We start from the raw sequence: 71,940 nt of genomic DNA on the forward strand, positions 1-71,940 counted from the left end.
CGTAGAAGTCCCAACGGTAATGTGGTCTATGATGGGTTGCAACTGCCGGCATAGGAATCTATGGTAGAGCCCTGCATTGTCGTCGTGGTCGGGGTCCACCCTGAAATATGGGAATAATGGGACCGGCGTGGACCCAGGGTCGGAGATTGCAGCAACGGGTGGGTGTTCGAGGTAGCGGAGGAACATGATTGGCTAGACCTTATACCGGGCCTCACACCATAGGAAGTGTGGACGGGAAAGCTGCCCGGTTGGCACCAAGGTTAAGATCTCTTATGGGTAAAGCAACACACCTCTGCAGAGTGTAAAGAACCGTGACCTGTCACTCCCTGTTCCGGGATATGGAACTACGAACGCGGCCGGAAAGGAGCTCCATGAAGTTCTAGTAAACCGGTGAAGGCTGACGAACATAGTTCTTTGAAATAAAAGCAACCTCTTGAAGAAATATTTATCAAAACCTGCATTGGTATTAGACTTTCTGGTCTAATATCATAGCTAGTGCATTAAACACCTCTTATCTATAATGAACTTGTTGAGTACGCTCGTACTCATCCCACTCTTAAATCCCCTGCTTAGATTGTCTGAACCGTCTGGAGGAGGACAACGATAACCCTGAAGGAGCCGAGATCATCGGCTATGAAGAACCAGACCTCTCTGGAGGTGTTGAAGGCGTAGACTACCTTATAGTCTACGAAACCAGGGAGGATTCCGGAGGAGATTAAGTCTAGACTAACCGAGTAGTAGTAGTATCCGAGCAGTACGAACTTTTAGTACTTAACTGCTCGAGGGAATAAATGTATCACTTAGCAAGACTCTTGTATTATAAGTTAAGTTGGGTTCGCCTCGAACCCAGGAGTATCCCTCTTAGGACCCAAGAGGAGCTCCGAGATGATATGTATATTATGATTGTAATAATAAATGAATGAGTTATGGACCTGCTATGTTCTGTTGTACTACTCTGAGGGATGTAATATTTGCGGAATGGTACTTCGTGAATGTTATATCAACGACTGGCATACTACAACATGCAGTGGTATGCAGGGTCACCACAGGCCACGCTTCGGAATTTTTGAGATGAACAAGATGGACCGAATAGAGACACCATGAGACCAACAGGCTGGGAAAGAGGCCTGGTGGCACGCCCTCCCCTTCTAGGCGCGCCACATATGCCCTTTCTCGCCTCGAGCGTGCGTTTCGCCTCATATTTTCGCGAACCGACTTGTTTTGCCCTAAAACCCACTATATAAACGACCCCCAGGGGTTTCGTCGAGGCTATGACGGCGGAGATCAAAAACACATAAAAAAGAGTTAGCAGGCCGCCGCCAGAGATCAGAGGGGGGAAATGCAGCCGGAATCACCTCCGGTGGACTCCACCTCCCTCCGGTGAAGGCATCAGCACCATGTTCATCATCTTCATCATCATCTACAACAGTGTTGTCTTCATCTACCCATTGTAATCTCTTGGAAAACATGATGTGTGAGGCAATCTATCGTTTTCCCATGATGTATTGTACCTCTATGTCTTTGTTTGAGTAGTGACTTGTTCATGAAAATTGTAAGATACTTTGTAATGGTTGCATATAAGTATGTTCATGGTGATTGTACGATACTTTGTGATGGTTGCATATAAGTATTTGTTATCTTCTATTATGATCTTTTGTTCTGATATGTGAGTGCACACATATGTCATGGAATGCATAAGGTTTTCACCGTTACATGTTGGTAGGGAGAGGACAGCAGGAGCTAACAGAAACCTTGTTCTAATTCTTAGATGCATGTTTTATTAATCATGATTAATCAAACGGGGGTTTTTATTATGGGGATGTTTAAACTCATAGCGGTGGTTGGACTTTATGTCTTAATAATTCCATTGTTTGCTCTTAACTGGTCTTGGGGTCAATCACTAGGGATGTATTTGCTCATATCCATGGCTACACCTATCTATGGCTCCTCTCTAGAAGAAACAATAAAACGACTATCTTTGTGCTTCACTAGTTATGCTAACCACACAAATAAAGTAGCAATTTGCTAGAACAATTACTCCCTTGAGTTACTCCACTCCACTTCAATTCATCTCATTTTACTTTATTGCACTTTACTTTTGTTGTTTTAGTTTTACTTCTTGCATTTTAATTTCCGCACTTGCAGTTCATAGTAAAAACCTCTTCACACACACACACCATATCTCCTAGGTTTGCATAGAAGGCCATATAAGTGGGTTATAGGGCTTTAAAGAATAGATAGTTTACCTTTAGCTTCTCGTGGGTTCGACACTCAAATACTTATCGAATTGTACTGCGGTGATCCCCTGCACTTATGGGTTATCAAATGCTAGCCTCTACTTTGGCACCCTGTGATGGTGGGGAGACACAATTCTCAGGTGGTTGTTCTGCCATGGGTAGATTATCTCTTGTAGTCATCACCCTCCCTCCTTTATATATGGAGTGGTGAGGGGACACTTGACACTTCAGGTGTCCTGCTCCTGAGAACCCTATACCCAATCAACTTGGTTCCAACCCCTGACTTGTCCCTGTCTGGTCAATGTACAACCCGATCGGTTCACGTTAGTCGAATCTCATCAGCATGGCTCTATCCTCTTAAGTGTGTGACCCCATAGGCTCATGGTAGCCAGACTCGATTCGAGTCACACAATGAACCGATAAGTCGCAATGGCTTCAACAATGCTTGTTGGATCCTAGACACTACTAAGTAGTATTTCAATGCAACAATTTGTTTAAGTCCCTTTGTCTCATGATATTTATGGTAAAGCTATAGGTGAGTGAGCACGTCATTCCCGTGTAGCTTAACTCTATTTTCTTTGTCTCCATGATATGTGATCTTGTTCAACCTTACTCTTAATTGACAATCGTGATCAACACTTAATCAACGACAAAATATTTCTACAAGTCGGAGGAGAAAACTCTGTCTTGGTGCATCCACGTCACGCGAATGTGCGTCCTAGTCGGCCCAAGCACCACATTATAATTGCTAGTTATGGACATCATTTTGAGGACCCAAAGTCGACAATCCACAACCCGTATTGTGCAATGATAACCCCCAAGTGAGGGGAATAATTTTGGCACTCAACAATGTGGAAGTATTTGGGTATTGAACCGTAGGAGCAAGAAGGTAAAGCAGTTTATTCTCTCAAACTAGAGTGTCATGGTTCTAGTCGTTATCTATGCACTAAATAATTAAAACATGCAAAGATTGATGGTTTTTTTCAAGTTTAAAGTAACAAAGTATTGGTTGTGAGGATATCACAAATGTCCCAATCCTCTGTGTAGCAAGAGGATAAGACAAAGGTTTTACTTCTTAGTTAACAATGAACATGGGTTCACGGGTTCATTCAATCCTTCTATCAACAATGGCAATGATCATAAATAATAAAGTATACACAATTGTCATGTTTTAAATGGTAATCTCAATATGGCCAGCATGTCCCAAAACATGATGTTGAGAAGGGAAATACCAAAAGAGTGTTGTCATGCATGCAAGTATTGTCACTTGGCCCCAAGTAGATGTTCTCATTTATATATGGATGTGTGTACGCCAAATGATGCAGGTCTCAACTTCCGTTGTCACTAAGCTATACCATAATTGTCACACGGTTACATATACACCCTCTAATACCGCACACATCTACATACATCACACTCCTTTAATAAAAAAACACACATGTAAAAGCTCATGCAAAGGTTTATTTTCCTTGTGCATCCCACACCCCTCTCATCTACCTACACTTTCTATTGTAAAACACCTCATGACATGGGCAAACAATGCATTACGTGTAACTCAATAATCTTAACCAATGCAATAAACAATCATAATATGCTTCCAAAGTACGACAAGCTATAAGAGTTACAACATATGGCAGTAAATGCATAACATGTATCACCTGACACCACCATAAACACCAGTAAGGTAATACATATATGTCCACAAACATGTAGGCACCTGATGCCCACAAGTTTAGGAGATCGTTGAAATCTTTGATGGGAAGTACTACCCAAATCTATTGTTTGACTCAAGAGGAACACACGAATACCAATAAGACTAGAAATTGAGGCATCACTCTCAACCACACATGTGTGTCAATATTCTCAAAAGCAAGTGGTAAATGAACAGATAGATCAAATCAGTAAAAAATAAACAGTAGATTTCTAGTTTTCACCAGAAGGATTCAACTTGTAACTTTCAATGGATAAAAGTGTAGGCATGATGTAATTAGTGGGACATTGCATATGGATGAAGGTAATCATGTATACAAATATAAGCACCGCAATGTTTTGGCTCTAGTTTGGTGGTATGTAGGTTTGTGTTCCTAATTTAGTTGTATGTGCTAACAAGAGAACTTGCAAAACATCTATTATCTTACCTTCCCATTTTGCCGGGGCTAATTTGGAATTTCGGATAATTAAGGTCTACCTTTTCCAGTAGCTCTGAACAATGCATTAACACAATAACACTACATGAACACAAAAACTCCTCAAATTATACCATCTCCCTCTTGTTTTCCCTAGGGTTTCACTATAGGGTTAGGAGGTTTGACAATACTACAGGTTATACAGTATGCAGATAAATCCCAAACTCTTATATATGATGAAGCAACGAAAGTTTAGAATGGAGATCATGTTATTCGGGCCCTAATAAGAAGCATTAAGCACTAAAAAATCATTATCTACCACGGCAAAAAATCGTCGACTAAGGGTGTTTGTCATGATTAATGAGTCATAGGCGACGAAATGGCCTCTATGGTGCATATCGTGTCGCCTAAAGATCTACCGTGGATTTTTCAGTCCGTGGAACCACGAAAAAATGGACCGTGTCAGAAGAGTTTCGAGAGGTCGTTGACTTCCAATTCATGCCAACTGACACGTGGAAACGTCGTTAACTAGGTTAAAATCAGTGGTAGATGACATACCCACACAAGGCTTGCTAAAAATAAGCAGGTCTGCCCAATAAATATGTTTTGGATGGCCCGATTAGTATGTGGGTCGGCCCAACTACTTGGTTTGACCGGTCAAGTTGTTGAGTGGGTCAGCCCGATTAAGATGAATCGGTCGGCCCGGTCAGTTTGGACAGGCCAACATAGATAAGCTGATTGTTTTTACTTTTTATTTGTACACCAAAATCCATAAAAAATAGTGTAGTCTTTAAAATATGGATGTCCAAACTATGGATGTCTTCAAAAATTAGTGTAGTCTTTAAAATCAGTATGGTGCACTTCATGAGACACGTTCCCTTATTAACGAAAAAATTCAGCAAATACATTGTACACTACACCTAACAAGATCATCCAGCCATCTCCCCGACGAGGCCCTCATGACACCTTTTTTTACATCCGGATAGATGAAAATGGCCTAGTCGCGCACTCGGACCCTCGTTTTCATCCAGATTAAGCCTTATATCCGTCCAGGGAGCCCAGGCCATCCCCGGCCCCCCGGGGAGCACTCGTGGACTCCGGACGAAACGAAAGCGCGGGAAACACCGAGAAAACATCCCGTGCGGCTGGTGGCCCCAACTTGTCGGCAAGAGAGGCCAATCGTCGTCTTCATCGCATCGTCTTCCGCGCGCTGAAAAAGCCTGCCGCCGGTCAGTCTTCGCCGGCCACGTAGCTTCCACGCGGCGAGTTAATGCCAATGCCTCGGTGTCACGCGAGCCGACCTCTATTTATCGCCGAACTACCGCGCCTGGCCGCATTCACCACTGATGGGATTCGCAGCATAGAAAACAAAAAAATTCCTACCGCAAGAACGAATAACAAGCCAAGATCTAATCTAGTAGATGGTAGCAACGAGATGTATGTGAGACTAACCCTCGAAGATTCCAAAGCCTACGAGATTAGATCTCATGGTTGATGTAGTCGATCACTTGCCGCTTTCAAAAGCGCGAAGCAGATCTTGACGGTGCCACAGTCGGGCAGCTCCTCCGTACTCGGTCACACGTTCGGTGTTGATGACGACGTCCTTCTCCCCGTTCCAACGGGCAGCGGATGTAGTAGATCCTCCTCGGAATCCCGCCAGCACAACGGCGTGGTGACGGTGGTGGTGGAGACCTCCGGTAGGGCTTCGCCGTAAGCACTGTGGGAGAAATAGGAGGAGGGAGGAGGGGGGAAGCTAGGGTTTGGGCGCAGGGTGGTGCTGCCACTTAGGGAGCTAGGGCTGCGACTTGAGGTGCCTTTGGGGTGCCCCTTGGTCCCTTTAAATAGGTGGCCAAGCCCCTTGGGTCGTCCATAAACCTGCCCCCAAGTTTGACTGAGTTCCGACAGGTTTCCGGTTCCGAAAACCTACTCCTACTCGGACTCTTTTGCCAATTCCGAAATTGCATTAAGGAAAGACTTATTTTCCCTTAAGGCAACGTGGTTGCACCTATTATGGAACCCTCCGGACTTCCTTAGACATCCCGGGTCGTCCCGGACACTTCCGGAACCTTCCATAATATTCCGGACTATTCCGATCCTTCCAAACCTTCTAGAAGCTTCGGTCAAAACACTGGACTTTTTCCGAACCTCGGAAAATGACTTCCCATATATGAATCTTATTCTTCGGACCATTCCGAACCTCCTCGTGATGTCTCGGATCCCATTCGAGACTCCGAACAACATTCAAGCTCCATTCCATATTCCATATCTACTTATAACGACATCAAACCTTAAGTGTGTCACCCTACGGTTCGAGAACTATGCGGATATGATCGAGACTCCTCTCTGATCAATAACTAATAGCGGGACCTGGAGATCCATAATAGCTCCCACATATTCAACGATGACTTCGTGATCGAAAGAACCATTCACATACAATACCGATTCCCTTTGTCACGCGATATTTTACTTGTCCAAGGTTCGATCATCGGTATATCCATACCTAGTTCAACCTCGTTACCGACAAGTACTCTTTAATCGTACCGTGGTATGTCATCTCTTGTGACCTAGTCACATGCTTGCAAGCTAATCAGACGATATTCCACCGAGAGGGCCCATAGTATATCTATCCGTCATCGGGATGGACAAATCCCACTCTTGATCCATATGCATCAACTCACACTTTCCGAATACTTAATCCCATCATTATAACCACCCATTTACGCAATGGCGTTTGATGTAATCAAGGCATCCTTCCAGTGTAAGTGATTTACATGATCTCATGGTCGAAGGACTAGGTAACTATGTATCGAAAGCTTATAGCAAGTTTGAACTTAATAACTTGATCTCATGCTATGTTTACTATGGGTGTGTCCATCACATCATTCACCTAATGATATGATCTTGTTATTAATAACATCACGTGTTCATGATCAGGAAACCATGATCATCTATTAATCAACAAGCTAGCATGGAGTGTAAATATTTATCATGAACACTAAGATATAACAATAACTATTTTATTATTGCCTCTCGGGAATATCTCCAACAACCACGCCTCCGTCTCCCTCAAACTTTCCCAATCTCCCCCAACCTCGAGCTCGGCGACCATAATGGCGAACAACGACGGTGCTTCCAACAACGGCTTCGTCCGCTGCTCCCTCCACCAATGGGAGGGGCGGCTCCTCCACATGTCGGGGTACCTGGCACCGCCAGACTTCCGCGTGCCGGGAGGATGGCGGCTCAGCGCGGGCGGCGTCCCAATCCCGCCGCCGCCGACAACACGCTCCGCCCTGGAGGCGGAGATCGACGCTGTGCTCGTCACTCTCAGTGACGAGCAGCGCGCGGAGGAGCGGTTCTGACCGGACAACTACACATCGTGGGCGGAGTTCTTCCGGCGCATGTACGAGCGTGAACTCGCCGCTTACGACGGCCCTCCTCCACCTCCCGCGAGGAACAACGCCTCCAGCCGCCGCCGGTGGTGGAGCGCGCTTGGTCGCACCCTCGTGAATGTGCTCGCGCACATCGAGGGAGGGAACTCCCCCGTTCTGGGGATGCCGCCGCCGGAGGCGGCTACCGTGTCGCGCCGACACGGTAGTTCCTGGATGCCGAGGAGGAGGATGGCGCCGTCCTCCTCCTCGTATGGGTCGCGGTCCGCGTCCAGGTCCGGCGGGTCGGCGCCTATGCGCTACGTCAAGAAGGAGCCGACGCCTCCGGTGACACTACGCTTCGTCAAGAAGGAGCCGGCGTCGCCACCGCCGACCAGAGGGCGCAGAAGCGGCACCCTCATCATCCGCGACCAACCCTCCTCCTCTCCATCGCACGGGCGAAAGAGGAAGTCGTCGAAGAAGGAGGCCGCCGCGAACCAGCTCGCCGAGGCGGAAGCCCAACGCGCCGAGGATGCCGTGCTGGAGGAGGCGATCGCCAGGTTGCTGAAGGACCTAGTGCCCACCGACAACACCCTTCCCATTGATGCCGCGCTGGAGTGGTCCAGGCGGGACAGGGAGCGGCAGGAGGCGGAGCAGCAGCATCAGCTGCTAGACTTGGCTACCGCGCGGCGACACGCCATCCGCGCCGCCGCACCAGCCTTGACAAAGAACGCCACGCCCATGCCCGTCGAGCTGATCAAGCTCGAGAAGAGCAGCGAGGATGACCTCTACTGGCCGACGCCGCCACGCGCCTGCGACCCAGGCCAGGGTTCTAGCCGCTGGTACGAGGTGCCACTGTTCGAGGACGCCGACAACTCGAGCGACGACGATGACGCCGACTACACGGCCTTCTACCGCCATTTCGGCATGTAGAAGGCCGCTATTTAGTTTTAGTTTATGTTTGCATCTCGCCGAATTCAAATATATGTACGAATTTAGCCTATATATGTATGAACTCGCCTATATATGTTAAATATCATTAAATTTCGCTTATGTTTGAACGAGTTTCGCCTAGTTTTGTCTGAATTTGCCGGAATGTTGTAAAAAACTTTCATCCATCCTGGGCTCGCCGCTGGGAACATGTGTCTTCTCGGGCCAAAAATATACACCCATGTGGCGTTAAATAGCAACGGATTTCGGCCTTGGGAGCCAACGGGCTGGAGATGGTCCAACAGCGATATCGGCTGATGTCGACGGAGAGCAGGTCGCGGTTTTGGCTAAAAAGCCACGCACACATGCCTGCGCACCCGTGCGGCCGTGCCACTGGAACGCTGATGGACGCACACAGACAAGCATCGGCACAGCGGTACCCCCCTGACTGACCTCATTTCCCGGTGGTGGTCCGTCCACTTCCCCCCTTCCTCCCACCTCCGCTCCTCTCTCCCATGGCCGCCGCCGCCGCCGCCGCCGCCTCTCGCGCCGCCCGACGAGTCCTCTCCCCGCGTCTTCTCACCGCCTCGCGCCATCTCCACGCAAGTACGCGTGCTGTCTCCCCCCGAGCTGTCTCGTCTGATCCTACTTTTATCTAGCCTCCACAAGTCTGATTGCTTCTCATCCGGCCATTCCCATCCGACCCGCAGGTGCCTCCGAAGGATCGGCGAGGGAGGCGTCCACGACCTTCATCCACCCCGCCGCCATCGTCCACCCCGACGCCGCCATCGGCCAGGTGAAGCCTCCCCCGCGCTTGCTCTCCCACACGGCACACAAACTGACCCCTCCGGTTCCCATCCTCGGGGACGGCTGACTGAGTTTACGGAGACTAGCAGTGGCGCACGTGCTACATGCTCCAGTACTACACTACGACCAACCATCCATGGAGCCGCTGTGCGTGGGCTGTCGGATCTGGCCCATGCGAGTCTCGTGTTCACAGTTCCTTCCGAATGCAAATGCTCCGTAATCGAAAAAGACGATTACCTCTCGCTTCCAAGGAATATGCTGTTCTCTACGATCTTCAGGCTTTTGGCATGCGTTCTCTAGCTGGGCGTTTCGTCGTGGAAAACCAATGCTCTTATGTGCTCTGAACCACTTTGCAGGGCGTCTCAATCGGCCCATTTTGCACTGTGGGCGCTTCGGCAAGGATTGGTGATGCTTGTCAGTTACACACCGGGAGCCATGTCATGGGACATACCGAGCTAGGAGAGGGATGTGTTGTTCTCAAGTACGGTGACATCTCTCCCTGTTTTCTGTCCTTGCTCTTCTCTCGTTCTGTAAATTTGTAATTGCATTTGCCTGATATTGAAAATTAAATTGGTATTAAACAAGAAATATACCAGAGAAAGAACTTTTAATACTGTCCAATAGAAAGTACTAGCGAAAGTGATTTTAGGTTGTTGTAACCATGAACATCACTGGCCTACTGGTAATTTTTTACTTTGCTAAGGATCCAGAAAACTTCGTATTCCCTTTTAGGCGTTGTGATTAGGGTTCATTAGTTTAGAAAAAGGAAATTTTCCTCACCATATGGAGCGCTTAGTTTTTTTTTCAATAGCTATGCCATAGCCAGCAGCACTTGAGTCTGACATTTGCAAAGTTCAATGGTAGTCCACGTTTGCGAATTTTTAAGAGAGATGAAAATTCTGACATGCCAGCAACGTACTTTTACCCCAATTCATACTGTGGAATTTAGCCTCTGGCAGTGGTGCTATCCTTGGTGCAGATCTCCCTGGACGAACAATTATTGGGGAAAACAATGTGATCGGGAACTATGCCGTGGTTGGCGTTAAGTGCCAAGATCTCAAATATAAGGTTAGCAGCAACTCGACTTTGGTGTACTAATGCCACATGGTGTAGTATTTGCTTAGTGGTCCCCATTCACGTAATCTCATGCAAGAGCAACTACTCTTGTGTTTATGGTTTTCTCAATCGTTATTTTCACTGACACAAACACCTACATTTGCAACGACGGGCATTTCATTTGGTTACTTGACATCTTATGCTTTGTGCGGAACATTAATGCCTTTTCCTCCTGTTTAGTCAGGAGAGGAATGCTTTCTGCACATCGGTAACAACAACGAGATCAGAGAGTACTGCTCTATTCACCGCTCTTCTAAAGCGTGTGACTGCACGGTATTCAGATGCCTTGTGATTAAAAGATGCTTGCTGAACTCACTTGTCCCCTTTTACGAGCTAGCATTTTTATAGGTTATTGGTGACAGCAATCTTATAATGGGGTCCTGCCATATAGCACATGATTGCAAGATTGGTAACAATAACATCTTTGCCAATAATACTCTGTTCGGTGGCCATGTTGTTGTTGAAGTGAGCAACAATTTTACTGATAACCCCCTCCACACTTTCTTTGTTGAGAGCCCATTTCTTTATCGCCAAGACTTTATTATTTCAGGACTACACTCATACTGCTGGGGCTGTTGTTGTCCATCAATTTTGTCATATTGGGTCATTCTCATTTCTAGGCGGAGGCTCTGTGGTATGTTCGGCCCACAAAGTATAAACATTCATGTGTGTTAGTTCATATCAATTGGAGCAATTCTTATGGAAAGTTCTGTTTTTGATGTCATGTAGTTTAATCATCGATTAACCCTCTATAAGCCACGTCCAAATTGTGTGGTAAGGCAATTGGACTAATAACGGTGTGTTTATGACTCACTCGGCTTACTTGGCACAATTCGAAGGTCGGATCCACTTCAATATGAAAGATTTAATTTTGGACTCTGATGCTTAAAAACTTAAATGCCGGGTCTTGCTATGCTCGGTAAGTGTTTGACAGCGGATAGTCTACAGAAGCGTGGCTGGCCAAATACACCCATCTGCCCTTTTATGCAATGTTTGCCCTGAATCCATCCTGCACCTGCTGGCATATTTCCCCTTCGCGCTAGTGGTCTGGCAGCTAGTCCTCAACAAGTTGAATATGACCCAGGCATCACCTCTTGCTACTGCACCGTCACTTTGTGACTGGTGAGAGCAGCAAGTCCAAAGCCTGGACAAGCCTCTCAGGAGAACATCAAATTCTGTCATCAACGCTTGTCTGGTGATGATTTGGAAGGAACGAAATGAGCGAATCTTTAACAACTCGCCGTCAACACCTCAACAAATTTTTTAGAATTATTGACACTTCTGAGTTCTGGGATATTGCTGGACGCAATTTGCTACGGCAGCTGGCACACAGACCGTGGGAACCTGATTAGCTAGGCAATTCTACCTCCTGTCCTGTGCTGTTGGCTACTTCCTGTAGCCTGTAGTTTGTACTTTATAGTCTGTATGTACAACGCTGTGTGCTCATTTGGTACCCTAGCTTGGAATTTGTCCAGGTGGGTTTCCCTTGTAACTCCTCTTTTCTCTCTCATATCAATGAAAGCAGCTTCGCTGCCTTCGTAAAAAATGCACATAGTAAATAAAAACCAGGAACCTAGGCTAAAGCGAGAGGATCACTATGCATGATATACTTTCCCTGATGTTGCTTGTCTCAGGACAGGTGCATGATCATACTAAATTATCCAGTACTATCTCTGCACGAAGGTACTCATGCCGAATGTTATTTGGTGTGATAGTTACTTTTCTGTTGAAAGGCTGATCAGCTGATGGCAATGTTTGTCACGCTCATGATTTCGTAGGGTATGGAGATCATGGATAAGGCAACCTCATCTATCCACCTGCATGGCCTAATCCCTGAGATTAAATTGAGGTTCTGAGGGTTTCTTGGAAATTTGATTTATTAATTGCATAACTGAAATCGACACGCTTGATCTCCTTTATGTTGAGAGCAAACCTAATAAGCAAACACCAATACCACTGTTGTTTCAGCCACCTTTAAGTTGTCAACCTGTCTGTGGCATTGAAATTCAGTGTCTAAACATTGAATATTTTGTCTGTAAACTATGAAATGAATACATTCATTTCTGTTTGAATCAGGTTGCGCAAGATGTTCCTAGATACATGATGGTTGCAGGTGATAGAGCAGAGCTTCGTGGTCTGAATCTTGAAGGTCTTAGGCGCAACGGTTTGTCAGACCAAGAGGTTTGCATATATTTCTGAAATTTGCAGTCCTTACTGATATCATAGCCGCAGTACCTAGCTTTCTTCATTTTATACTTGAATCAAAGGGAGTTCTTAAAATAGTGCTTGCAACTTCTCGTGTCCCATTTACTGATACTAGCCCCGCGTGTTGCAGCGGGTATCTCTTTAAGAAATATTGTGTGAATAAAAGGAAATATGATGCTTGAAATGTTTTATTTTCTATATGAATATGCAAGATTCAGTTGATGAAATAGTGGAGGGGCTAAATTTAATCGACATAAATGGGTTGTTTATTTAGACAATTAAGGGTCATTAAGGTTCAGAAGTGAACATGAGTGATGTAGACAAAACATTGGAACACCGTTGTCCTCGTACTGTCCAAGTCTCTCTCTATCTTCTATAACCAAATCAGTGAAAAAAATGGAAGTAGGAATATTCATACCAATTGAAACCATGGTAGCAGAAATTGCAAGATATAATGGAGTCCAAACTTTCAGAAATTGTAGCATCAGAGCTGCAAATTAGAAGTTTTAGAACTATACCAGGAGATGATAAGTTTTAACTTGGAAATAAAAATGAATGAAAGCGGTAGTAAACAAAGCAGCTAATTTTAACCTTTGCATCGACTACTGCAACTGCTAGTTTTAGACCTTCATGTTTGCATTTCAGAGTGAATACTTGTCACTTGCATGCTGTAGAATAGAAATAGATAAGGAAGACGAAAAGAGAACACGCGAGGAAGAACATGTTCTCAGTTTTGTTTTTCTACCTCAACACAATTCTTCCCAAAATGGTCCACATCAGGATAACCCTTATCTTCACTTTCGCCGTACACCTGCCCACAAAAACAGAAAGTTAAATCACCCCAGAAATTGGAGGGATGCATGGGTTGTTTGCTGAATCTGTTATGGGCCCCAGAAATTGGAGAAATGCTCTCAGCCAATTGGCTGAACAGCCAGACGCCACTGCATGCCCAATGGAAGATGGGGCTGTGGTATTAATTGAGTAGGGAGAGGGTGGCTTCAGCGAAGAGGAGTTGATGGCGCAAGTGTGCAGAAGGCCAAAAGTGGAGAATAATTTGTGATAGGATTAGAGCAAGTACAATAAGTCCTAGTCAGCTGGCTATAAGGATTAAAATAGTATATTATTGCTTAGTTGGAGGAGAGAGATGAGGAGAGAGAAGGAGAGTGGGCTCTTATGCAAGAGCCAGCTCTAGCACGTGCTCCTAGGCACTTTGTGAGAGTGAAAAGTGGGTCATACATTGATAAAGTACTACATTTTTATAGCTCACTATTGTATGTGTGGGCTCTAAATTGGCTATAGATGACATGGTACTTGGCTTATAGCCAGCAGTTGGCTACACTATTGGAATTGCTCTTAGTCTAGTGCGCTCGTCTCTTTGAATGCCAACGGCAGTTTCTAGAATTAATCGTCGCTGCACAAATAAAGTAACGGAAGAGCTGACATAAATGGGCATGATTTGATGGACCTGCGCCAATGGAAAATGTTACGCTAAAAATATATTCACCCATGGGAAAATTGGTGTGGAGGTACTGGTGACGTGCACCAGAATAATCAGCTAGTGGGGATGCGCGATCGGATGGTCCGTAATAAAGAAGACGATCAAAATCGGATGGCTGGGAATATGTGATGATGTGGATAGGCTGCATGTGAAGATAGGCAACTTAATTGATCCCTAGTGGGGTTGTGCTTTATAACAGATATAGATTGGTAGTTGCTTAAACTTCTGATGCCATTATTGTGAATTCACAGTAAGCCAGCTAACATCAATGCCTTGTTGGAAGGAGATCTGCGAATAGCAAGATATTTGCATTAGAAGAAAAAATTTAAGCAGTAAGCCAGTTACCTTTCTTATGTAACAACATATCATCTGACAATGTAGTCCAGTAAAACTATTCATAAATTACTAGTACATCTATTTTCCAATACTTGGCATTTTTACCAGATCCTGCATAAGTAATCATAATTTGGATATTTTATGGTTACATTACCCTTCCATTATAATATCAAATCACGAGCAGCGAGGACAATGAAGGTCGAGGGCCATGGGTATAGTTGGATCAGTAATTTTGGAATACATGCTTTAGGAATCATGAATTATTAAATATTCTGCACGGAAATCTTAGTCAAAAGGGCCAAGTATCCGCAGAGGGTATGTTCTTTTGAAACAACTACCATAAGCATGAATTGGTAGCTTTCCGCACCATTTTCTCAAGGATATCCAACACTATGGAGGGTTTGGTGTTTTAGTTCTTAAACACTAGTAGCTGTATGTTTCTAAATTCCAATCAAGTAAATTATCGTTCTTTCATAAGATTGTTATGGCCTCTTCGTAAAATCAAGGTACGAAGTCTGAGGAAAGCTTATCGGAAAGTATTCATGCCAGCTAGTAGTTGCCAGAGTAGTTTTGAAGATCGACTCACTGAACTGGTAAGCACACTTGTCTGTTTTTGTGGTACTTGTGTTTTTCCCATGTACTTATTATCAATGCATATCACCAGGCACGGGAAATTGAGCTATTAGAATCTCCCTCTGTATCCTGTATGGTGGAATCAATTCGCACATCATTTGAGCAAGGACGTCGTGGAATATGCAAGTTCAGAAGTTGGAACATCTCATAAGCATGTAAGTTGTCAAGTTCAGTTGGCACCATTTGCAAGATGATATGTCGGGAATATCGATATCCAAAGCGCTAATATTATTTATAGCACCCATAAAAGGGATATTCCAGCTCCCTATTCAATGGAGACCTTTCTAGGAAGCTGGGCCACAAAGAACATATTGATGTAGCGGTCATGGATGTGACTACTTTCAGGGATGCTGCTGCTACCCCTAACGTTGTTTTCTGGCATTATCAGAGTCCCAGGATCATATCAATACTTGCCATTTATTGCATTGATTTGTTTTTTTAATAACCTTTTTTCTATATCTGTGCCAATGTTGATTGTATTATCTGCAAAGCTTCACACCAACGGCTAACTGGTGCTTGTTTGCAGGAACCCGTATTATTCAGTGGATTGTTCGGATCCAACTTCTTTTATTACTGTAAACGGGACACATGGATACGCCATACAGACAGTAAATGACCAAATGCCAGCCAATCATATCAAACATGGGTTGTCGTCAAGATGATTTTCACACCAATTATAGGGAAGCTGTGTGTAGTTATAGGGAAGCTGTGCGTAGTTATAGTGTTCTTACCTCTTGGTTGTACAAATCCTTGTAATAGAACTACTTAGTATACACTACAATTTTTGACAGGGCTTCGATTTTGTCCAGAGATGTCTCTGGATCTCATGCTCTAAGCTGTAAGACCCAAATGATGTTACATACTCCCTCCGGTCTGAATAAATTGACATGAGCTGTGAAGAGCTAGTAGCCTAGGTACGTGTATATACCGCGTCGACTAAATAAGACCAGATGGAGTACTTATTGCATTGATGCTATTTGTATCTGCCGTGAGCCTTTCAGCCATAGTCCGTGCTGGTTTTGAAATAAGGCAGCTCTAAACGACTGATGTACTATGAGCAGAGAAGGCAGTTCAAGTCTTGCAGTGCATCGATCTAGAGCACATTTATCGCAATAATTCAGGATTCCATCCCTAAGAAATCCACTCAGGTAGCTTGATAAATCCAATGCTAGGGATACCGCAGAAATCCGCCTTGAGGCTTCTGATATGAATGAAAAAAATAGAACTGAACAGTATTTCTTTCAAACTTTTACTTAAAAACCGTGTCTATCAGCTCTTGCCCAGGACAGCAGTCTTCTTTTGAGGAAGCGTGCAAATCTTCTACTTACAGTATAAATTTACGTACACTGCAGTTTAAATAAATCAGTTGCTGTGGTGTAGTGGTTATCACGTCAGTCTTACACACTGAAGGTCTCCAGTTCGATCCTGGGCAGCAACAATGTTTTTGTCCTTGTTTTTTTCTTACGAATTTTACTGAGAAGCCAGTTCAACTGTTCAAGCCTTATTCATGCATTTTTCCTATTTTTCTGTAAGGGCCTAAATTAATTGACGCAACTTACAAGTAACTTATAGGGTCGGAGAGACTCCATTATAATTATAACCTATATAAAAGTTGGTCGGATTCACGTTCTCTGCTCGTTTATGGTACTGTTCATGAGCTATTTTCTTCCCTACTTCTCCAATTACCCACTGACACGTATCCAAGATAGACTGTGAAATATGTTCGTCATTTTTTTTCCTACCGACTGGGGCAACCGGCTACCGGTTGCGAGGCGTCGTGCGGTCAAAGCGGTGGGCGGTGGGCGGTGCCCAGTCTTCAAAGATCAGTTCTACGTGTTCTGTTCTTCCACGTTCTACCTCCCAAGAGCTCCACGTATTCCCTCTCCCACATCCATCAATCCATCACCCGGCGGTCCTTTCCCGCAATGAAACAGAGGACATTCTATGCTACGTTCCTGTCGGTGTGGGCGACCTCGGGGCGGAGCAGGAACGGCCATGGGATGGCGACCCTGGGGGCAGGGCAGGCGCGTGCCGGCGGCGGCGACCGCGGGGAGGCGTGGGTTGGCGGCGGCGGACGCGGGGCAGAGCAGCCGCGTGCCAGGGACGACGCCCTGGGCGGAGCAGGCGCGGAACTAGGATGGGGACCTTGGGCCGGTGGCGGCGCGGGCCTGGGGCGGAGCACGCGCGGGCTCGCGGCGGCCACGTCGGGGCGAAGTAGGCAGGGTCCGGCGGACCGCGGGGCGTGCCAGCTGCCTGCCAGGGATGGCGTCCTTGCGGCAGAGCAAGCAGGGGTCGGCGGCGGCCACGTTCGGGCGGAGCAGCCAGCGGCTAGCGGTGGAGAAAAATGGCAGCGGCCGGATGAAGAAGAAACAACAGGTTAAAGCTCCTCCTAACACACGCATGTTGAATGTTGTGAAGCAGAAAATTGTGGTGTGTACTGTATTATTGCCCGTCACATGTTTGTTGTTGTGTTTCTTAGAATTGAAACTATTTTTCTACGGTTCTATGGTGATCTGTCATGTAGGTTGCAAGAATCTTTGCCTTCATCTGTTCATTCCGCTACATCAGTTGACCTTCCTTTTTGTTGGCCTACATGTACCACATGCATTAATAGGTTTGGTGGTGGTGATTTTAGTCTTAAGGATTTAAATGATATTTTGTTATTTTTCTCACGATGTAAGCCTGAACCTGGCTCAAGAAGATTAAGGTAACTAATTGAGATGAACAAAAAACCTCTCTGTTGCGTTTTCATTACTGCTGTTTGATTTGAGACATACTGATGGTATGACAGCTAACATAAAAAGTAGGATTGTCCGTTCTGCCGAGATGGTAGTGTATCTTACCTTACACATGTTAATGGCAGCATACCATGAGCTGACCCTTCCTTTTTGTTGGACTAGGTGTATGCCATGAATCTAGAGGTTTACCGGGGATGATGCTGATCTTGAGGACTTAAATAACATTTTGGCTTTTTTCTATTGATGTAGGACTGAAATTGGCAGAGTGAGGTAATTAATTGAGATGAACAGAAATTCTGTATTTTTTGCTTCATTTTTCCTGTTCATTTTCTGCTGAAAATTATCACTAGGTGCTACTACTTGAACTGAGTGGGTATCTGTTGGCACGCTACGCTAGGTAAGATCTTCAGTGCAGGTGCTCACGCATTGATATCATCGCATCAGGGTAGTATGCATGTTACCGTGGAGCAACTCTGTGTAGACCACAACAAAGAGCACAGCCAGAAGAGCAGCTGTGCAATAAAGGAGAACTTTTCCGTAGGATTGTCGCTAGGGGCAACTACAAGATTGAGATCACGGTATGCTACAAAATTAGGACATATCCTGTCTTAAGTTATTTATGTGTTCATATAGCAGTAAAATTATTTCATGACCTTCTCTGTGAAAAAATAGGTTATCTATAATTCCCCGAAGTGGTACTGCAATATCAGGTTCACTATATGAATGGTCCACCAAGCTCCTTCAAAAGTTCTCACATGCCTGTTTTCTACCACCACAATCAAAATTACTATTCTGAGCATTGGCATGAAAATACAACTTCTCCAACATCAAATTTGCTCCCTCCCAACAGCAGTTAGAACTAGGTAGCTGAATGTACTTATGCTCCCTCTGATGATCTTCGTATTTTAAGTTATCCTTAAATGGAAATAACATCAAGAAAAACATTGGTGTGTACTGTCTTTCGCTTAATTTTTTTTATGTTCTTTCTTATTGTATGTTTTCAACATATCACTGAGTGTAATACACATGCCGGTGGATTTAGGGAAATAAGACCAATTAAGTAGTTTGCTATATTATTGTGAGCAACTACATTGTTTTATATATTCATATTGTTTCCTATTTGAAACTGTTTCGACAACACTATTTAAATTACAGGTTAGTTATGTTCCTTGATGTTCCTCTTTAATCTTCCATCTAGGTCGACTAGGGGTTATGTGCTACCTTTTATGGGTTTACTTCTCACATTATACTTTTCTCGGTCAGTATACTGAAATATTACTGTCGGCTGAAGCAGCCAACAACTATGAAATTTCTGGTTCAAGAGAATAGAAAACCCAATTGCCAACATTTTATTTCATGTCTATGTATAAAAAATACTTTTTAGACAAATACTAGATTAAATAGGTTCGGATGAAGGGTTGCTTAAGTACCGTGTATATCTATCCAGTCTGAGTGTGGCAACAGTAGATTCGTCTCCTATAGTCTATACAACATTTAGGCTCAACTCTAGATGATGTAAATTCAAGTTTTAACTGTAAATTCATTAGTGCCTTTTCTGAATAAGCGCAACCTAACAATTATTTTCTTTGAAAATTCAGTTGTTCAGCCTGGAGATTAAACTGAACTACATGCAAGTGCATTCATGGTGTCCATCTTCAATTTGAGGCACTCACCAAAAGCATGGTGAAGGAAATTGCTTGGATGCATTGAGATCTCCAGAGAGAAATAAACGAGCAGCAGTACCTAGGGGAGCAAGGTTTGGGCACGCCGAGATGCTGGAGCTTGAGCTTGGCCTGAAGGCAACAAGAATGGTGGCAGGTCGCGCTGCGTCGCCTCTGCATGATCACTAAGCGGCATCAGCAGAGTCGGGAAAGAAGAGCCCCGGTCTCTCTAAAGAGCTCCCTGAAAATCAAATCCATCGCATATGAGAGATCAGAAACAGAAGGTCACATGGTACACTGCAATCTAGAAAGGATGAACTCACACTAGAAAAGATGACGTTGATCCTAGAAGCAGAAGTCTGCATGTTAAAAAAAAATAGATGGAAGGAATGCACATGAGACGGTGAAATCAGTGGTATAACATGCAGACCTTGGTGATTTGTTCTTGGATTGGATTTGAAGGTAGAAGACAATGAGGTTTGCTCTCGCCTGGGAGGGGAATGAAAAAGAAGCCCTCCAGAGTGGGTCGCCTTAGAGTGGTAATGAAAAACAAGGTCAGTAGGTACAGACCTAAGGCCTAAGCGCGAACGATCCTCCACCTGTCCCTTATACTTGAGTGTGCTTATCCAGATCAGTTTTAGCTAGCTCCACGACAAACACTTGAGTGTATTTTTGTTTTTCAGACCCCAATCACCAAAAAAAATGAATTAAAGAGCACATACACTGTCTACAGCAAGCCCGCCCATACTGGGGCCTACAATTTTTTATGACTGGAAAAAAAGGTATCCATGCTGCTGTTCAAGCCGTTCATTCAACAGTTCTCAAGAATAATCTACAACTCCGTCTTTGCAAGATACGACATGAGAATCTACAGAATCACTTTTGGCACTCAGATCTTTTGTATGATATAATCTTCTCTTAATAGTACTGGTATATACACTGTGTTTGAGTCATCTACAACAAATGATGCACTGAATTCAGATACAAACCCGTATGTCTCTTCTTCCTGTTCTTCACATCCATCTATTTGTTCGTACCATTTTAGTCTTCTCCTTTACGCCCTCCACTGAACATAGATATCAGATCACATTTGCACCTTCCATTCAACACGGACATCAGTTCAGACACTACCCATCGGTAATAAAACTTGCTTAGATGTTATCCACAAACCATACCAAAATATACAATCTAGCCAACAAGATACAATGTACAACACACAACTTTATTTCACTAAATAGTACCCTATACTAAAGGTACTAACAAACAGATCAAACACTAGCTAATATACTTCTTAGCTACTTCCTCAAACTCATAGATTTCATCGTGGATTGCGTAGGAAGAAAAGTTCTCAATTTGTTGATACGCTCGATCTGTAGCTCCAGGATCACAATACTCAAAGGCAGTGGACTGAGTGGGTGCTATGTGTTGGTATGTATAGTCCATGCTTTCCAGAGAACGGTGCCAACCTTTATTCAGCACCTACACCTTCATCCTTAGCACCCGATTCTCCTCTGCGCAACGCCATCCAACACAAGAATTCTAATTTTCGTTGTTGAAGCGGCTCATGTTCTCCCAGTTGAGGTCATTCATCTCAAATTTGTGTTCCCTCTCTAGCTTTCGAATCATGGATTTGGCGGCTCTCTCTTCAGCCTTCTCCGCCGTGTGGAGCTCTATGCCACTCGAGGTGAACACCTCGTGTAGATTCACCGGAGTCACAGGATCAGGCACAAACACACAAACATCGTTGAAGAAACCACCATACCGCATGTACGTATCAAACACAGGTCCCATCATCTACCAAGAGTTCAAGACTAAACCTTGAGAACATATAAAGGAACAACAACAGAGAATAATCGATGAGACCAGACAACACTCACGGGAGGGTGGTTACGAAGGCAGGGCATCACATCCATATGGGCACCATCAAGATAAACGTCATGATCCAGCCTCTCGAGCAAGTCATCCATATCCAGCGCCTCATCCATGTCCACGTCCATCCCGATTCACCCACACAACAAAAGCTATATGAGCCTACCCTTCCCCTGAACTGAAGAAACGCCTTGAAACAAACAGAGGGCGCGACATCTCCCTCCAATATAATCAGCGGCCACATGTGTCTCTGGAGTTCAGATATACGTCTCCCTGCCCACGCGTCAGTAAACAACATCCCCACCTTAATCACTACCAGCATTACCACAACTTAATCCACCCCGCCTCTCATTTTCCCTCTATCTCTCCGCTTGCCATGCTGCAGCAATCCTCCACCATCTGCCGTCAGCACACCGTCGAGCAGATCACACGATTCCAAACATGCTGCGCTGCTGCACACCACAACTAGCTTCTTCCATCAATCGGGCCAAAATTGACGCAAGGCCAACCAGAAAACACCTACTCACCGACTGCATCTAATACAGGCTTAATAAGATTTCCTAGAAACAAACGCCCACAGGCGCGGCGTGCCGCCGCGCCAACGCCTCCTAGTATAATTGAAATACGTACGCATCAAACCCTGGAGATGATAGATGACATATTGCACAGCTTGTGATGACCACATCTCTAGATGGTTTTGAGGGCTAAGATTAGACTTGCATCAGTATATGCCATTAGATACTTTCGTTTTAAAAAGAAGCAATGATCATGCCAAAAGTGTATGGATATTACGTACATGTACCTACAATTTGCTGCATTATTGAGTAACCAATCAATTGACCTTGTCGTGCCATTGCAACTGACGTACGTGAAAATGACCATCTTCTTTTTTCCCAGTCTGTGCTAAAATTCTGAAATGTTTTGTCATCTTTTTTTGAGTGCCTGTTAGCAAGGATATTACAACGCAACTTAAGCTGGGACAGGAATTTGGTGCACATGGGTGCCAGTGCTCCCTCCACTTTCAGTTTTTTGAAAACTTTAAAATCTCACCCTTTTATGTTTTCAAAAATTGTGGCGTTAAATATGTAGATAGATATGTTCATGAGAAGTGTATGCAAAAAAGTCCCGGTAAAAACTACTTTAAATTTTGAGAAATACAAAAAAAACAAATTTCTGACAAAAAGGATACACTATTTTAATACACTAATTTACTTCCATTAACTGTCAGAAATTTGTCTTTTTATATTGTTCAAAATACAAAGTATTTTTTAACAGGACTTTTTTACATACATCCCACCCGTATATATCTATCTATATATTTAACGTCATAATTTTTTGAGACTTAGAAATGTGAGATTTTAAAATTCTCAAAAATCTAAAAGTGAGGAGAGTACTGGTGCTCATGTACCAAAGACACTTTCCGCTTAAGCTGCACCAAGTGTCATAGTCTTCTATACTCTTCTTCTTTTTACATAACTAGCAAGCCTCGTGGTGGCAGACCGCGTGCCAGGGACTCAGGGGAGCATGTACGTATTGCACTATTTTCGTATAATAGGATGGTATTGACACGTCCCAACTCAGCGATAACACTATCGATGAAGTACATGTGCGCAACCTGTTGTTGAGTAACCAATCTATTGACCTTGCTGTGCCATTCTCGGGCACGGTTGATATATATGGAGCATTGATATGTCTCAACTTTGTTAAAATGCACGTATCTAGATTATGGATGCAGGTATGTGCGTACAAAGTTTGAAATTTAAACATGAATATTTATGATATGTACAAAAATCACAAAATGTATGCATACAATACTCTAGGCTCCAAAAACTGTAACTTATGCGTATGGATCTCAAACAAGGAATGAATGAAAAAGCTGTTGCAAACCGGAGTGGTTGCGACTAGATGATGATTCTCGCACCTAATACGCCAACACCACAAGTGCCGATACATTAAACGAACTAACAAGATTACACAAGAGTATCGTTAATCCTAATGCTATACCATTAGCAAACACCACCATTCCCACAAACACGGGTCATTCGTACACGAACATACATGTAGATGGCCCGATTCATTGGCCCCACGTTGCCGGCCGCGTGATTTCCCCTTTTTTTTTTTTGTGTGTCTCCTCATTGGAAGCCCCTTGTAAAACAAAATATACTACCGTATCCGCGTCTTATGTCCTCTCAGTCTCAAAACAACAATTGTATCTTGAAACTTTGACATCATACCTAAGAAAGCGAAGCTCCAAAGTGCACATGTCAAGATTGGACAAATCCCATCACCCGGTTCGAAATAGTTGTCCAAAAAAAGATGTATCTAGACATGTTTTAGTGTGTAGATACATCTATTTTGAGATGGGAGTACCATTTGTTCCCACCAATGACATCAACGCCTCTATCGACACACAATGCGTCTCTAGGGCTTCGACGGATCCTATCAATGCTACATATCGATCACGCCCAGATAGCCAAGATAACCTCCTCTTGTTCTATCCACAACAATTGGTAGTGCTCGAGGGCGATGATACCATGGCCAAGGACTAGTGCAACCGCCTCCTCATCAACGTCTCCACCGGTCGCTTTGTCAAGCTGGTTCTACAAAAGGACCAACAATCACACCCTCCTAGAGGTGTCAATCATCCTTCACATTCTAAACATCAAAGGCACCGATAGTAGATACACACCCCGACATTTTTTTAGCGCACCGCAAGTTCTTCTCGGTCCTGCCCGCCCAACACCAAACTACACCCACTTCCGTGAAGCCACATTCATATCTTGATCGCTGCAGAAGAATGCCTCGGTGAAATTGTTGTTCAAAGAGAAAAAAAGCTAACATAGACAAGCATGTTCAATTTGGATCTGGCCGATATCTGCCCTACCGAGTGAGGAGGATGTGTATCTTAATCACGTGAATGCCGTTTTAATTGAAAGGCTCTATATACCGTTGGTTTGCATCGAATATAGTGAACTACCGAAGGAGGACATCCCGAAGTATACTTCCCCTTCCAAAAGAAATCTTGATCTTTAGGACGAAAGCAAGAAGAGCAGTTGCGGGTAACAAACCAACAGTACGCCCATAGACAGTCTTTTCAAGCGAAAACAGGTTAAACTTGGCTAATATACTGATTAGATCTGCAGTGGCGCGTGATGCTATGTACAAATTGTTGGGTCAAATGACATTGGAGTTTTGGCAAAACCTTCTTACTTTTCGAATTTTATATAATAACCTCTAGATGTTTAAGACGACATATATATTGATCTCGCAGCTCTCAGGACGTCCCTGCACCACGGCACTACAGTGGTCGTTGCCATGTAACGGCCGAGTTAGATTTTCTAGGTCTATAGACTATAGAGAACGGGCCAATCGTATATATAAGTTCTGACTCGAACTGTCTCGCTCGTCAAACACCTAATATAACCATGATTGATTACTCATTCGATGTGAAAGGTGCGGAATGATGCTCAGAACCTTAGGGCATTCTATTCGTATTCATTCCAGGGTCGTACTGTATATAATCTTTTACTCACAACATATATATTTTTGGCCGTTATCTTGTTGTTTTATTTGTGTTTTTTAGATCAAGCGACGGTTATCTTGGTACATATTTACGCAAGTTGCGCAACAGAAAACACATGCCACAGTTTAGCTAGTACTAGTATGAATTTAATTGAACAGTAGTGGTTGAACTCTTCTAGTTTTCTGAAATGTGGATGAGAGTGAGGCTATATATGCTTGGTCAACTTGCTCAGTGCCTTAGCGCTCGATATAAACCCTTCGCCGGCCGGGAGAGCACTGCACAACTGGAACGGTGGAACCTTTTGTTCGGTTCTTTCGCTAACTGCATTCTGGTCTTCTGCTCCCTCCTGCCTTATTTTAGGATCGACCGATGGGGAGGTCACCGTGCTGCGACAAGGCGAGTGTGAAGCGGGGGCCGTGGTCGCGAGAGGAGGACGCCGTCCTCCGGAGCTTCATCCAGAGGTTCGCTAATGCCGGGAACTGGATCACGCTGCCACAGAAAGCAGGTACCGTATATAGTTGATCTGAGGGGGAGGGAAGAACGCCCTTGCAGGACAAAATGTTTGCCGGCCCTTGCTTAGGTTTCTTTTCATTTGCTTCCACCGTACACACTTGTACAATACTGTACAATACAGTACAGACTTGTACAGTACCGTACACACTTGTGCAGTACAGTACAGTACCACGTGTTTAGTGGTGAGGTGAGGTCAAAAGCTTGTGTCTATCCCTTGAATAATTTCTTAAGCTAGAGTTTGGTGTAACTGGAATATCTGAGTTGTAACGACTCTGTCGAGCTAGCTATGTTGGTTGACGCTTGACAGAGTTTACGTACTTAATTGACACAGTCACGTCACATACCCACGTAAGCTTATCATTGTTCTTTGTCTTCTGGTTACTGGTAATTGTTAACTCACCTAGAATCTTAGTTTGCGTACGGCAGACGTGAGCATGTGCCTGTCTGACTCTGCATCTCTTCCTGTCAGGGCTTAGACGCTGCGGCAAGAGCTGCCGTCTCCGGTGGCTCAACTACCTCCGCCCGGCGCTCCGGCACGGCGGCTTCACCGAGGAGGAGGACAGCCTCATATTGTCCCTCTACGGCGAGATCGGGAGCAAGTATAGATGCCTAGCTACATGCATGCATCTTCAGTAACATTTGATGATAGCTGAACTAACTATCTCGCGTGGTTTGCAACCAGGTGGTCGGTGATCGCGGCCAAGCTCCGCGGCCGGACAGACAACGACGTCAAGAATTACTGGAACACCAAGCTCAAGAAGAGGTACATGCTGACCACAGCGCCATCAACTCCTGCTACCGGAGGCGACAGCCCGTCCGGAGGTGATCAAACACCTCTCCCGGCAACTCCTCCGGCGGTCGTCAATCTCGACACAGCCCTCACCACGGTCGATGAAGACGACGGGGACCTCACGCACGAATCGGAGCGGCTATACGCGGAGCTCATGGGTCTCATCGACCAGAAGTCCACCAGCAGTTCTTGTCCGTCCACCGGAGAGTCGATGTCGTCATCGCCACCGCCACCGCCGGGAACAAGTCCGTCCGCCACTGGTTCTGCTGGTAGCGCTAGCAGCACTACGTGGCCCGTGGACGTGGATGACACAACACCGTTGTATGAGTGTAGCGGGAGAAGCTCGGTTGAACTTCATGGTGCTAGCGATGCTCACGCTTTCGCTGCGGCGGCCAGCTGGCTCGACTCCTTCCAAGACTTATTGGCCTCATCTTACGACGAGCTCATAGCTTTGCAACTCGCAAGAGCTGCAGTCATGCTATGAACGAATTGGTCTGAAGTACCGAACTAGATTGATGAGATTCCTATTTCTTAGTCGCATAAAACACTGTCCATATAAGTGGATCAAGTTGTACCTTATGAAGAGTAAGTTTTCGACACTATGTAACTTTAGGCGCATATAAGTGGGCAGATCAGCCAGTTGCACATTTCAAACTTCTGGTTGCAGACAATTTTCTAACATGTGCAGCTACCCAAATTTTTATTACTAATTAACGTCCATGATTGCCAACATAAGGATCCAAAGTAATGGAACTCATATATCATCGTTCAGATAAAGATAAAACTATGTAATGTCCGATGCCGCTTCATCGCTCCCGCCACCACAGATGACATCTGGAAGTTAACAAGAGCCCCCCTAGTTACCATACCGCAAAAGAAAAGAGAGCCCCTAGTTTAGGTGAAGGAGGGCTTCCCGACCATGATACCACCGAATTGTAAGTAGGCAATGAGCGCCAAAGGTGGTGACATGAAGGAGGAAGCGGGAAGTTACAACGCTCTAGGCACTAGGAACAAATCAAGTTTAGTATAATATTGGCCGGGGCATAGGACACATGAGCATATGGAGGTTAGCCTTGGAGATATACATACTAGTGAGAGGTGAAGAAAGAGCTGGATTGGTTTGATACAGCGCAACTGATAGGGAGCGGACCAACCAGAAGTTGCTACGAGGCAACACCACAACTTGACTATTGCCATCCACCGTCGCTTCGTAGATCCAACGGCTCACAACTCGTTCACTCCTTATAAATCTTGTAGATGTAATGGTATTCAAAAAATATTTGACTTTGATCCTTAAATTATAAAAAATATTCATAAAATAAAAAAGATCCACATGTTATTTTTTTTGGACGAAACAGCTATATCAATCTACTCATCATCAAATATGAATGTAAAGAACTTGACCAAGAGGAAAATACTAAACACTGAAAACAACATGGGTTAGACTTTGGTGATTGGGACAAATATGTGACATTGAAAGAAAAAATAATTAGAGCTTTGGCGATTGGACAACCCATATGAGGCACATCTCTGAGGTGAGCGACCACACCGCCCCCCTACAATTTAGGGGCTTGGTTTTTATATGACCCTCAACCAACCATAAAATTGCGTGTGACCATGGTGCCATGGCATATAAACAATATTCTATGAGCTTCCTCTGTGTACTTCAAAGTACTTTTAGTTGGTTGCTTGTCCAATCTAGCCTTTTGATCAAACATGTGGCTCAAACATGGATGTCAGAAATCTATCATCTTTCAAATCAAAACCAGTCTTCATAAGAGGAAAAAAAATACACATTTCCTCTCTTGATACACCGCCGCCAAGGGGAATCACGAGGGATTTGCACACTCTCCCACATCATTCCTCCCAAACAATTGTACAAGCCATGAAGAAATTATGTTACACTTTCTTTGTACAATAGTGTAAACTATTCTTATTTTTGTATATGATCTATAACCTACGTGGCCTAATTTTGAATTTGGCGCATGCCTACATTTTACATGCTGCCCTAGATAGAGAGACAAAAACAATTTAAAACACATAGAGCCTAATATATACCGCCAGACGTCTAGACGTGATTCGTATCCAACAGCCGCGACCTGATCCATATCGTCAACCATATGGTCTACGGATATTTGGAACCCGAGTATATGCCTGTTATAAAAAAACTCGGCCATGGACCCATTCAAGAAGAATCTTGGAAACGACGTCACACTAGGATCCACTTCTAAAACTTAAGTAAAATATTAGAATAAATGAGCGTAAGTTTTGAAACTTAAACATAGCACTATAATTCTTAAAAACAAAGCAAATTAGCAAGTTATTTTATGAAAATTGTATGAATACGTTCAACTCTATATCTATGTGTATGCCTTTTTTTATAAAAAAATTATGAACTTATAAATATGCTTTTATGCTAAGATACATAAAGTATGTGCACCGAAAACTATGTAAAGAGCATTGGACTAGGACTAGTCGTTCTTATTCTTACGTATGATATCCCTTTCTGTATATTGTGATTATTCGCTTTTTGTGCATACATATACTTTCTTGTGGAACTTCGCCACAGTTGTGGTGAGTATTTTCTCCGTCACACTTCTTGCGGCAACCACATTTTGACGAAACTTAGTGGTGTCGCAAGCGCCCCAATTTCGACCACACATAGATATTGACGTACTTGCCAAGTTCCTTAGATAGGCACAAGAGCAACGAAATCATGAGAAGAGATGTCATGTCATGAACTGTGATTGCATTTATGCATACGTACTTGTGAATGTCGAACATTCCCAGCGTGACATCGTTTTTTTTTTTGACAACTTTTTTCCCCCAGCGTGACATCGTGATCGATCACCAAAATTTAGTATGGAGCTGAACTGATGTAACAGGTCAGAAAGATAAGTGATGTTGCAAGCAAAGGGATAATAAGGCATGTCATGAACCGTGTGCAATAAACTGTGAGTGCATTTATGCATACGTACTTAATGAATGTCGAACATTCGCAGCTGACAAAATTTAGTGTGGAGCTGAACTGATGTAACAGGTCAGAAAGATAAGTGATCTTGCAAACGATTGATAAGACATACGAAAGAGTCTACGAGCACGAAAAAGGCCGTGCGTCGTATGTCCTGGGGAGTTTTCGTCACCAGGGCAGTTAGCCTACACTTCTTCTCAAGATGCAGCAGCATGAACAGAGCAACCTCCTCATCGAAACAGAAGAAAAAAAAAAGCGCAGACACAGGTGTATGATAGTAGCTTCCTTTCATCACTGCCAGGTGACATCCGGCATCAGAGCCTGATACGTGATAATTGCCGGGAACGAGCTTCATTCCCTGACCCGAGGGCGCTCAGACTGCTCATTAGCAACGTGGAGTGAAGCTCGATTGGCGGTGCTCATTAGCAGCAGAGAGCCAGAGAGGGGGGAAGCCCAGGACACATTCATGTTCTACCAGGGCGGTGAAATATGATGCCCTGTGTGCTCGGAAAATGCATTTTAAGCCTGAGTTTACCAGAGCCCTTTATTTTCGTAATTCGAAAATTATATTCCGAAGTCTTAAAAAATTCTTACAAAATAGGTACATATAGGTAATGATATGTATGACTTAAGCGTGCAGCATCTCGCTCTGAAACCTGTTTTATTATGGGTTACACAAAATAAGATAAAATCTAACAAGGTTTGAAGGTGCACCATTCACAAACTCGGATTTTCTTCTTCTTATGCATAGCAGAATAGAACGCACTTTAGAATGAGCCTTCCCTCACTTGAATTATAATCAGTGCCTTTTTAAAAAAAAATGAAACTTTAATTTCTTGAGATCACATCGCTGATGTGTACCTTTTCGTGTAGACCTCATCACCAAGTGATAAACAAACAAAATAATGACCAGAGGTCCACTCGGACAAACTTGACAAGTCACTGTATGGTCTCAACCATGCACCAAGATCGTGGTTTGCAAAACTGAGTTCTGTTAAGCTTCATGCACTAGCCACTTGAACCAAAAGTCCGAACTGATGGAAAGGGCTAGGCAATCTACTTATACACTTCACAACACCCCCACTCGCGTGTGACGGAAAAAGAGCACACCGAAACAGGGCATCAGCGGTGGCTAAAGAGGGCGGCAACAACAATTTTTAGACTTAATTGCGAAAACCGGGGCAACAACAATTTTTAGGCTTAATTGCGAAAACCATGTGAAAGCCAGGATTTGAACTCGAGACCTGAGGCTCTGATACCATGTTAAGCTTCATGCACTAGCCACTTGAACCAAAAGTCCGAACTGATGGAAAGGGGTAGGCAATCTACTTATACACGTCAACACCCCCTCTCACGTGTGACGGAAAGACGAGAAGACAAGTCAACACGTGTAGAGAGGCAAAGAGGCAGTGGTTGGCCGGGACCACACGGCAGCGAGAAGGGGGAGATAATTTTTTAGAATAAAGCTTGTATAACTTGACTTCCTACCTTCCAAAGCCAACACATCGATGTTCACATATAACAAATCAGATATCATCATTTTTTGTTAGTAGCTCATCAAAAAGGCGATTTCTTCACTCCTTTATCTGAGTAAGACTTTCACACTAAAAGATGTACGTGTTACATTTCTTTTCTGGAAATTGTAGTCAAGAAATGTAATGAGCCGCTTTTGTGTTGTTTCAAGAAACTTGTTAATGAGGATTGGTATGAAGGATTGTAAATCTGCTCCAATGCCACTATCAACAGCAGACAACCTCTTGATTGTAGATGGGGAATCTTCGGGTCCAAAAGATGATATAAAATACACAAGTATTGATGGGGCGCTTTAGTCCTCAAACCGACGAGACAGGATATTTCCTTTTTTGGTCACCAATGTATGCCAATATCTTCAAACACACAATGTTCAATGGACAATTGCAAAGTGAATATTAGAGTATATCAAGGGTACTGTATGCCTTGGTTTGACCTCCATAAAATCATCTTGTACATTAGTAAGTGACTTTTCATATGTTGATTGGGTAGAATGAGTACATTATAGAAGGTACCTATATGAGGTTTTGCAGTATATTTTGGACCTAACTTGATTTTTTGAAGTGCAAGAAAACAGACAACAATCTTCAGGTCAAAAGGTCAAGCAGAGAGGTAGAACATAAATCCCTAGCAAATGCTACAATTAATCGCTTAATCGCTTGGTCAAACACAGAGGCAAAATATAAATCTCTAGCACATGTTATAGGTAAGACCATTTGGATTGAGCCTCGATTAGGAGAACGTGGAATTCATAGGAATCAAACCACCCGGACCCTTTCTCAGAATTTATGATTGATGGAATGACATGCTTTTGGTCCCTAAGCAACAATGTTGTCAAAGGAGCGGAACCCTTCTATACACCCTATGGAACACATGGAAGGACCGCAATCATCCAATCTTCACCGGCAGTCGACTCATGTTTGTTGAGGTGGATCAGCTTGCGCTCACTGATATGAGAGCATCTCCGGCCGCGTCCTCCAAAGGGATTTGGGGTGCGCCAGACAAAAAATTGTTCACAGCCGTGCGCCCAAAAGGCCCTTTTTATCCGGCGCGGACCAATACAGTGTCCGGCGCCCCGAGCCCGTCCCCGCTACACAGGGGACGCTCCGGGCACGCCGGACACAACGAAATGAGAGGCGAGGAGGCGCGGACCCGACGCGTCAGCGGCTCGGACGCTCAACTGCCACCTACATAGCGACGGTGCAGTTGTCGGAAGGGGAAACGTTGCATTGGAAACCGCGTCGATCGACGCGCGAACCTCAGAATGGAGCGCGAATTCCGCGGAAGAGCAACCGCCGCTCTCTTCGACATCTGCGCCGATGTTCATCCGCGCTCAATAAGACCCCTACGTAGGCGCTTTCGGATCTACAACCGACCACCATTCATCCAAACCTCTCACGACGATCGACCTCTCTCAGCTTTCATCAGACACCGACATCGAGGGTAAGCCTCCGGGATGGCGCCATTGGTGGGACAGAGTTGCGACGCCTAGCAGCGGCGATGATTCCCTGCCGCCGCTGGACAACGCGGAGGATGGGAGGCCGTGGAGGAGGAGGCGGAGGGGGAAGAGGCTGAGGAGGCGGCGGCGGCCTGGGCGAAGGCGGAGGCGGAAGCGAAAGGGAAGGCGAAGGCGAAGGCGCAGCCGGCGAGCACCGTCGATGACGAGGAGGACACAAGTTCCTCCGACGCGTCGACCGACACCGCCTCTTCGGAAGAGGTGACGAGCAGGAAGCGCCACCACGAAGACGATGAGGCGGGGCCATCAAAGAAGAAGAAGTAGTTTAAAAAAAATTATATGTAATTTTTTATGTTTTTTGAAGTTTTTATATGTAATTTTTTTAGGTTGCACCGTTTTAAATATTAGTACATCAATATTAGTACAGAGTTTTCTTCTATCTATCAAAATAAAAATACAATGTTTTAAAGTTTTGGGGGCGCGTTTGGGGGGACGCGGCTGGGGAGCGACGTCCCCCAAGCGCGGCACGAAAGAAACACGTCCCCCAAACGATAAATCCGGCGACCTTTGGGGGCCGCTTTGGGGGACGCAGCTGGAGATGCTCTCAACCTGTGCTGTCAATTTTTTTGGGTTGCTAGGGTGGGGTGGTTCTTAGGGGTTTGAAGTTGCTTCCTTTTTGTAAAAAATGCAAGTTTTCAAACATATTTCCCCATATATATGAAAAGACGATATCAAGTGAACAAAATAAACATATTCTTCATTTACCTCTCCTCCACTGTTGAGCACAAGAGAATCTTGAGGCCTCGGAATTCTTCCCACCTAAATTAAAATCCCTTTAGGGAATCAAGAAAGGAGATCCATATATAAGTTTAGGCCAAACCAAATAATGACCCCCTCTAGTTCATCAAGTTACTTCTTACTCTTGGGCTTGTTGGGAAACCCTAGGCTTTCTAGGTCACTTGGAAGCTTCTGGGTTGTGGTTGTGCTTCAGGAAAGTTTGTAGGGTTTGAAGGTTACCTTAAGATCCACCACTAGTGATTGAGCTCCTACTTTTGTGGAGGAGTCTCAAGGAGAACAAGGTGAGCTTTCATAGAAATTAGGGGTCCTTCACGGTAACACACACCTCTCCAACGATGAATATCCCCCTCCCCCCAAGGAAGCGAACATGAAGATACATGTTTCCGTTGGCTCGGTTATTTGTATTCGAGCTCTTTCACTTGTGTATTTACTTTTCTGATAGCCTTCATGGTTGACGTATCTTGTTTCATCATACACATTGTTTCTCCTAGTTGTTAAGCTCACCTTGGCTACCTGCATATCCTAAAACTTGTGAAAAAAAGGTAAAATTTCTAGGTAATCATGCCTATCCTTGCAGTCGCCCACCACAGAACATCCCGCGCCATCCTCCTTGCCGATAGGGAGTTGGAAGTGATATCTCCTTACACTAGTACATAATAGCCTTTTGGTGGCATACCCAACCCAACCTTTGCTGGCGGACCAGGATACGCAACACTCGCAAGTGCTTAATGGTGGCGTATCAACCTTTTACGCCACCTGTAGTTGAGATAATGGTAGCGTGCTCGCGTGGCACACTACCATTAGTCAATACTTGTAGCCTGGGGGCATGACACGATACCAATATCTAAGAATAGTAGTAGCCGGCCTTATTTTGGCACACTACTAGCTAGATCGGTGGTGCAGGTCCACGTGCACACTCTACTAGTATTTAGTAGGGATTTGAAAAAAAGTTTAGTACATACACTAACAAAAGTTGTTATCTACCACGTCAAAAAATATCGGCTAAGGGGTATTTTTCGTGGTTAATGAGTCTAAGGCGACGAAACAGGTTCTGTGGTGCATATCGCGTCACCTAAGGATGCACAACGATTTTTTTCGGTCCGTAGCGGATAAGGGCCCTTTAGCCACGAAAAATCGAACCATGTCAAAAGATTTTAGGGCGGTCATTGACTACTGATGCTAACTGACCTGTTGCAGAGGTCGTTAAATTGCCGGTGATGCCATTAACTGGTAACCCGTGGTAGATGACATGCCCATACAAGACCTGCTACGCCTTAAGCAGACCTGCCCAATAAGATGACCGGCCTGGCCCAATTATATTTTGGCTGACTAGTCAACTTGTTGTTTGGGTCGGCCCACCTAGTAGTCCGGGCCAAATAGTATGTTTGACCGATCAAATAACTAAAATGGGTCGGGCTGATGTTTAACCGGCCAAATAGATAAATTAGACATCCCACTTACTAAGTGGGCTAGCCCGTTAACTAACTGAAGCCCACTAAATCCCTATAACCTTGCCAAGCCGGACTACTTGAGGCCTATTATAATTACTAGGCTAACCAGCTTGTGAACTGCTGGTGAACATGCCGACCCATGTATGGTGTATTGGCGAACGGACTCATCTCTGATTTTGTTTAATTGGGACGTCATGAGGCCTAACATTTTAGGAACCGTTTGGCCCATTAAATGTGTCCCATTAACGACCCATTAACATCTGAGCATATTTACATGACACATTATTTTAACCTGATATGCTCACTTACTGTAAGCACCAACGTGTAATAATTACTTTTCGAAAATAATGGATGGAAGATACATACAAACTAACTAAATGTTACATTAGCTACAAGGCTTTGAAAAAATATTATAGAACCCATAAAATCGAATGGTAATTAAAACTAGCAATATAGCTACAAGACATCAACTTGAGGATGAACGAATTCAACAATCTTTTATGCAGTTTGTGCACCAGCTATGCATGTTTATTGTTAAAGAATTTGGAATTCATCATTTCATTGATATAACAAGATCATTTTAGTGAGCACAGATAGTCTACCAACATGATGCTAATACATACTACCAATATGCAAACAAAGAGTATGTGCAACATATCAACAACTAATTTTTTTTGAAGTGGACATATAGTAAATAACCATCTTTGAGATTCCTTTTAATGTGTATGATCTAATGATCGAGCAGCCGAGATAATGCAATATAAACAAGCAATTCAATTATTGTGTGGCTTATATAACCGAGCACGTCGAAACAAAACAATAAACTTACAATACCTCTCCGCGAGTCCCATGTAGCTCACCTTGTTGGTACACTCATTGAATATGTCCAATGTTTCGCTTATTTCTAAAGGGAGTCATTGTTACTGGCCTAGAGAAAACGCATAAAAGTTCCAACATGATAAATACTATGAATGTAGAGGCCTAGAGCAATACAAAAGGTGCATGTACTTCAACTAGAGCAGGCGGTTGCTGGTGTAGCTCAGGACAAACCAAATAGAAATAATAATGATATTATTTGTAGTACACCAAAAGAAGGCCAAGATGTGTAGTTCTCCAAATTGCCATGAACTACTACACTCAATTACTTAAATGGAGAATGAACTAAATAATAGAAACATTTTACTATCATATCTAGTAATGAACCAGAGGAATTATAATCTGAACTTTTTGAGCAGAGAATGCTAATCAATATGTTCGGGTACTTAAAATTCATAACGAGCAACACATAGAGGGTGGTTAATGTCGTACCTTGGGATGGACTAGCTAGATACATAATATAGTAACATCATCTGTGAACTTGTAGAAGATGGAATGCAAGCCAATACATTAAGTGTTCCACGTGTGAGCACCATGCGAAGTAAGTGAATCAAGTTAAAGTTGTAGCTTCGAAGGACCAGACCAGACTGCAGACAAAATTATTATCGAAGTAGTGTGCCAAGTTTAAATAATTTGTATATTGCAGCATAGCAGAGCGATAGCATGCATGAACCTATAGCAGGCAGTTAATTTAGTAGCTTACGATGAACCATATACAAATCATAATGGTATCACTTGTAGTACAAGTAATGCAAAGTAACATGTTCAGTGACTTCAAAATTGGCATGAACTACATAATAGCTGGCTTTAACTTTTGTAACAAATAATGATCCAGATAGAAGTTACAGTGGCAATATTTATAGAGCAAGGAATGCCAACTAACATGTATAGTTACTTAAAATTGGCCATGAACTAAAAAATAGCAGGATGTTACTGTGATAGCTAGGAATGAACTAGATACGAATTATAATGGCATCACTCCAGAACTTGTAGAGAAGGAAATGCAAGTCAATATGTCCAGGGATATAAAATTTATAATGAGCAAAACATAGATGATAGTTAATGCTGGGGCTTATGATGGACCAGATATAGAATTTAGTGGCATCACATGTGAACTTGTAGAAGAGGGAATGCAAACCAATATGTTCTGTGTTCCATGTGTGAGCGCCATCCGAAGTAAGAGATACAAGTAAAGTTACAACTTTAAAAGAACTAGATGACACACAAAATTATTATCATAGTAGTACTACAATTTTATATTGTACTAAAGACCAAATAGCAGAGCGATAGCATGCATGAACTAATAGCAGACAATTACTTTAGTAGCACGTGCATCACAAGGAATGCAGACCAATATGTTCCGTGACTTTAAAATTGGCATGAACTATATTATAACATGCTATCATTTTGTTAACAAAGAATGAGCAAGATAGAAGTTATGATGGCAACATCTATAGAGCAGGGATGCAAACCAAAATTTTCAATTACTTAAAATTAGCTACAAACTAAAAAATAGCAGGGTGTTACTATCATATCCAGGAATGAACTTGTAGACCTTCGAACAAAAAAGCAACTAAAGCTAGAACATGGCGATAAAATAAGGAACTTATAGTAGCACTTTGTGGAGTGTCACTTCAGCTCATCTCGGGATTGGTAGATTCATTGAAGAAGTCCACTAAATATGGTACTTGAAGTTGGAGAGACGGCCCTTCCACTTCATGGCTACTCATATCATCTGCAAAATGTTACGCCGAGTTTCACATAATCAGGTCCCCCTAGATTAAATATGAACCTGCAGTAAACAATAGAAAAGCGATAATAGAAGAGTATAGATAGGTGTGGTTCAAGGACGGCGTAGGTGAAGCAGATTTGGTTCAAACACGATGGTGTCGGTGAATCGGGTCAGGTCGAGTGGAGGAGGGAGGCGGCGAGCTGGATCCGATGGGGTGGACGATGGCTTCGGCGAAGCGGCTCCGTTGTGGTGGACCAGGCCGCAGCTAAAATAGCTGAGTAGATTGTTGGACGAGCCCATATGGTTTCGAGGTTCGGGGGTAATGATCTGGTCTGGTTGACAACATCGTTGGTGAAGCGGCTCAACGGAGATGGTCGGATGAGGAGGCTGCGGTATCGAGGGGCATTGGGTACCCCAGAGAAGTGCAACGGGGATGTTCTGGTACGGTGGTCATGGACATGAGAGAGAAGGTGATGAGGACATCCCTACTACACTACTACCTCCGTCATTGCAAGATGAAGACAATGCTGCTGTAAAGCTCAAGTCCAATGAAGTCAGGATTGGACCAATGACACGAACTCGTGCGAAGCTACTCAAACAACAGGTGAACTTGTTCCTAAGTGATACTTTGATCGATGAGAAATTTATACTGCCTAAGTCCTATTACTTATGTATGATCAGGTATGAGGAGGGAGAAAGCATCGCACGAGGAGAAGAGGAGTAGCTGGACAAGAAGCTGGACATGGAGCTGGACATGAAGATATCCCATGGACGCGCGAGGGAGGAGAGGGAGACATGCACGAAGGAGGAAGAAGTCCAGGCCGGTGTCAGGTCCGGTTAGACCGGACGCCACGCCGGCGCGCCCGGTCACAGGCCCGGTTCGACCGGGAGCCACACCGGATCAGCCCGGCGCCGACCGGATGCCACGCTTGTGCCAGTCGGGCACTATCCAGTAAGCCTGGACCCTTGGCACGGTTACCACCCGGCGCCAGACCCGGTTGAAACCGGATGGCCCGGTCCCAGGCCCGGTCGACCGGCCGACTCCGAGTCTGTCTCGACCAGATCCGATCTGGGTCTGTTTTCTATGTATCTTTTCGACCTGAGGTCGTCCTGAACCCCTATATAAGTGCCCAGGACGCCCCCAAATTAGGGTTAGACCACGTTTAAGATAAACCCTAGTTCATAGTTGTTTGCTACGCAAAACTATTGATACACCACTCTCCAATTCGTTTCGATCTGGAGTTTTATGCTACTGAAAGTTTGTGTGATCTGCTGTTCCATTGGGGATTAGAAGATTGCAATTTACCGCTTCGTGGTCGGCCGCTACGTGCGCAAGTGTGTGGAGTTGCGAATATTTTGCAGGGTTGAGAGCTGTTGCATTGACGATAGGAATCAATCGAGAGACTTCATCGGCGTCTTACAAGTTATCCTACACATATCATCGATTCCATCCGCTGTGTTCATCGCGTGTTCATCACCACCCCGTCGCTTACTGAGAAGATTGGACAACCCCTTATCAGAAGGCTTGCGAAGTTCTAGTGGATGGTTTTAGAGGAGAGACTGAGGGAACTGGATTTTTCCAGAGGGTTTCTGGGGCTATGGAGGTGGTGAACAAAAAATGAAGAGCGAACCCCCCATCCACCAACTTATAGATGGCCACTCCTATCATCTCTATGAGGGTAGAGGGAAAATTTGGTAACGTGTGAAATCTTTCTATTTAGTAGGTGGGAGGTCTTGCCGTTGGAATGAGCTGTTAAATTTGGCTATGGTCCAAATATAATAGTACAAACATGTGAGATCGTACTAGTACCTCTATTCAATAATTTAAGGCCGGGTGTCACATCAAATCATCATCACATTAAATATCGATTATCCTGATCATGATCTATCTTCAAAATTCCATTCAAAAAAGACTCTCAAATATTTCAGGATTGACGGGAGATTTTGCCAACCAACTGAGATTTTATTTTAAATATGGCTATGGTCCAAGTAATATAATAATATAAAAACGGTAGACCATGCTACGTAGTAGCTCTGCTTAGGAATTTAATGCTAGTGGTCACATCAATCCATCATCATAAACAAAATCAGTTACTCCCTTGTTCTTCAAACTCAAATTTAAAGAAAACATCTAAAATATGAAGGATTTAATTGGCAGGAGGTTTTGCCGCTGGACTGGTATTTTCATTTTGAACTTGGATACAGTCGAAGAAATAATAATATAAAAATGGTAGAATGACCCAGCCAGTGTATCTGTTCAGGAATCCAGCCTATGGCCACATCGGTAGGCTAGTGCCTCAATTCAGGAATCCAAGGCCTAGGGTCACATCAAGTCACAGTGCCCACATGCCCGCTATTGTCACCAAGGGCTTGCAGATGTTCCGCACGATGGTAATGGCCATAACCTGCACGAGTATCATGCACCTGCCATACACATTTTTTAGAAAGATCCAAGCCCGATTGAACTCCGTTCAAGCCTGATACGCCATTTTGCATCACTATTTTATATCATAATTTGCTGTTATTCATTGATATATTTCATATTTGGAGATGATACTTATGTTATTTCATCTATTTTGCATGTTTCATGATTATTGGAGGATCGCGCACCGGAGTCAGGATTCTGCTGGAAAAAGCGCCGTCAGAATGCAATATTTCGGAAGATCAACAATTGACGGAAATTATATGAAAAATCCTATTTTTCCAGAAGACGAAGGGAGCCAGAAGGGGAAGCCGAGGAGGGCCGCCATGGGCCCACCTCATAGGCCGGCGCGGGCCAAGGCCTGGCCGCGCCGCCTTGTGAGGAGGGGGCCCACAACCCCCTCTGGCCTCCTCTCCTTCGCGTACTTCTTCGTCCCGAAAATCTAAGCTCCAGAGGATAGTCGCGAAGAGTCACAGCCGCCTCTGCGGGGCGGAAAACACCAGAGAGAAAAGAGCTCTCCGTCAGGCTGAAATCCGCCGGGGAAATTCCCTCCCGGAGGGGGAAATCGACGCCATCGTCACCGTCATCGAGCTGGACATCATCTCCATCATCATCATCATCATCTCCATCATCATCACCGCCGTCTCCACCGCTGCACCTCGTCACCGCTGTAACAATTAGGGTTGGATCTTGATTGTTTGATAGGGGAAACTCTCCCGGTATTGATTTCTACTTGTTATTGATGCTATTGAGTGAAACCATTGAACCAAGGTTTATGTTCAGATTGTTATTCATCATCATATCACTTCTGATCATGTTCCATATGATGTCTCGTGAGTAGTTCGTTTAGTTCTTGAGGATATGGGTGAAGTCTAAATGTTAGTAGTGAATTATGTTGACTAGTATTCAATGTTATGATATTTAAGTTGTGGTGTTATTCTTCTAGTGGTGTCATGTGAACGTCGACTACATGATACTTCACCATTTATGGGCCTAGGGGAATGCATCTTGTATTCGTTTGCTAATTGCGGGGTTGCCGGAGTGACAGAAACCTAAACCCCCGTTGGTATATCGATGCAGGAGGGATAGCAGGATCTCAGAGTTTAAGGCTGTGGTTAGATTTATCTTAATTACTTTCTTGTATTTGCGGATGCTTGCAAGGGGTATAATCACAAGTATGCATTAGTCCTAGGAAGGGCGGTGCATTAGCATAGGTTCACCCACACAACACTTATCAAAACAATGAAGATTAATCAGCTATATGAAGCGAAAGCACTAGACTAAATTCCCGTGTGTCCTCAAGAACGTTTGGTCATTATAAGTAAACAAACCGGCTTGTCCTTTGCGCTAAAAAGTATTGGGCCACTCGCTGTAATTATTACTCTCGCATTTTACTTACTTGTACTTTATTCATCTGCTATACTAAAACCCCCTGAATACTTGTCTGTGAGCATTTACAGTGAATCCTTCATCGAAACTGCTTGTCAACACCTTCTGCTCCTCGTTGGGTTCGACACTCTTATTTATCAAAAGTACTACGATACACCCCCTATACTTGTGGGTCATCAAGACTATTTTCTGGCGCCGTTGCCGGGGAGTGAAGCGCTATTGGTAAGTGGAATTGGTAAGGGAAACCTTTACTGTACATGTGTTATCACCAGATTTTGGTCAAATCAGGAGGTGGGCCGTAAGGGAGATGGGCTTGGAAGATTACACGTAGAAGATCTCTGAAACGGCCTTGCACGGAGAGTTTGGGCTAGATTGCCCGTGTATCTTTAATATATTAGGATACGTGTCGGTTAGTTAGAGTTTTACCCGTGCACGGTTAGGTGCACGCCTCAATTAGAAAGTCCCCTGGACTATAAATATGTATCTAGGGTTTATGGAATAAACAACAACCAACGTTCAACCAACAAATCAATCTCGGCGCATCGCCAACTCCTTCATCTCGAGGGTTTCTACCGGTAAGCAACATGCTGCCTAGATTGCATCTTGCGATCTAGGCAGCACAAGCTCCACGTTGTTCATGCGTTGCTCGTACTGAAGCCTTTTTGATGGCGAGCAACGTAGTTATCATAGATGTGTTAGGGTTAGCATAGTTCTTCGCGTAATATGCTGGCGTAGTGCAACCCTTGCATGTCTAGCCGCCCTCACACCTATCTTAGGTGTGGGGGTGGCACCCCGCTTGATCATTATTTAGTAGATCTGATCCGTTACGGTTGCTCCTTGTTCATCAAGGATTAGTTTAATATCTGCAATAGTTAGGCCTTACAAAGGGGGGGAGGATCCAGCGGCACGTAGGGTGTCGTTTGCTAGTCCTAAACAGGATGCTCCGGGGATCAACTTTGTGTTGATTTTTAGGCCTTGTTTAGGATCGGCTTACGATCACCGTGCGTGGCCGCGAGGCCCAACCTGGAGTAGGATGATCCGATTATGCGGTGAAAACCCTAAATCGTCGTAGATCTCATTAGCTTTATCTTGATCAAGCAGGACCACCATATATTCGTGCACCTCGTACGAATCATGGGTGGATCGGCTCCCTGAGCCGATTCACAAGATAACCTGAGAGCCGATCGAGGCTCGTATTTAATGTTTACGTGTATGCCATGCAGGAAACTAAGCGAGGCATCTCCATCACCTTCCTGACCAGGTATAGGTCAGGTGGCACGCCCTTGCATCAGCATCGGACGTGTGACCAGAAGGCTTTGCGGGCCGTCGCTCGGAGGGACCTCAGCCAGCCGCAGCTCTAGGTTGTTCCCGGCTCTACGGTGTTGCCCGTCGCTGCCCGCCGGTGGGTTTCGGACGACAACACATTCTGGCACGCCCGGTGGGACAAGCTTCTACATCAACCACATCGCCATCTACATCTGAGATGGCGGACGGCACGCCAGTCACGTACGAGGATCTGACGGACGAGCTCAAGAAGAAGTATGACGAGATCAAAGTCATCCTCGAAGCCGACCTCATCGGCTCTTTTCACAGAACCCGTTCCCATGGCGTCAGATGGAAAGGGTTCTCACCTGAAGGTGCACTCGATGGGATAGACCTCTCTGCCCCGTCGGAAGAACGCACCAGGTCCCTGCGGCAGGAGATCAACTACCTGGTGGCTCACTCGCTACACCACCACTCTGAAAACCTGGTTAACACGTTGGAGCGTGTCGCTCTTCGCGTGATCCAGGAGATCATGAGGCACCAGTACTCGCCGTCAGGACCAGCTCTCGGGACACATCAAGGAGAGTTGCCACTCCAGTCCCGTCCACCGCTGCCATATGCGTTGGCAGCACCAGAAGTGCCGGCTTCACCGGCATTCGTCATCTACAAGATCGGTGGTGACCCTAGTGACTACCAGTTCTTGCCTGAGGCGCCCAAGGAGATCCCTCACGGGTACACGTGCACGTATGTGCCAGATTGTGGTAACTGGGCACTCACAAACCAGGCCACGACATCAGGGACTTCTGGGAAAACAGGAGGGACGTCAGCGACAGAGCTTGAGAAGCAGACGTGGCTAACTAAGTACGCCACCCCGACGAACCTCCAGAGCGCAGCTCCTGCAGTTGGCTCAGAGCTGGAAAAGCAAACATGGCTGGCTAAGTACGCCACCCCGGCGAATCTTCAGAGTTCAACTCCTGCAGCCAGCACAGCGGATCAGATCAGTACCATACTGAGAGATCAGTTCGGCATGGTGCCGAAAAGGAGGGCAATCGGCTATTCCAAGCCGTACCCCGATGACTACGAGATGATCCCGCTGCCACCTAAATATCGGCTCCCTGATTTCTCCAAATTCAGTGGATCAGATGGTTCCAGCTCCATCGAGCACGTAGGCCGATATTTGGCACAACTAGGACCGGCTTCAGTGTCGGATCAGCTACGCGTGAGGCTCTTCTCACAGTCCCTCACGGGATCGGCTTTCGGATGGTACACCTCTTTGCCACCAGACTCCATCCGGACTTGGAAGCAGTTGGAAGAACAGTTCCATATGCAGTACCATTCAGAGGCTTCCGAGTCTGGCATTGCCGATCTAGCACAACTACGTCAGAAGCGCGGAGAAACTGTGACAGAATACATCCAGCGCTTCAGGAATCTTAGGAACCGATGTTATTCGGTTCGTATAACAGAAAAAGAAGCAGTTGAGTTAGCAGTAGCGGGCCTTGCGACACCGCTCAAGGACATGGCCTCCCAAGCAGACTATCCCTCACTGGCGCATATGGTTCAGAAACTGTCGGCATATGAACAGCGCCACCCGGACCTGTACCAGGACAAATTCAAGCGTGCAGTAGTCCTGGTCGATGCAGAGGAAGACGAAGTCTCTGCGGGAGATCAAGAGGTAGCAGTGGCTGAATGGACTCGGGGAGGAACCCCCGTGTCCTGCAAATGGGTAAAGCCACCAGGCCCGCCCAGGGGATTTGATTTTGACGTGACCAAGACTGAGCAAATCTTCGACCTCCTGCTCAAGGAGAAGCATTTGACGATTCCTGAAGGTCTCAAATTCCCCACGGTGCAAGAGCTGAACAGAAAGCCATACTGCAAATGGCATAACTCACTCTCCCATGCCACCAACGACTGCAGGGTGTGGCGTCAGCACATCCAAGCGGCGATCGAAAAAGGGCGTCTAATTTTCAACCAGTACGCCATGAAGGTCGACACCCAGCCCTTTCCCGCCGTTAACATGGTAGAATGCACTTACCCTGAAGGTTGCCAGCCAGGATCCTTGTTCAGCATCAACATGGTAGGACCTGGGAAACACTCTGGCAAAGACGGAGACGAGGGCAGCTGCTCGCGTAGCAAGGACACAGAGGAGGCCGCTCCACGCGATCGGCTCCGTCATGATGGCAAGCGTTACGTCACAGAGGGAGAAGTGAAGAACATGAGATATCAGCGACCCCTCTCTGATCACCTCCTCAACAAATATGTGAGTCAGTATGACCAACGCCGACGATCCAGCAATGATGATGAAAGAGATCGTCTGGCTAGAGAAGCCAGAAAACATCGTCGGCACGATCACGATAAGGAGGAACACGAGCGCTGTGCCAAAGGAGAATCAAGGGAGCAAGATGACAACGACAGGCACTGGGACTGCCCCTTCTTCAGACACTGCTGGGATTCAAGAATGAGCCGATTGCCCACAATCGGCAATTGCCCAGAATGCAACCAGAAGAAGAAGGAGGCAGCCAATGTGTCTGTGTTCAGGCGCTTAGGGCCTCTCCCGCCACAAAGCGAACGCGCTGAGTCACCTCGTTGGGCAGATCTCGAGGATTCAGAAGACGAGGGACAAGAAGAAGAAGACAGGTACCACCGTCCAAGGTGGTGCCCTGATGGACTCAGCCGTTCACAAAAGCGCAGGGTTCAGCGATTGCGCGGCCTGGAGGAAGCTGAAAGGTTATACTTACATACGCTAAGGAAGGCACGACCTGATCTGGCTGCGAAAGTTCAGCAAACCCTGGACGAAGAGGGTCGTCCACGGAAAATGGCGTGGCGCCCCAAGCAAAGGAAAGCCGATGATGAAACATCGGCTGGTGCAAACATGGTGCTCGTCCTTCCGACGGAGCTTAGTGCTCCACGATTCTACGATGCACTCAAGGTGGACGACAGCAGACGCATAAAGTCAGAGGTTGGGTTGGTTTTATCTAGCCTGACCGAGTAGCAAGAACAAACCGATGAGCAAACGGGGCGAGGCTGATCCTTGTGATCGGCCCTAAAAGTCTATGAAGGGACGTTACAGAACCTTCAGTCAGCGCTTCAATTGATATGGAGGCCGATTCCAGCAATCGGCCAAAATTATCTTCACCACATGTTTTGCTAGTGTTCAACATTGATCTACTGGGCAGCGGCCACGTCGGCGGATGAAAGTTAGCACGAATCCTTGCGGAAGCCGACGTGCAGGTGCAGTGCCCTGGCTAACCATAAAAGCCGATATCTGCAGTCATTTGGCAGATTCGGCTCGGGGGCATATAGTCAGATGAACATATGCAGATAAACATGTGTAAACAATGTGTGCAATGAAACACTGGGAGCCGATTAGGAAAAATCGGCCAGTAAAAAAAAATTTTTTTTGAGCCGATGCAAAGGCATCGACTTTAGAATTAAGAAGCAGCCGATGCGCAGACATCGACTCTAGTGCAGTTGCACAAAGACCAAGACCTACTGGTTATGTGCTCAGGGCTCACGTTGCCGCCAAGATGGTCTCCGGTTTGGGGTTTCATTTACAAACATCGTCGTTCAGCGGAAAAAAGCTGATCAATGACCTGTGTACCCTCGGCGGTATTCTCGCCTTGATTAAGGCTCGGGGGGCAGTTAACCTGGTAGATGCTTTGATTTGGGAGCCGATTGGAGTTGCATCGACTGACCCTACATTGTGATCTTCTCTGAAGCAGTAAGTTGTTGCAAAAGAAGACTGCTGAAGCTATGGAGAGGAATCGGAAAAGGAGGCCGTCGGCTTTTACAGGTTTTGGACCGTCCTGTTGCTGCAAGGAAAAGACTGGGTTCTCAGAATAACCGATGAGTAGTCATCGGCTAAGGATTGCAAAAAATTATGGTCAGATATCAAATCGCAGTCCGAATTTGAGAAGTACGTGATGACGGTCTAATCGGCATTTGAGTCCGGCTTCGCGGGCGTCCAAAGGAAAAGGGATCCGATACTTTGCTATCGGTCTTGGTATGACAAGCGGAAGGGGTGAAACTGGATTAATTGAAAGATGAATTGAAAGGACAATTTTCATTAATTCAAAGGAGCGGCTTTACAAGAAAGAGCCGATGGCTCTCAAAAGAGGGATCTGGTGCCTAGTGCACTGCTACCACTAGTCCTATTCTACTAGTCGTCGCTGTCCTCATCATCACCGCCGTCGATGTCGTCGGCGCTGCTCCCAGGAAGCTCCTCGTCGCTGCTGCCCCAGCCCTTGGCCGGAGCCTCGTCCTCCTTGTCATCATCATCATCCTCGCTGTCCGCCCAGGAGCGGAAGCGCTTGGTCGGCGGATACCCGATGGAGGAGGAGGATTCATCCTCCTCCTCTTCCTCCTCGTCATCATCATCGTCTTCGCTGTCCGCCCAAGCACGGAATCGCTTGGCCGGCAGAAGCTTAGCGGGGGAAGAGGGGCCACCCTCCTCTTTTTCTTCTTCTTCCTCTACTTCTTCCCCCTTCCCTTCGGGGGAGGTGGGTTTCGCCCAAGGATGGAGGTCGTCTTCACTTTCGCTTATCAGCTCCCCATCGACGAGGAACTTGAGGTCCTCCTCCCCATCGGTCAGAGGCAGGTCGTCCACTGGCGCGTGGTCGGAGTTCCACTCCGGCTCGCTCGAAGAGAAGGACTGGAGGGAAAGGCCGGAGGAAACAGAGGAAGAGGAAGGCATCGCTACAGAGGAAGAGGGTTTTTTGGTGCCGATGGCTGGAACAGAGGAAGGGGATGAAGTGGGCTAATCAATCGGCACGGTTAAATAATGAGAAGCCTGGTGAGAATTTAATGCCATTGCAGTTTCCGAGGAGGCGATGCCAAAGCTATCGAATTTTGCAGAGAAGCTGGAAAGACGAGGCATCATGATGAGAATACTGCAACAGGTCTGCTCTGACACGACATGACCCTTCGAAGGAAAAACAGAGTGGTTTTGAAATTATCATTGCCAAAACCAGGGGGGCATGTGTTATCACCAGATTTTGGTCAAATCAGGAGGTGGGCCGTAAGGGAGATGGGCTTGGAAGATTACACGTAGAAGATCTCTGAAACGACCTTGCACGGAGAGTTTGGGCTAGATTGCCCGTGTATCTTTAATATATTAGGATACGTGTCGGTTAGTTAGAGTTTTACCCGTGCACGGTTAGGTGCACGCCTCAATTAGAAAGTCCCCTGGACTATAAATATGTATCTAGGGTTTATGGAATAAACAACAACCAAAGTTCAACCAACAAATCAATCTCGGCGCATCGCCAACTCCTTCGTCTCGAGGGTTTCTACCGGTAAGCAACATGCTGCCTAGATCGCATGCAGCACAAGCTCCACGTTGTTCATGCGTTGCTCGTACTGAAGCCTTTTTGATGGCGAGCAACGTAGTTATCATAGATGTGTTAGGGTTAGCATAGTTCTTCGCGTAATATGCTGGCGTAGTGCAACCCTTGCATGTCTAGCCGCCCTCACACCTATCTTAGGTGTGGGGGCGGCACCCCGCTTGATCATTATTTAGTAGATCTGATCCGTTACGGTTGCTCCTTGTTCATCAAGGATTAGTTTAATATCTGCAATAGTTAGGCCTTACAAAGGGGGGGAGGATCCAGCGGCACGTAGGGTGTCGTTTGCTAGTCCTAAACAGGATGTTCCGGGGATCAACTTTGTGTTGATTTTTAGGCCTTGTTTAGGATCGGCTTACGATCACCGTGCGTGGCCGCGAGGCCCAACCTGGAGTAGGATGATCCGATTATGCGGTGAAAACCCTAAATCGTCGTAGATCTCATTAGCTTTATCTTGATCAAGCAGGACCACCATATATTCGTGCACCTCGTACGAATCATGGGTGGATCGGCTCCCTGAGCCGATTCACAGGATAACCTGAGAGCCGATCGAGGCTCGTATTTAATGTTTACGTGTATGCCATGCAGGAAACTAAGCGAGGCATCTCCATCACCTTCCCGACTGTGTATAGGTCAGGTGGCACGCCCTTGCATCAGCATCGGACGTGTGACCAGAAGGCTTTGCGGGCCGTCGCTCGGAGGGACCTCAGCCAGCCGCAGCTCTAGGTTGTTCCCGGCTCTACGGTGTTGCCCGTCGCTGCCCGCCGGTGGGTTTCGGACGACAACGACATGCTGTTTTTATTTCTGCCTGCTACTATAATTTAATATGGAGGGGTCTTCTCTTGAATTCCTCTTTGGAAAATCTACTACTACTGCAAAGGTAGTGGATGAGGCGCCAGGTGAGAAAGAGGTTCCATACAAAATACCTATGAAAATTATTGAACGTGTTGTGGATAACCGCTATGAAGGGGATGGAACTGTCCATCCTGGTGATCATTTACTGTTTTTACATGAATTATGCGGGTTATTCAAATGTGCAGGTATTGCTATGGATGAATTTAGAAAGAAACTATTCTCTATATCGCTGTCTGGTAAAGCGGCGCACTGGTATAAATTGCTGAAGAATAGGGATTCTCTTAATTGGGAGGACATTGTGCCTTTATTTTATTCCAAATGCTATCCTCCAAGTGAAATTCACAAAGATCGGAACCGCATATATAATTTCTGGCCTCATGATGGAGAGAGTATTGCCCAAGCTTGGGGGAGATTGAAGTCTTTAATGCTCAAATGCCCCATTCATGAGCTTCTTGGTAATATTATTATTGATAATTTCTATGCAAGATTGTCTTTTCAAGATAAGACTTTGCTGGATACTTCTTGTTCTGGATCATTTACACGTAACAAAGAAGAGTTTAAAAGGGACCTTCTTGATCGGATCCAGGAGAATACTGAAGGATGGGAGAACGACAAAGATAGAGAGTCAGGTATAAACTATGATTATAAATGCATTGAAGTTTTTATGGATACTGATAAATTTCGTAATATGAGTGCTACTTATGGTCTTGATTCTCAAGTCGTTGCAATTTTTTATAAAGCTTTTGCCTCTCACTTTGAATTGCCAAGGAAGAATTTTGATAAGTATCATGAACCGTATAAAGATAAAACTGATCCATCTATAAATAAATGTGCTATAATTGAAACTGTTGATGATTGCGCGTAGTTAACACGTCCGTTGGGAACCCCAAGAGGAAGGTATGATGCGCACAGCAGCAAGTTTTCCCTCAGTAAGAAACCAAGGTTATCGAACCAGTAGGAGCCAAGAAGCATGTTGAAGGTTGATGGCGGCGGAGTGTAGTGCGGCGCAACACCAGGGATTCCGGCGCCAACGTGGAACTTGCACAACACAATCACAGTACTTTGCCCCAACGTAACAGTGAGGTTGTCAATCTCACCGGCTTGATGTAAACAAAGGATTAGATGTATATTGTGGATGATGATGATTGTTTGCGAAGAACAGTAAAGAACAATTGAAGTACATTGTATTTCAGATGTAAAGAATAGGACCGGGGTTCACAGTTCACTAGTGGTGTCTCTCCCATAAGATAAACATATGTTGGGTGAACAAATTACAGTTGGGCAATTGACAAATAAAGAAGGCATAACAATGCACATACATATATCATGATGAGTACTATGAGATTTAATCATGGCATTACGACAAAGTACATAGACCGCTATCCAGCATGCATCTATGCCTAAAAAGTCCACCTTCAGGTTATCATCCGAACCCCCTCCAGTATTAAGTTGTAAACAACAGACAATTGCATTAAGTATGGTGCGTAATGTAATCAACACAAATATCCTTAGACAAAGCATCGATGTTTTATCCCTAGTAGCAACAGCACATCCACAACCTTAGAACTTTCTGTCACTGTCCCAGATTTAATGGAGGCATGAACCCACTATCGAGCAGAAATACTCCCTCTTGGAGTCACAAGTATCAACTTGGCCAGAGCCTCTACTAGCAACGGAGAGCATGCAAGAACATAAATAACATATATGATAGATTGATAATCAACTTGACATAGTATTCAATATTCATCGGATCCCAACAAACACAACATGTAGCATTACAAATAGATGATCTTGATCATGATAGGCAGCTCACAAGATCTAACATGATAGCACAATGAGGAGAAGACGACCATCTAGCTACTGCTATGGACCCATAGTCCAGGGGTGGACTACTCACACATCGATCCGGAGGCGATCATGGCGATGAAGAGACCTCCGGGAGATGATTCCCCTCTCCGGCAGGGTGCCGGAGGCGATCTCCTGAATCCCCCTAGATGGGACTGGCAGCGGCGGCGTCTCTGGAAGGTTTTCCGTATCGTGGCTCTCGGTACTGGGGTTTTCGCGACGAAGGCTTTAAGTAGGCGGAAGGGCAGGTCAGGGGGCGTCACGAGGGGCCCACACAACAGGGCCGCGTGGCCAGGGCTTGGGCCGCGCCGCCCTGGTGTGTGGCCACCTCGTGGCCCCACTTCGTTTCCTCTTCGGACTTCTAGAAGCTTCGTGGAAAAATAGGACCCTGGGCGTTGATTTCGTCCAATTCCGAGAATATTTCCTTACTAGGATTTCTGAAACCAAAAACAGCAGAAAACAAAGAATCGGCTCTTCGGCATCTCGTCAATAGGTTAGTGCCGGAAAATGCATAATAATGACATATAATGTGTATAAAACATGTGAGTATCATCATAAAAGTAGCATGGAACATAAGAAATTATAGATACGTTTGAGACGTATCAAGCATCCCCAAGCTTAGTTCCTACTCGCCCTCGAGTAGGTAGACGATAACAAAGATAATTTCTGAAGTGACATGCTATCATAATCTTGATCATACTATTGTAAAGCATATGAGATGAATGCAGCGATTCGAAGCAATGATGAAGATAATGAGTAAACAAATGAATCATATAGCAAAGACTTTTCATGAATAATACTTTCAAGACAAGCATCAATAAGACTTGCATAAGAGTTACTCATAAAGCAATAAGTTCAAAGTAAAGGCATTGAAGCAACACAAAGGAAGATATAAGTTTCAGCAATTGCTTTCAACTTCAACATATTTATCTCATGGATAATTGTCAACACAAAGTAATATAACAAGTGCAATAAGTAAACATGTAAGAATCAATGCACACATTTGACACAAGTGTTTGCTTCTGGGATAGAAAGAATAGGTAAACTGACTCAACAATAAAGTAAAAGATAGGCCCTTCGCAGAGGGAAGCATTGATTACTATATTTGTGCTAGAGCTTTTATTTTGAAAACAAGAAACAATTTTGTCAACGGTAGTAATAAAGCATATGTGTTATGTATAAGATATCTTATAAGTTGCAAGCCTCATGCATAGTATACTAATAGTGCTCGCACCTTGTCCTAATTAGCTTGGATTAACACGGATTATCATTGCATAGCATATGTTTCAACCAAGCGTCACAAAGGGGTACCTCTATGCCGCCTGTACAAAGGTCTAAGGATAAAGCTCGCATTGGATTTCTCGCTTTTGATTATTCTCAACTTAGACATCCATACCGGGACAACATAGACAACAGATAATGGACTCCTCTTTAATGCATAAGCATTCAACAACAGTTAATTTTCTCATAAGAGATTGAGGATTAGTTGTCCAAACTGAAACTTCCACCATGAATCATGGCTTTAGTTAGCGGCCCAATGTTCTTCTCTAACATTATGCATACTCAAACCATTTGATCATGAAAATCTCCCTTACTTCAGACAAGATGAACATGCATAGCAACTCACATGATATTCAACAAAGGTAAAAGTTGATGGCGTCCCCAGAAACATGGTTACCGCTCAACAAGCAACTTATTAAGAAATAAGACACATAAGTACATATTCTTCACCACAATAGTTTTTAAGACTATTTGTCCCATGAGCTATATATTGCAAAGACAAAGAATAGAATTTTAAAGGTAGCACTCAAGTAATGTACTTTGGATGGCAGAGAAATACCATGTGGTAGGTAGGTATGGTGGACACAAATGGCATAGTAGTTGGCTCAAGGATTTGGATGCACGAGAAGAATTCCTCTCAATACAAGGCTAGGCTAGCAAGGTTGTTTGAAGCAAATTCAATTATAAAAGGTGCAGCAAAGCTCACATATGAACATATTGTAGCTATTATAAGACTTTACATTGTCTCCTTGTTGTTCAAACACCTTAACCAGAAAATATCTAGACTCTAGAGATCAATCATGCAAACCAAATTTTAACAAGCTCTATGTAGTTATTCATTAATAGGTACAAGGTACATGATGCAAGAGCTTAAACATGATCTATATGAGCACAACAATTACCAAGTATCACATTATTCAAGACATTAAACCATTTACCACATGCGGCATTTTCCGTTTCCAACCATATAACAATGAATGAAATAGTCCAACTTTCGCAATGAACATTAAAGATAAAGCTAGGAACACATGTGTTCATACGAAACAGCGGAGCGTGTCTCTCTCCCACACAAAGAATGCTAGGATCCGATCTTATTCAAACAAAAACAAAAACAAACAGACGCTCCAAGTAAAGCACATAAGATGTGATGGAATAAAAATATAGTTTCACTAGAGGTGACCTGATAAGTTGTCGATGAAGAAGGGATGCCTTGGGCATCCCCAAGCTTAGACGCTTGGGTCTTCTTAAAATATGCAGGGATGAACCACGGGGGCATCCCCAAGCTTTGACTTTTCACTCTTCTTGATCGTAGTATATCATCCTCCTCTCTTGACCCTTGAAAACTTACTCCACACCAAACTCAAAACAAACTCATTAGAGGGTTAGTGCATAATCAAAAATTCACATGTTCATAGGTGACACAATCATTCTTAACACTTATGTACATTGCACAAAGCTACTGAAAGTTAATGGAACAAAGAAATCCATCAAACATAGCAAAACAGGCAATGCGAAATAAAAGGCAGAATCTGTCAAAACAGAACAGTCCGTAAAGACGAATTTTTTTGAGGCACCAGACTTGCTCAGATGAAAATGCCCAAATTGAATGAAAGTTGCGTACATATCTGAGGATCACGCACGTAAATTGGCAGATTTTTCTGAGTTACCTACAGAGAGGCAGATCGAAATTCGTGACAGCAAGAAATCTGTTTCTGCGCAGTAATCCAAATCTAGTATTGACTTTACTATCAAAGACTTTACTTGGCACAACAATGCAATAAAATAAAGATAAGGAGAGGTTGCTACAGTAGTAATAACTTCCAAGACTCAAATATAAAACAAAGTGCAGAAGTAAAATAATGGGTTGTCTCCCATAAGCGCTTTTCTTTAACGCCTTTCAGCTAGGCGCAGAAAGTGTGAATCAAGTATTGTCAAGAGATGAAGCGTCAACATCATAATTGGTTCTAATAATAGAATCATAAGGTAACTTCATTCTCTTTCTAGGGAAGTATTCCATACCTTTCTTGAGAGGAAATTGATATTTAATATTGCCTTCCTTCATATCAATGGTAGCACCAACAGTTCGAAGAAAAGGTCTTCCCAATATAATGGGACAAGATGCATTGCATTCAATATCCAAGACAACAAAATCAACGGGGACAAGGTTATTGCTAACCATAATACGAACATTATCAATCCTCCCCAAAGGTTTCTTTATAGCATTATCAACAAGATTAACATCCAAATAACAATTTTTCAATGGTGGCAAGTCAAGCATATCATAAATTTTCTTAGGCATAACAGAAATACTTGCACCAAGATCACATAAAGCATTAAAATCAAAATCATTGACCCTAATATTAATGATGGGCTCCCAACCATCTTCCAACTTCCTAGGAATAGAGGTTTCAAGTTTTAGTTTATCTTCTCTAACTTTTATGAGAGCATTTGTAATATGTTTTGTAAAGGCCAAATTTATAGCACTAGCATTGGGACTTTTAGCAAGTTTTTGTAAGAACTTTATAACTTTAGAGATGTGACAATCATCAAAGTCTAAATCATGATGTCCTACAGCAATGGAACCATTGTCCCCAACATTTTGAAAAATTTCAGCAGTTTTATCACAAGCAGTTTCAGCAGTTTTAGCAGTTTCAGGTAATTTTGCACGCTTTGCACTAGGAGTAGAAACATTGCCAACACCAATTATTTTACCATTGATAGTAGGAGGTGTAGCAACATGTGAAGCATTATCATTACTAGTGGTGGTAATAGTCCAAACTTTAGCTACATTATTCTCTTTAGCAAGTTTTTCATTTTCTTCTCTTTCCCACCTAGCATGCAATTCAGCCATCAATCTAATATTCTCATTAATTCGAACTTGGATGGCATTTGCTGTAGTAACAATCTTATTATCAATATCCTTATTAGGCATAACTTTCAATTTTAAAAGATCAACATCAGAAGCAAGTCTATCAACCTTACAAGCAAGAATATCGATTTTATCAAGCTTTTCTTCAACAGATTTGTTAAAAGCAGTTTGTGTACTAATAAATTCTTTAAGCATGGCTTCAAGACCAGGGGGTTATTGTTGTAAGAATTCCCATAAGAATTACCATAACCATTACCATTAGCAGCAGGATATGGCCTATAGTTGTTACCAGAATTATTCCTATAAGCATTGTTGTTGAAATTATTATTTTTAATGAAATTCACATCAACATGTTCTTCTTGGGCAACCAATGAAGCTAAAGGAACATTATTAGGATCAACATTAGATCTACCATTCACAAGCATAGACATAATAGCATCAATCTTATCACTCAAGAAAGAGGTTTCTTCAACAGAATTTACCTTCTTACCTTGTGGAGCTCTTTCCGTGTGCCATTCAGAGTAATTTATCATCATATTATCAAGAAGCTTTGTTGCCGCCCCCAAAGTGATGGACATAAAGGTACCTCCAGCAGCTGAATCCAATAGGTTCCGCAAGAAAAATTCAATCCTGCATAAAAGGTTTGGATGATCATCCAAGTAGTTAGTCCATGGGTTGGGCAATTCTTTACCAAAGATTTCATTCTCTCCCATGCTTGAGCAACATGTTCATTATCTAATTGCTTAAAATTCATTATGCTACTTCTCAGAGATATAATTTTAGCGGGAGGATAATATCTACCAATAAAAGCATCCTTACATTTAGTCCATGAATCAATACTATTTCTAGGCAGAGATAGCAACCAATCTTTAGCTCTTCCTCTTAAAGAGAAAGGAAACAATTTTAATTTTATAATGTCACCATCTACATCCTTATACTTTTGCATTTCACATAGTTCAACAAAATTATTAAGATGGGCAGCAGCATCATCAGAACTAACACCAGAAAATTGCTCTCTCATAACAAGATTCAGTAAAGCAGGTTTAATTTCAAAGAATTCTGCTGTAGTAGCAGGTGGAGCAATAGGTGTGCATAGGAAATCATTATTATTTGTGCTAGTGAAGTCACACAATTTAGTATTTTCAGGAGTACCCATTTTAGCAGTAGTAAATAAAGCAAACTAGATAAAGTAAATGCAAGTAACTAATTTTTTGTGTTTTCGATATAGAGAGCAACACAGTAAATAAAGTAAAACTAGCAACTAATTTTTTTGTGTTTTTAATTAAGTGCAGCAAACAAAGTAGTAAATAAAATAAAGCAAGACAAAAACAAAGTAAAGAGATTGGAAGTGGGAGACTCCCCTTGCAGCGTGTCTTGATCTCCCCGGCAACGGCGCCAGAAAAAGAGCTTGATTGCGTGTAGTTAACACGTCCGTTGGGAACCCCAAGAGGAAGGTATGATGCGCACAGCAGCAAGTTTTCCCTCAGTAAGAAACCAAGGTTATCGAACCAGTAGGAGCCAAGAAGCACGTTGAAGGTTGATGGCGGCGGAGTGTAGTGCGGCGCAACACCAGGGATTCCGGCGCCAACGTGGAACCTGCACAACACAATCACAATACTTTGCCCCAACGTAACAGTGAGATTGTCAATCTCACCGGCTTGCTGTAAACAAAGGATTAGATGTATAGTGTGGATGATGATGATTTTTTGCGAAGAATAGTAAAGAACAATTGCAGTAGATTGTATTTCAGATGTAAAGAATAGGACCGGGGTCCACAGTTCACTAGTGGTGTCTCTCCCATAAGATAAACAGATGTTGGGTGAACAAATTACAGTTGGGCAATTGACAAATAAAGAAGGCATAACAATGCACATACATATATCATGATGAGTACTATGAGATTTAATCAGGGCATTACGACAAAGTACATAGACCGCTATCCAGCATGCATCTATGCCTAAAAAGTCCACCTTCAGGTTATCATCCGAACCCCCTCCAGTATTAAGTTGTAAACAACAGACAATTGCATTAAGTATGGTGCGTAATGTAATCAACACAAATATCCTTAGACAAAGCATCGATGTTTTATCCCTAGTAGCAACAGCACATCCACAACCTTAGAACTTTCTGTCACTGTCCCAGATTTAATGGAGGCATGAACCCACTATCGAGCAGAAATACTCCCTCTTGGAGTCACAAGTATCAACTTGGCCAGAGCCTCTACTAGCAACGGAGAGCATGCAAGAACATAAATAACATATATGATAGATTGATAATCAACTTGACATAGTATTCAATATTCATCGGATCCCAACAAACACAACATGTAGCATTACAAATAGATGATCTTGATCATGATAGGCAGCTCACAAGATCTAACATGATAGCACAATGAGGAGAAGACGACCATCTAGCTACTGCTATGGACCCATAGTCCAGGGGTGGACTACTCACACATCGATCCGGAGGCGATCATGGCGATGAAGAGACCTCCGGGAGATGATTCCCCTCTCCGGCAGGGTGCCGGAGGCGATCTCCTGAATCCCTCGAGATGGGACTGGCGGTGGCGGCGTCTCTGGAAGGTTTTCCGTATCGTGGCTCTCGGTACTGGGGTTTTCGCGACGAAGGCTTTAAGTAGGCGGAAGGGCAGGTCAGGGGGCATCACGAGGGGCCCACACAACAGGGCCGCGTGGCCAGGGCTTGGGCCGCACCGCCCTGGCGTGTGGCCACCTCGTGGCCCCACTTCGTTTCCTCTTCGGACTTCTGGAAGCTTCGTGGAAAAATAGGACCCTGGGCGTTGATTTCGTCCAATTCCGAGAATATTTCCTTACTAGGATTTCTGAAACCAAAAACAGCAGAAAACAGCAACTGGCTCTTCGGCATCTCGTCAATAGGTTAGTGCCGGAAAATGCATAATAATGACATATAATGTGTATAAAACATGTGAGTATCATCATAAAAGTAGCATGAAACATAAGAAATTATAGATACGTTTGAGACGTATCATTGATCATATTCTTCCTGAAGCTTATATTGAAAAAACTCCTTTCCCTGCTAAAATGAAGGAGTACTCGGTTATATCTAGTGCGGTTAATAAAAGTGCAAAGAAACCTGTAGAACCCGAAGAACAAATAAAGGTTGAACCTGCTGTTGCAATAGTTAAAGATCTTGTGACTGAAAGTGTAGAAGATGGTCATATTATTTTCTGCGAAGATGCTTCTAATATTGTTTCGCATCCTAATAAGTCTAGGAAAGCCAGTGTTCATATGCTCTCTGTTAGAATTGGTGATCATTGTTATTATGGTTTATGTGACATTGGTGCAAGTATTAGTGCCATTCCTTATGAGCTTTATACGGAGATCATGCATGAAATTGGTTCTTGTGAACTTGAAGATATTGATGTGGTTATTCGGCTAGCTAATAGAGAAACTATCTCTCCTATTGGTATTGTTCGAGATGTGGAAGTTCTATGTGGTAAGATTAAATATCCTGCTGACTTTTTGGTACTTGGTTCTGCTGCTAGTAAGTATTGTCCTATTATTTTTGGTAGACCTTTTCTAAATACTTGTGGAGCTGTTATAGATTGCAAGAAGGAAAAAATTATGACTAAATTTGCTGGTGAATCTTATGAGTTTAATTTCTCTAAATTTACCAAAACTCCTTATAAAGCTGATTTGCCTAATAATGATTTTAGAGTTGAACAGTGTGCGTCTATTGCTCTTGCTCCTAATAATCCTTTGCAGCAACATTTGGAGAATAGTGAGAGTGAAGTCTTTAGGGAAGAAAGAAATGAGCTTGATGAAATTTTCCTTCGTCAACCTATTCTTAAACATGACTTGCTGGTTGAAGATTTAGGTACAACACCACCACCAAAGGAAGATCCTGTTTTTGATTTAAAACCATTGCCTGATAATCTTAAGTATGCTCATATTGATGATAAGAAAATATATCCTGTTATTATTAGTTCTAAGCTTTCAGATATTGAGGAAGAAAGGTTATTGGAAATATTGAAGAAACACCGAGGAGCAATTGGCTACACTCTTGATGACTTGAAGGGGATTTCTCCCTCTATTTGCCAACATGCTATCAATATGGAAGATGATGCAAAGCCTGTTGTTGAACATTAGTGCCGTCTAATTCCAAAAATGAAGGACGTGGTAAGGAATGAGGTATTAAAACTTCTTGAAGCTGGTATTATATATCCTATTGCTGATAGTAGATGGGTTAGTCCTGTGCATTGTGTTCCTAAGAAAGAAGGAATGACTGTTGTGCCTAATGATAATGATGAGGTCATCCCTCAAAGAGTAGTTGTAGGGTATAGAATGTGCATTGATTATCGAAAAGTTAATAAAGTTACTAAGAAAGATCATTACCCTTTACCCTTTATTGATCAAATGTTAGAGAGGTTGTCTAAAAATACTCATTTTTTGCTTTCTTGATGGTTATTCTGGGTTCTCACAAATTGCTGTTAAAACTAAAGATCAAGAGAAAACCACTTTCACTTGTCCCTATGGAACTTATGCTTATAGGCGTATGCCTTTTGGTTTATGTAATGCTCCTGCTACTTTTCAAAGATGCATGTCTGCTATTTTTCATGGCTTTTGTGAGAATATTGTAGAGGTATTCATGGATGATTTTTCTGTCTACGGGAATTCTTTTGATAATTGCTTGCGAAACCTTGATAAAGTATTACAGAGGTGTGAAGAAACTAACCTTGTTCTTAATTGGGAGAAATGCCACTTTATGGTTAACGAAGGAATTGTATTGGGACATAAAATTTCTGAGAGAGGTATTGAAGTTGATAGAGCTAAAGTTGAAGCGATTGAGAAGATGCCCTATCCGAGGGATGTTAAAGGTATTCGTAGTGTTCTTGGTCATGCTGGGTTTTATAGGAGATTTATTAAAGACTTTTCTAAGATTTCAAAGCCTCTTACTAATCTTCTTCAAAAAGATGTACCTTTTGTTTTTGATGATGATTGTAAGGAAGCTTTTGAAAATCTAAAGAAAGCCTTAACAACCGCTCCTGTAGTTGAACCTCCTGATTGGAATTTACCTTTTGAAATTATGTGTGATGCTAGTGATTTTGCTGTAGGTGCTGTTCTTGGACAGCGAGTAGATAAGAAATTGAATGTTATTCATTATGCTAGCAAAACTCTTGATGCTGCTCAAAGAAATTATGCTACAACTGAAAAGGAATTATTAGTTGTAGTCTTTGCTTGTGATAAGTTTAGATCCTATATTGTTGATTCAAAAGTCACAATTCATACTGATCATGCTGCAATTAGATACCTTATGGCAAAGAAGGATGCTAAGCCAAGGCTTATTAGATGGGTACTTCTTTTGCAAGAATTTGATTTACATATTATAGATAGGAAAGGTGCTGATAATCCTGTTGCTGATAATTTGTCTAGATTGGAAAATATTGCTTATGATCATGTTCCTGTTAATGATAGTTTTCCAAATGAACAATTGGCTGTAATAAAGGTGAGCTCGCGAGATAGTCCTTGGTACGCTGATTATGCTAACTTTATTGTTTCCAAGTACTTGCCTCCAACCTTTTCAGCTCAGCAAAGGAGGAAATTCTTTTATGATTTGAGGCATTATTTTTGGGATGACCCACACTTATATAAAGAACGAGTGGATGGTATTCTGCGAAGATGTGTTCCCGAATATGAACAACAAGAGATATTGAGTAAGTGTCATGGTAGTGTTTATGGAGGACATCACGCCGGAGATAGAACCGCGCAAAAGGTTCTACAATCAGGTTTTTATTGGCCAACTCTCTTCAAAGATGCAAGAAAGTTTATTTTATCTTGTGATGAATGTCAAAGGGTTGGTAATATCTCCAGACGCAATGAAATGCCTATGAATTATACTCTTGTTATTGAACCATTCGATTGTTGGGGATTTGACTTCATGGGTCCTTTCTCTTCTTCAGAAGGTAACACTCATATACTTGTCGCTGTTGATTATGTTACTAAATGGGTGGAAGCCATACCTACAAAAAAGTGCTGATGGTGAGACCTCTTTAAGAATGCTTTTAGATATTATTTTTCCTAGATTTGGAGTTCCTAGATATATTATGACTGATGGAGGTTCTCATTTTATTCATGGTGGTTTTAGAAAAACTCTTGCTAAATATGGTATTAATCATAGGATTGCTTCCGCTTATCATCCTCAAACTAGTGGGCAAGTAGAATTATCAAATAGAGAGATTAAATCTATCTTGCAAAAGACTGTTAATAAATCTAGAAAGAACTGGGCCATTAAATTGAAGGAAGCACTGTGGGCTTATAGAACTGCTTATAAAAATCCCATGGGTATGTCACCGTATAAAATGGTTTATGGGAAAGCTTGCCATTTACCTTTAGAATTAGAGCACAAAGCTTACTGGGCTGTGAGAGAACTAAATAAAGATCCTAAACTTGCCGGTAAGAAAAGATTGCTACAATCAAGTTCTCTAGATGAATGGAGAAGTGAAGCTTATGAAAATGCTAAACTCTTTAAAGAGAAAGTTAAGAAATGGCATGATAGAAGAATTATCAAAAGAGAATTTAATGTTGGAGATAAAGTCCTATTGTATCGGTCTCGTCTCAGATTTTTTGCAGGGAAATTACTCTCAAAATGGGAAGGACCATATGTCATTGATGAGGTGTATCGATCAGGAGCAATTAAAATTAGCTCTCTGCAAGGTAATGCCACACAAGTGGTGAATGGACAAAGACTCAAGCATTATATCTCTGGTGATTCTTATAATAAAGATGTTGATTTTATTCAAGTGGTAACTCCGGAGGCCTTCATCAAAGGCCAAGTTGACAGTCCTGCAGAGTTCGACTTTGAATAGGTAACAGTTCTGGTAAGAAAAGTCCGCGTTTAACTTTCCGAACAATGTTTTTGCAACTTTTGGAAAATATGAAAAATTACGAGATCGAAACGGAGTGGAGGAGACGCACGAGGGCGTGCCCCCACAGGCCGGCGCGGGCCCCAGCCTGGCCGCGCCGCCCTGTGAGGAGGGCCCCTCGTTGCCCCTCTCCGACTCTGGTTCGACCTGGTACTTTCCTTTTGTCATGAAATTTTTTGCTATATAATCCCCCGGACCCCTGGAGGTTCGTATATCGTTTTCTCGTCGTGTTTTGTTTCGAGCTGTTTTCTACCAGGATCTGCGTCGGATCTAGAGCCACCATGTCTTCGTCGGGAACTCCGAAGGACAGCTTCCTTGAGGACATCGTCAACCCGTACATGAGCGAGTTGAAGATGCACCCCAAGGAATTGCTGCTCGTAGATGGAGAGTTGCAGATTGAAGATGTCCGGGGTCCTAAGGGAGAAGGAAGCTTGGAAGACAGGATGGAGAAGCTAGAACAAGAGGTCTTTAACTACAAGAAGATGGCTGAGCGTGAAGTGGACATCTTCCACAAGATCGTGTCTGAACTTATTGATGAACACGAGAAGGATACTGCAAAGCTGTGGAGCGATATCCTCTCACTTCACGACACCACCAACAAACTCCAAGCTCAACTCTATGATGTTCAGAATCAAAACTGTGAGTATGAAAACAGGTTTAAACACATAAGCTATGCTGCTAGTTTCAGGATCCCTGAGACCAAGATGTCGTTTGTTGATGGAGAGCCTCTTCCTTGGAAGTCTGATGATGGGAAGAATTCACCACCGCCGAAGGAGTAATTCATCATCGGTATTGGCACCCCCTTGGTTTGTTCCAAGCTTGGGGGAGTGCCGCGGTATCACATCATCACTATCTTTTACCTTTTTACTATCAAGTAGTGTCATACCATGAGTAGGGAAGTTATCATATAAGATGTGTTGCGGTATGGAAGTATCTATCTTTAGATGGTTATCTATGTATCCCTTGGTGTGAGTTATCGTCATGGAATATTAATGAGAAGTTCTATCATTTACATATTGCACATCTTATTTTAGTTTGCAATCTCTCTTATGTGATTGATCTTGTTTTTAGTATTGGTATCACTTTGGGAGCATTGAGTAAATCTATTTGGTTTTGGCAAACTTAGCTTGGGTCAATAGCAACAACACCTTGAGTTTGAGTAGAAAAGAGGAAATACATGTAGATATGTTATTATCTTTCTTGCTAGTTCCTAGCTTAGTATTCCGAAGTTAAATTTGTTTGTGCTTACAAGGAAGATGCATGATTGTTTCTATCACATGTATATTTGTTTGTTTCCCTCAACTCTTATGCTTGCTAATTAACCTTGCTAGCCAAAGACCTGCACTGAGAGGGAATACTTCTCGTGCATCCAAACCCTTTAAACCAAACCTATGCCACCAGTGTCCACCATAACTACCTATTATGTGGTATTTCCCTGCCATTCCAAGTAAATACTTCATGTGCTACCTTTAAACAATTCAAAAATTATTACCTCTTATTTGTGTCAATGTTTTATAGCTCATGAGAAAGTATGTGGTGTTTTATCTTTCAATCTTGTTAGGCAGCTTCCATTAATGGACTAGTGACTTCATCCGCTTATCCTATAATTTTGCAAAAAGAGCTGGCAACGGGGTTCCCAGCCCCAATTAATCAACTTTCATTAATAATTCTCTTCACATGTTTTTCCCTGATTCATCAGTAAGCAACTTAATTTTGCAATAGACACTCCTCCATGGTATGTGAAATGTTGGAAGGCACCCGAGGATTCGGTTAGCCATGGCTTGAGAAAGCAAAGGTTGGGAGGAGTGTCATCCTTAAATAAACTAAAGTACATGTGTAAACAAAAGAGAAGGGGGATGATCTACCTTGCTGGTAGAGATAACGTCCTTCATGGGAGCCGCTCTTTGGAGGTCTGTTTGGCAAGGGGGTTAGAGTACCTGCTACCATTCGTTGACAACAACAAACACCTCTCAAAACTTTACTTTTATGCTCTCTATATGATTTCAAAACTTAAAAGCTCTAGCACATGATTTAATCCCTGCTTCCCTCTGCGAAGGGCCTATCTTTTACTTTATGTTGAGTCAGTAAACCTATTTACCTCCATCTTAAGCAAGCAATTGAGTTGTTGTGATCCAACCATCTATATTGTGATCTAATTAATCATGCCTTTTACTCTTCCTTGTTTAAGTACAAGTTTTATCTGAATGAATATAGCTTTGAAAGTTATCAATGATTATGAGGAGATTATTATGATTGAGTATGCAAGTTTATTATAAGCTTTAATATGAGAGCGCTGCTCAATAGATGAGTATAATCTGTTAACTGTTCTCTGGCCAAGAACAAAGTTTGCCATCACCAATTATGATTTCCTATGCACCTTTATTTGTGATTACCTTCTACTTGTTTCAAGTTGAATTATATGAGGAAGTTGTTCACTAGAATGTCTTGTGTGAATGAATATGATGCTTCTTGTCCGTATTTTATTTATCGACTCTTCACTCCATAAACAAGTGGTCCTGTTTACCGAGTTCAGTTTCGCTTGGGGACAAACGAAGTCTAAGCTTGGGGGAGTTGATACGTCCATTTTGCATCACTATTTTATATCATAATTTGCTGTTATTCATTGATATATTTCATATTTGGAGATGATACTTATGTTATTTCATCTATTTTGCATGTTTCATGATTATTGGAGGATCGCGCACCGGAGTCAGGATTCTGCTGGAAAAAGCGCCGTCAGAATGCAATATTTCGGAAGATCAACAATTGACGGAAATTATATGAAAAATCCTATTTTTCCAGAAGACGAAGGGAGCCAGAAGGGGAAGCCGAGGAGGGCCGCCATGGGCCCACCTCATAGGCCGGCGCGGGCCAAGGCCTGGCCGTGCCGCCTTGTGAGGAGGGGGCCCACAGCCCCCTCTGGCCTCCTCTCCTTCGCGTACTTCTTCGTCCCGAAAACCTAAGCTCCAGAGGATAGTCGCGAAGAGTCACAGCCGCCTCTGCGGGGCGGAAAACACCAGAGAGAAAAGAGCTCTCCGACAGGCTGAAATCCGCCGGGGAAATTCCCTCCCGGAGGGGGAAATCGACGCCATCATCACCGTCATCGAGCTGGACATCATCTCCATCATCATCATCATCATCTCCATCATCATCACCGCCGTCTCCACCGCTGCACCTCGTCACCGCTGTAACAATTAGGGTTGGATCTTGATTGTTTGATAGGGGAAACTCTCCCGGTATTGATTTCTACTTGTTATTGATGCTATTGAGTGAAACCATTGAACCAAGGTTTATGTTCAGATTGTTATTCATCATCATATCACCTCTGATCATGTTCCATATGATGTCTCGTGAGTAGTTCGTTTAGTTCTTGAGGACATGGGTGAAGTCTAAATGTTAGTAGTGAATTATGTTGGCTAGTATTCAATGTTATGATATTTAAGTTGTGGTGTTATTCTTCTAGTGGTGTCATGTGAACGTCGACTACATGATACTTCACCATTTATGGGCCTAGGGGAATGCATCTTGTATTCGTTTGCTAATTGCGGGGTTGCCGGAGTGACAGAAACCTAAACCCCCATTGGTATATCGATGCAGGAGGGATAGCAGGATCTCAGAGTTTAAGGCTGTGGTTAGATTTATCTTAATTACTTTCTTGTATTTGCGGATGCTTGCAAGGGGTATACTCACAAGTATGCATTAGTCCTAGGAAGGGCGGTGCATTAGCATAGGTTCACTCACACAACACTTATCAAAACAATGAAGATTAATCAGCTATATGAAGCGAAAGCACTAGACTAAATTCCCGTGTGTCCTCAAGAACGTTTGGTCATTATAAGTAAACAAACCGGCTTGTCCTTTGCGCTAAAAAGGATTGGGCCACTCGCTGCAATTATTACTCTCGCATTTTACTTACTTGTACTTTATTCATCTGCTATACTAAAACCCCCTGAATACTTGTCTGTGAGCATTTACAGTGAATCCTTCATCGAAACAGCTTGTCAACACCTTCTGCTCCTCGTTGGGTTCGACACTCTTATTTATCGAAAGTACTACGATACACCCCCTATACTTGTGGGTCATCAAAGCCGAGTTAACATACACTCATTCTCTATTCCTTGGACTGAATTATCCAATGAAACCGAAGATAAATGATGTCAATGTTCTTGATGACACATTGACTCTATTCACAATGACAACTGCGTGTACATCTCGTAATATAAACATCGGGAAGTAGCATTTAATTACATTTTCCGTTGTAACCTGCAACAAGGGAAAAGGAAGCTCATGGGAGTCATCAGCCTTCAAAGATATGGTGGGAAGTTCCCGACATGCATCAATGTTGTTTAAGCCTAGTTTGAAAAATATATACATGTTTATTGATCACTAAACCGAGCCATGAATTTTTCTGGTGCAAATAATATTTTTTGTACTATTTTGTAGTCCACATCGAAATAATCTAGAACATCTTATAATTCGAAACTGATGGTGATGAATCTGTTTATTTGAACACTGACTCACATTTGTACTGCGTATTTCCAGCATTCGTAAGCCATGTATGTATGTATGTATGTACGTTTATTTTAGCTTAATTTCATCAACTGTTATCAGTACAGGCTGTATATGCATATTTTTGTAGTTTTTTTTACACTGGAAAGCTCGTATTCCATTAGGTCACGACTAAATCACCAGACACCGTATGGGTTACAGATTAGGGTAGCTCATCGTCCACAATGTATGGTTCCCTTGAGCTACTACACCTACACCCGTATGGGTTACAGATTAGGGTAGCTCATCGTCCACAATGTATGGTTCCCTTGAGCTACTACACCTACACCCAAAGCCGCTAGCTCATGATCTGGCTTGTTACAATTGCTTAGAGCAAGTAGCTTTTATTTTTGATAGGAGTACAATGTTCTCCTTCTAAAAGGGTGCAATCAGTTAAGCACTAGGGTACATTATTTCCCCACTATCCTGGATCCAAGCCGCCAAACACGTCTTAAATTCTTAACTGGGCTTCATTGAGGCAGTGATTTGCCAAAGCAACCCGAGTATGTATGGTAAAAAAAATAGAGTAGACTACAATTATTTCAATCATGAACCCTCTATCTCTCGGCCGTGCCCTGCACATTCGATGGCCTTGGTATGCTTGGGACGAGGATGATCATCCGTGGAAGGGCATGGTGCTGCAGTGTGACACAAAGGAGATGCAGCTATTTGCTGCATGTACAAAGATATCGCTGGGCAATGGGAAAGAGGCCAATTTTTGGAATGATAAGTGGCTTGATGAGTTAGCACCTGCAGAAATTGCTCCTTTGCTTGTGCGCATGGCCCGAGGATGCTTAGCAATGGACGCTGGATGCAAGGTCTTTCTAGAATTTCTAGTGAAGAGGAGTTGCACCAGTTTCTTGAGCTATGGGCAAAAATAGATGATGTCCAGCTATCTGAAGAGCAAGATCAAATTTATTGGTTGTTGTGTGCTAACAAAAAATACTCTGCTAATCTGCCTATGAGTTCCAATTTCATGGTAGACTGCTGCAGCCTCATCTTGAGAAATTATGACAGGCAAAGATAGAAGGAAAAGTGAAGTTCTTACTTTAGTTGTTGTTGCGCAATAGGATCTGGACAACTGACTGACTATTGAGAAGAGGGTTGCCTTGCAACACCACTTGCATCCTATGTGATCAAGAAGCGGATCGAGATGGCAGCACATTTGGCGGTGGGATGCTCATACTCTAAAGAAGTGTGGGCATCGGTTTCGACTTCCAATGTGCCTGCTGGCAAGAATTTGTTCTCAGGCATCGACTGTTTGGAATTGCTGGAGTAAGATTCAGTTTTGCGTCCCTAAATCACAGAGAAAAGAAACTGTCATACTTGCCTGCTATGTTGTCTCGCACATCTGGAAAGAAAGAGGATGGCGAGTTTTTGAAGGCAAGGAAATCTCGGCGGTTGAACTAGCTCAGCGGATCAGGGGTGAGGTTGTTGAGGTTGCGACATCCTATTTGCTGTAAATACAAGGCTATTATGCATGTGTCTTTTTTCTCCATTCTTTTTTGTCATTTCTCTGCCTATTTTAGGCATGTACAGATTCCCTCTTCTTTAAATGAATGCAAGCAAAGCTCCTGCTATTCTAGATAAAAAAAAATGCTAAATAGGCTAGCCGGCTATAACAGGCTATAGCCTTTCTTAAACTCTCAAAATGTCGTGGTTAAATAACATAGCTTCCTATTTTAAGCTATGACAAAAAATTTGATAATAGGCGCTGTATTACTTAAAAGTTAAGCAATTACATTCGGCCTCTGCATAATTAAGATGCACACAACCGTTTCCAAGTCTCAAATGCCATGAAAGTAAAAAATAAAAGGCGAATTACATATCAATCATGAGCAATTGTAAATCACCTAAGGAGAAAGTGGTGGCCCAATAATACTGCCACTCATGTTTGAAAAAAGTATCCCTCACCGTACCCTTCAACCGTGTACAGACCTCCGTAAAGAGGTCGTGGTTCTCCACCCTTTGCAGTGCAGACCACGAACGGAGAATACCGGTACATCTATATATAAACTGCAAGAGAGAATAATTCTTATCATTACAAACTTTGTTATTTCTACATAAACATAGCGGCCATACAACGGCAAGCATTCCCACCCTAATAAGAATTCTAAACCTACGATGAATACCATGAAGCTAATTACCAAAGATATTGGCTACAATAGTCGGAGAATTCAGAAGCTACTTGGATGCATGACCGTATAGATCTGGCAAAGTGGCACTGGAAGAATAAATGTTTAATCGTCTCATTGCGATGACATAACACACACTGACTGCTTCCGAGCTAATTACGCTTAACCAGATTATCTTTAGTTAGGATCACCCATTGACGTAAATACCAACCAAAAATTTTAATTTTTAGTAGTATTTTCATCTTCTAAATTTTCCTGTTCTTATCAACCGGTATATCAGGTTGGATAATCGCATTGTATAATAAACTTATAGAAAATTTCCATTAGAATGTAAGTTCCAACGAAATTCATCAGGACCTACATTTTTGGATCTGATATTCCTTATTAACCGGATCAACTATCTTCTTCTCCCTCTGACGAGGTTTGTCAGACAAAACAAAATCACAGAAAAACTAATAAATAGTCACAGCTACGTTTAGAGAAATCTTCCTATCTAGCTGCAGGACCGACTAAATCTAGCGCCATCCCACTGTGCATACTCTGGCTTCGAGCATCACCGCTTTCCGCGTACACGTCGCCACTTCCGGCATACGAGCTTTGCACCTTCACGCAGCCCTCTTCCAGCTCCAAGCTCTCCTTGAGCTGGACGACGACGTCGGCCATGGACGGCCTCTGGCTGGACGCCTGCTCCGTGCACCTCAGCGCGAGATCGGCCACTTTCCAGACTGAGTTCAGGTCGTACCGCCCTTGCATGTTGCCGTCGACGACGCTCTCGATGTCGCCCTTGGCGAGCCTCTGCCGCGCCCACTGGACGATGTGGACACTCTCCGGGAGGATTGGGGGCTGGCCCGTGACAACCTCCAGGAGCACTATCCCGAAGCTGTACACGTCACTCTTCTCACTCAGCTGGAACGAAGTGTAGTACCTGCAGCATGCATAGTAGGTGTCAGGGAGCAGTTCTGTCTCCAGTTTTTTTTTTTCCTGTGGTTTCGTTTTTGGCAGTAGAAACGAACATACTCGGGGTCGAGATATCCTGGGGTGCCCACTACTCTCGTCGAGACATGGGACTGCAGGTCGTTGTTGAAGGCCTTGGACAGGCCAAAATCGGCTATCTTGGCCTCTAGGTTGCTCCCGTTCAGGAGTATGTTGGCGGTCTTCACGTCCCTGTGAATCAGGGGAGGCTTGCATGCCTTGTGCAGGTATTCTAGGCCTGTTACATGCATCAGAAAAAAAAACAGTTAAAAGTTAGTTTCCGACACAGAAGATACGGCCGGGTACATGATGTCAAGCTAGCAGACCTTGAGCAGAGTCGAGCGAAATCCTTAATCGTTGGCGCCATGATAGAGGCACAAAGTCAGGGGATTTTTCTGAACAATGCAAGAAATCAGCAGGAGTTTCAGGGATGACAGTACACGCCTACTATCAGTCTATACTGACCTCTTAGCTTCTCTTGTAAAGTCCCTTCGGACATGTACTCGTAGATAAGCGCCGAGTGCTGTCCATCCTTGCAGTGGCCGACCAGATTGACCAAATTCCTGTGATGAACTCTGATCAAATGTAGGGCCTGAAATGCAATTCAAAGCAGTTCTGTCAATAAGTGACCAAGTGCATTTCATTTCTGCAGCATGTTGTTTGGACAGATTAAACATTTCCAGTTAATTACAGTAGTTGAGTACATAAGAAGGAAAACAGGTATAAGAATGGGAGGAAATGAACCGGAAGAAACCTGACCTCTCCTAAGAACTCATTATGCGATTGTGATGATGATTCTGTACGCGTTTTGACGGCAACTGGGGTTCCGTCTTCCAAGTAGCCAAGGTAGACTACTCCAAACCCACCTTTGCCAATCGACTTCTCGAAGCTATTTGTGATTGTCTTTAGCTCCTTGTAAGTAAACTGACGGTTATCAAATTGCAAAGAGACAGCATCTTCATTTTCTTCTTTTGAGTGGCTTCCATTGAGCGGTCTGACAGAAGGATCTGCATAAATGCTTGTTTGTCAGTAACCGAAAACCAAGAGACTATTTTTGTCCTTGAAAACAATTAGACAAGTATTTTGTTTCGATTCAATTGGGATCACCATTTTCAGTTCTTCTCCGGCAAAAGAACACTGTAACAATTACGGCCACCACCAGCAGTACCACAACCACGACGACAACCACAGGGACAATCACAGCAGTATTGTTGCGTTTTGTTCCTCGTGGCTGGCTATCCGACTTGGAGGGGCCATTATCGATGCTGCTTGTATTCGCTTCAATTCTAACATAACCACAAAGGAGGGTCATAAAACATAGTGGGTATCGAATAATACTACAGGTTGAATAAAAGAAACTTTTCACTTAAATCTCTGACATTTCACAGTGACACAAGCTATTACCAAAACCATATATAGAAAATGATGATATCTTTTGATCCGTTTGTCTACTATATTTCACAATAGCATTGTGAGTTATCAGTTGTGATAGTGAGCACGTTCGTGATTGTTTATCTTGTTTTTTTCAAATTTTCAAAAGAAGGAGAGAACCTCCGCATCTGCATCAATCGATGCACACAAGCATGTAATTGTTTTTTTTTCTGAAACGAGTTACTCTTACATAATTGTATTCTCAGTCAATATAGGACAAGTTTAATGATAATACTACCTTAATTTCAATGATCCTTCTTGCGATCTTTTAAGAAGACTTTCTGGAACAGATCCATTAAACTTGTTGCCAGTTAAGTCTCTGAGGAAGAACAAAAGACAAGATTGATGCTGGATCTTCACAACAATAATAGGTAGAAGTCTCGTAGTCATTGATCTTACAGGACAGAAAGAGAAGGTAGTAGTGCTAGAAATTCAGGAATATTCCCCGTCAAATTATTGAGAGATAAATCCCTGGAAAATCAAGGAATCTGCCAGGTATTAGTAGTGTATAAGGAAGATAAAAAACCACTAAAATATTGACTGGGGATGAGAGTACTAAATTAGAAAGTGCATATTACAAGGTCTGGAGAGCACTGAGATTTCTGAAAGCACTTGTTATTTCTCCAGTCAGTTCAGTGGAGGATAAGTTTCTGCAAAAGAAATGGTCACATATTTCTCAGTTATCTTACTGCATCACCAATTTTAGACTGAACGTTTTTCATCTTGCAGTAACTCACAGAGAGATGATCCTTGGTGGGCTAGAGATTGCATAGTTGCAACTCACACCCTCCCACAAGTATATCTTGGGACCGCACGGATCGCCCATCCAATTCTTATTGATCTCATACTTGGCCTTGATGGCCATGATGGCACTCACTAGATCCCCAAATCAGGTTGGAAAAAACATAATGTCAGATAGTGTCCTTTCACTAATCACAAAATCATGACGAAATTCAGAGTTCAGAGTTCAGACTACTGTAAACCAAACCACACAGACACCAATTTAAGACCATACCATCTCCTCCATCAGTCGCACGCTCTGCAGTGTGCACCATGACAAAGATCTCAAGCGCATTCATTATGGGCGGCAGCGTAAAGTTGTTGGTGGGTTCTATCCTGTAGTTGTACTGCTTTTTCCCTGTCACCGTCCCAAAGACGGCGCCCGAGTAGAGGTACACCGGCGAGATGGGCTTGCTGTACCACAGGTCGTTGTTGAGGTAGATCTCGCAGATCCTCGCCTCGCTGCTGTTGAGCGCCCTGACCTCGGCGAAGTGGAGTGCCACGTAGTAGACGAACGCCTTGTTCGAGTCGTCGGCGTCCCAGTAGAACTGCAAGCTGAAGCCGTCGTCCACCGTGGCGGCCGTCTGCATCACCGCCGACGGCACCAAGAACTGGTCCTGGGCGACGTTGAGAACGGCGGCCGTCGTGTTCGTCGGGATCCATGACCGCGGGTTTGCCAGCACCTTCCAGATACGGTCGTGGGGATCATCTGGGTACCTGAAATTAACATCCATCTGTAAACACATAGC

At 43.6% G+C, this 71,940-nt stretch overlaps 3 protein-coding genes, 1 long non-coding RNA gene and 1 other non-coding gene across 6 annotated transcripts in view; 4 read left to right on the forward strand and 1 right to left on the reverse strand.

The window, feature by feature from the left end:
* The first annotated feature begins 9,102 nt into the window (after nt 1–9,102).
* Nucleotides 9,103–16,342, forward strand: LOC127343636 (probable acyl-[acyl-carrier-protein]--UDP-N-acetylglucosamine O-acyltransferase, mitochondrial). Of its 2 annotated transcripts, XM_051369797.2 has the most exons (11): nt 9,106–9,264; nt 9,369–9,454; nt 9,822–9,946; nt 10,425–10,533; nt 10,762–10,854; nt 10,930–11,046; nt 11,132–11,215; nt 12,658–12,762; nt 15,127–15,213; nt 15,285–15,408; nt 15,780–16,342. In XM_051369797.2, exons 1-10 carry the CDS (start codon nt 9,174–9,176, stop codon nt 15,402–15,404), a joined length of 1,017 nt encoding a protein of 338 aa, XP_051225757.1. In that variant the 5' UTR covers nt 9,106–9,173; the 3' UTR covers nt 15,405–15,408; nt 15,780–16,342. The 2 variants fall into 2 exon arrangements, with proteins under 2 accessions (XP_051225758.1, XP_051225757.1); XM_051369798.2 differs by lacking the exons at nt 15,127–15,213; nt 15,285–15,408; nt 15,780–16,342 and adding an exon at nt 14,805–15,120 and having other exon boundaries at nt 9,103–9,264.
* A 276-nt stretch (nt 16,343–16,618) lies between these two features.
* On the forward strand, nt 16,619–16,691 carry TRNAV-UAC (transfer RNA valine (anticodon UAC)). Its single transcript has one exon. It is a non-coding gene; the product is annotated as a tRNA-Val (tRNA).
* Nucleotides 16,692–17,164: 473 nt separating this feature from the next.
* Nucleotides 17,165–20,539, forward strand: LOC127338578 (uncharacterized). Its single transcript, XR_011754204.1, has 3 exons — nt 17,165–17,629; nt 18,154–18,569; nt 19,590–20,539. It is a non-coding gene; the product is annotated as an uncharacterized lncRNA (long non-coding RNA).
* A 4,874-nt stretch (nt 20,540–25,413) lies between these two features.
* On the forward strand, nt 25,414–26,831 carry LOC127338579 (transcription factor MYB58-like). The gene is made up of 3 exons (XM_051364636.2): nt 25,414–25,549; nt 26,027–26,156; nt 26,240–26,831. The coding sequence occupies exons 1-3, from the start codon at nt 25,414–25,416 to the stop codon at nt 26,829–26,831; spliced, it is 858 nt and encodes a 285-aa protein (XP_051220596.1).
* A 41,621-nt stretch (nt 26,832–68,452) lies between these two features.
* Nucleotides 68,453–71,940, reverse strand: part of LOC127339861 (putative leucine-rich repeat receptor-like serine/threonine-protein kinase At2g19230) — a 4,291-nt gene continuing 803 nt past the window's right edge. The window contains exons 2-12 of the mRNA XM_051365666.2: nt 71,427–71,908; nt 71,149–71,287; nt 70,990–71,061; nt 70,811–70,882; nt 70,650–70,730; nt 70,088–70,266; nt 69,740–69,987; nt 69,446–69,572; nt 69,307–69,375; nt 69,026–69,218; nt 68,453–68,933 (exon numbers count right to left, since the gene is read on the reverse strand). Coding sequence (XP_051221626.1) covers nt 68,498–68,933; nt 69,026–69,218; nt 69,307–69,375; nt 69,446–69,572; nt 69,740–69,987; nt 70,088–70,266; nt 70,650–70,730; nt 70,811–70,882; nt 70,990–71,061; nt 71,149–71,287; nt 71,427–71,908 — 2,098 coding nt within the window. The 3' untranslated portion in view covers nt 68,453–68,497. The remainder of the gene's footprint in view (nt 68,934–69,025; nt 69,219–69,306; nt 69,376–69,445; nt 69,573–69,739; nt 69,988–70,087; nt 70,267–70,649; nt 70,731–70,810; nt 70,883–70,989; nt 71,062–71,148; nt 71,288–71,426; nt 71,909–71,940) is intronic.

This window comes from Lolium perenne, chromosome 3 (genome assembly GCF_019359855.2).
Source record: "Lolium perenne isolate Kyuss_39 chromosome 3, Kyuss_2.0, whole genome shotgun sequence".
In the NCBI taxonomy this organism is placed as follows: domain Eukaryota; kingdom Viridiplantae; phylum Streptophyta; class Magnoliopsida; order Poales; family Poaceae; genus Lolium; species Lolium perenne.

Coding starts and splice junctions, on each gene's coding strand:
- LOC127338579 (XM_051364636.2), top strand. CDS start 25,414: ATGGGGAGGTCACCGTGCTGCGACAAGGCGAGTGTGAAGCGGGGGCCG. Junction 25,550..26,026: donor CACGCTGCCACAGAAAGCAG/GTACCGTATATA, acceptor TCTTCCTGTCAG/GGCTTAGACGCTGCGGCAAG. Junction 26,157..26,239: donor TACGGCGAGATCGGGAGCAA/GTATAGATGCCT, acceptor GTTTGCAACCAG/GTGGTCGGTGATCGCGGCCA.
- LOC127343636 (XM_051369797.2), top strand. CDS start 9,174: ATGGCCGCCGCCGCCGCCGCCGCCGCCTCTCGCGCCGCCCGACGAGTC. Junction 9,455..9,821: donor CCGACGCCGCCATCGGCCAG/GTGAAGCCTCCC, acceptor ACCACTTTGCAG/GGCGTCTCAATCGGCCCATT. Junction 9,947..10,424: donor GAGGGATGTGTTGTTCTCAA/GTACGGTGACAT, acceptor AGCCTCTGGCAG/TGGTGCTATCCTTGGTGCAG.